The sequence below is a fragment of the Terrapene carolina genome, unplaced genomic scaffold (genome assembly GCF_002925995.2).
Source record: "Terrapene carolina triunguis isolate 2854851 unplaced genomic scaffold, T_m_triunguis-2.0 Scaffold211, whole genome shotgun sequence".
NCBI classification, from domain to species: Eukaryota; Metazoa; Chordata; order Testudines; family Emydidae; genus Terrapene; species Terrapene triunguis.
The window spans coordinates 39,866,187-39,935,370 of NW_020664562.1; the positions used below are offsets into that span (position 1 = coordinate 39,866,187).

Here is a 69,184-nt window from a genome sequence, read left to right on the forward strand (position 1 = left end):
AAATTTGGGCAGATTTTCATGGGGACAGCAAAAGACACATCCCTGATACATCTGTTTATACACAAACAGTGTAGTTCATGGGTTCTCAAACCTTTCCATGTTTTAAGTTCTCATGAGTACCTTTCCTCTGATTTGCAATTGAACAACATCTTTGTGGCAACTACAGCAATTACTCATGTAATATTAGGAAAGTATTCAGCATTTTTCAGTGCAATTTAGCAGCTGGAAACAAGGAAGGACAATATCATGTGACCAGCCAGCTATCTGCAAACCACCAGCAAACATTTCACAGAAGAATGCAAGGATCCCATGGCATGTGCAATGCACTCAGGTCTGCAGGGTGTGACACTCTAATTTAAATTGGAGTAACATCCAAAGTGTGTTAGGTACTGTCCAAACACAGATGCAGGCCAGGACTACACTTTAACAAAAAAAAAGCAAAAAAAAAGCTCGCCAGTATAGCGATATGGGCAAATCCTAGTGTGGACACAACTTATATAGGCAAAAAAGTGCTTTTGACAGTATAGCTTATACCAGTTTGGCAAGTGAAATAAGCTACATCAGAAAAAGCACTTTTATGCCTGTTTGACTGTAGCTACACTAGGGCCTTTGCCATTATATAAGTGTCACACACACACACACACACAAAGTCACACCCCTAAACAACATTACTATACTAGAAAAAGTTAAGACCTGGCAAAGATCGTGCTCTGTCCGAAAGTGCATAGAATTTTCTGAACAACTCTGGAATCCTGCAGAAGGAAAGAAGCTATTTTATACAGCCCTGTGACAGGATAATGTTACCTTACACAGTCCAGGAGCCAACACACCTAATCAGCAAAGAATTATGGCTTTAAAAAACAAGACTTTCATCAGGTTATTAAGACAAAAAGCATACAATAAACAAAAATATGGACAGTTCCTGCCACAAATTTACAGCTGTGTCTTCACAGCCGAAGAGATGTGTGTTTTCCACCAAGACATCTATCTCAATGTAAAGTCCTAGTGGAGTAAAGGCACAGGTAGCTGTTACTTTGACTAGCTACAGTGAGTTAAAAATTACGGTATCTTGTTTCCACTAGGACTTTACATTGAGCTAGATGTCTTGGTGGGAAAAAAAATCTCTTGTTTGCATTGGAGATGAAGTCTATGTCTAAAGACACATGGGCCCTGGTTTTCAGAAGTGCTGAGCACCAACTCCAGCCGAATCCATGGGAGCTAGTGGCGCTCAGCACCTCTGAAAAATTATGTGAAAAGACAATACACGAAAAACTGGAAAGGTGCAGATAATGGTTTTACTTTCTCCTCCCAATCCCCCCACAATAATCAAACTAATTTTCCTCAGATGTAAAAATAAAGAGCCCTTTACATCCTGGCAGCTACATCTACTCACATGCAGCTGGGGCGGAGATTGGGGGGAAAATGATGAAGTTTTGCCCCCCCCAAACCAGAGTTGATGTGAGGGGGGTCACACAGGGTCACGTGCCCCTATATCTCTGCCTTCCATTTAGCACAGAGGTTTTCAAATGAGGGGAGGGGATGTGTGGAGGAACACTCATGGGGGCTAGGGTGACCAGACAGCAAATTTGAAAAATCGGGACGGGGGTGGGGGGGTAATAGGAGCCTATATAAGAAAAAGACCCAAAAATTGGGACTGTCCCTATAAAATCGGAACATCTGGTCACCCTAATGGGGGCAAGCAGTGACTCCAGGCAGCTCAGGACAGCCCCACACGGCAGGGCTTGGAGAGGGTGGCCAGGTGTCTGGTTTTTTACCAAAAAGGTGGTCGAAAAGGGAACCTGACAGTGTCCAATCAAATCTACTAACTGAACACCCAAAGTCTGTTTTTTAAATATTATAAAGTTGGCAACCCTATCCCCGAGCCCTGCCATACGGGGCTGGCCTGAGCTGCCTGGCATCACTACTCCCCACCAAACGTTCCTCCATGCCCCATCCCCAGTTTGAAAACCTCCGAGATAAATGGAAGGCAGAAATCTGGGGGTGGCACATGACCCTGTGTGCCACACATGTGTCCTTTCTGCCCCCCCAAACTAAGCCTATGACAGACCCCTCTGATCATTTCCAGAGTGACAGAAGGTGATCAGCTCCCCATTTCTAAACCAAGCAGGTCTTGGACAGAGTAGGGAGTTAAAACCAGAACCAGCTGGCCAAACCCCTTTGGAAAGAGTGGGGCTGCTGTTGAAAAGGGCCTTGAATCTGAACTGTCCCTGATTGGGAGTATTTTAAACACTATGTTGATTGTGGCACTATTAAAAAGTGCCTAGACCGATAGCTCAGCCCCTGGCTCATCAGGGCTTTGCAGAGCCAAAGCCAGTCCTGCCCGAACTTCAGTAGATTTGGGGTGCTTTCGGGTGGGGATCGGTGAAACTCAAACTTTCAGGAAGTTCCTGACCTGCCCAGTCCCAGCCACTGTTCATTCCCCCCTCCCACCCTCGGGAGTGTTAACCAGCGAAGGGGCAGGAAACGGACAAGGGGGGGGGGGGGTCCCTGTCTGTGGGGAAGCCAAGCTGCCCCCGAGTGTAATACCTGGTCCGCAGAGGCGGGTTGTAAAAGGCCTGGCTGCTCCCGGGTCGCCGGCTGCTCTGCGCTCTCACCTGGGCGGAAGCGAGCGGCTGGATTTTGACCGCACCTCACCGTCACCTGCAACACAGGAAATCAGCCGGGCGGGCGCCGCGTACGCACATACCCACCGCGCTGCGGGCCGCGGGCGAGCTCCGTGCGGGTCTCAGCGCAGGACAGGGGGACTCGAGGAGAGAGGACTCGGGAGGGGGAAAGGGAGATGAGGAACAAGGGGTGGGAGAAGGGAGTGGAGGGAGACAAGAGGGAAAGAAGGACAAGAAAGGCACAAATTATTCCCAAGCAAAGGGGATGATGGGGGATGGAGAAGCTGGGGGGGGGAGTGAAAGAAATGGGTCCTTTCATTTCCAGCATGTAAACATGGTCTTGAACTCATACCAGGGCTGGCAGTACAGCTGAGCGTCCTTTAACTAGGATCTCTCATTACCTGAATACCATATTGGCCCCTGATCCTGCTAACACTTGCACACAGGCTTAGCTTTACTACCATGCCTAGCCCCATTGATTACAATGCCACTGCTCGCCATAGCAAAAGTACAAAAGTCAACTCTGGTCATATTTGTTGGTTTCCTTAAAGCCCCAGCGCCTGGATTCAGGTGGTTAGAGAAGAATCTCAGCTTTCATTAAAAAAAAAAAAAAAAGACAAAAAAAAAATAAGTTTCTTGTCCTTGTGGCTGTGGAGGAACGCACCCTTAATAAAATGAACCCAAAGATTTTTTTAAATCTCATGAGTTTTAAAGCCAATCGCGTGATTTCTGTATGTTTGGAGTTGGCAATACCCTGAGCGCATGCAGGATTGGGGCCTTGGATGGAAGCTTTGTATTGTCCTTGAAAACATGATATTTCAGTCTGTCCATGGACAGTCACTCATAGTTGCCATTTGGAATTCAGGGGTTCACTGACTGTAATAGGGTGACCAGATGTCCTGATTTTATAGGGACAGTCCCGATTTTGGGGGCTTTTTCTTATATAGGCACTTTTTACCCCCTACCCCCATCCCGATTTTTTACACTTGCTATCTGGTCACTCTAGATTGTAATAAAAAGGAAAGAGAAAGAGGACACAAAGCCAAGCAAAAAATTCAAAAGACTTTAGGGTGGTGACATGTTTGACAAAGAACTTTCTGAGATACCTATAAACATAGTCCATAAAAATCTGGATGGAAAGAAAATGTAGTTTTAGAAAAGGCTGTTGGAAATGGTCAATCAGATCTTCATAGTGCAACAAATCAGTGGCTAGCTAGGATTTCATGTCTGTCGTTACCTGAAAACTGCAGTTGCCTGGAACTTCACAACAGCAACATAGTTAGAACTCGCCTTGTCCTGCTTTAAAGGCACTAGCTCCTACCACTTCAACTAAAGAGGAACGGCCATTAGCCATCAGCAGCATAGGGACTTGGACACACAGTTGAGTCATTCTGATTCTAAACAGAGAGAACAGTGGCACACAAACATACTATATTATTATTATTGTTTGTATTATCTTAATGCCTAGGACTCCCAGTTGTACTGTGTTCCAAAATAAAATAAATCCAAAATCGACTATTTACATTATTTGTGGTTCACAAATTGATCCCTAGTTCTTTTACATTCATGAAAATTCTCTCGTTAGCAAAGAGACAAAGACAGGCAGAAACAAGCAAGTATTACCATTCATCTTGGATGATAAATAATCTCAAAGGGTAAAAATTTGACCTACCAATATAAAACCAATCTGTTTTCAGAGGTGCTGACGGGTAACTGAAGCCTTGACTTGTTTTCTTCAACACTATAATTGATAAACTCTAGATGTATGTGAAATAAACTAAAAAAGAGGACAAGGTAGGTAATATGATGTTTTTATTTGAACAACTACTTTGTAATAATTCTTTGCATTTCTATAGCACCTTTATCCAATTCAGCAGCTGAAAACTGATGCTGCACCAATATGACATAGTTTGAAACAGCAAGACTCTTTTTACAGTAGTGAAGTAGATCGACACTAGGGATTTGGACAGGTGCAGGTACATTGGTGCAAGAATCCCTAGTGTATAGATAAGCTCTGTATTTATTAAAATTTGTGAAGTACTCTGTGATCCTTGGATAGAAAAATGATGGCTAGAGATGACACTGTTGGGATTTGGAATTTGTGGTTTCAGGGAGCCTGATGTCATTTCCACACTACAGTTTTTCTAATGTTAAGAAACTGTTTTTAACACAGGTTTAAATGAGTTTGGTTAAGCACACGTCATTTTGCCATTGGACATAACTGCATTGTAAACCACATTTGGAGTCTGGGTTATTTGTTTAATCTGTATTTGCAGATGTTGATTTTAAATTGTATGGTGTGAAAAACTAGTCTGGACAGGGCCTAGGTATTTACTGATGTTAATGTGTTTGTCATTTATAGTGATCAATAAGAATCATTAGTTTTTTCTTTGACATTTTGAAAAGTAGAACAAATGTTTATACCTTTTTGTATCATACTTGGCTGTAGGAAAAAAATGTTGTACCTTGTGGGTGTGTCAGTTAGAACCAATTATAACCTTCCATGACCTGCCATAGCACTAAAATGTCTAGCTGCATTTTATTTGTCCTGGTAAAATGGCCATACTGGGTCAAACCAAAGGTCCATCTAGTCCAGTATCCTGTCTTCTGACAGTGGCCAATGCCAGGTACTCCAGAGGGAATGAACAGAACAGGTAATCATCAAGTGATCCATCCCCTGTCGCCCATTCCCAGCTTCTGGCAAAAAGAGGCTAGGGACACCATCCCTGTCCATCCTGGCTAATAGCCGTTGATGGACCTATCCTCCATGAACTTATCTAGTTCTTTTTTGAACCCTGTTATAGTCTTGGAGATTTTGCTTAAAATTAACCCCCAGTGTCCAGGAACTTCTCTCCCACCAATGAGCAATGTTTGGGTTGGAGGAAAATATGAGGCAGATACACTTTTTGCTCCTCTCCATCCACAATCCCGCCAAAAATTAGAGACTTTTTTAAAAAATGACATTCTAAAAACAAACCTCTACAACAATAATAAATCACATTGGTGGGTTTGTTTTTTGTTTATTTTTTTGGCCTGCCCTCCGGTTGGTTGGTTTTCTTAACTTTCAGGGGCTGGCTGCCTCTTCCCCTCTGTATGTGTTTTCCCCCACCCCCACATATTTGTGTCTGAAATGCACATTAAAAGGATGGAGAGAAAAACTCCCTGTTTGTAAGTGAGGGGAACTTCATGTTCTTTCTGCTAGTCCCTGGCCTGTTGTCAGAAGTGGATTCAAACCCACCTCCAGACTGCATCTGGAACACAGCACCTTAGCCAGCCTGACAGCTCATCCCTGTGGGAAGGGGGACGGAATTAATCTCCCTCCTGTTCCCAGCCCCCTTCCTTCTCATTCTGCCTACCTTTGTCCCCAGCCCCTTCTCCCTCTCCAGCCTCTCCTCTCCCTTGTTATTCTTCCTCCAGCCTTCACTCCTCAGCTCACTCGCCTGCCCACCCTTCCATGTTCCCACAATGCAAAGCGCTTCGGGCACCGGCAGCCGAGCTTCCTAACCATAGAGAGGAGGGAACGTCTTGAGTGAGGGCAACCCAGCTTCCTGTACTTTAATACAATGGGGACGCAGTAGCCATCTTGACTAGGGGCAGCCTGACTTCCACCGGTAGAGGAAGCAGAGGAGGCTCGGCAAAGGGCACGGCTTGCCTTCAGCGCGATTGACACTACACGGCAGCCATCTTTGAGGTGGGCAAAGTACCCAGCTGCACACTGAGCCGCCCTTCCCCGCGAGGCCGCCTACGGCTGAGGCCGCGGCGGCGGCCCGGCTTGGTTTCCATGATGATGGCTGCCTGGCCGAGGCGACGGCTGCTGCTGCTGAGGAGGCGTCAAGCGGCAGCCCGGTTGCTGGGCGTCCTGTGGCTGGCGTGTGTCGCCGCGGAGGGCGTTGCCGGCGGGGAGCCCCCGCTCAAGTGCGACGAGCTGAGGCTGGGGCAATATCCTGAGTCTGGCTGGGGCTGCGGTGGGGGGCTCGGTTACCATGGTGACGCCTGGTCTGTGTGTCTCTCTCTCTGTGGCTGCTCCCGCCTGTGTCCCAGGCCAGCCCCTGGTGCTCCTGTCAAAGGGAGTGTGGCGAGGCTTGTTACTACCTCCCCCCCATCCCATGGGATGCCCCCCCCCGGCTCTTCAGGCCACGCTGAGGTAACCGCAGCTGAGATCAGCCTCTGTGAGGGGTGCAAGATCTTTGCTTGGGATGGTTTGGGGGTCTCTTCTTCCCGCCCCCATTAGTAGTGAAATTTCAGAGGCTCTGGATAGTGACAGTAGCTGAGGAGAGTGACTGAGCTGGTTAATAGGGGAAGTGAGAGATTCTTTCCTGGGGTTTGTGGTTGGGGGTTTTTTTGGGGGGGGGGGAGAGGGGTCTCCCTTTTGTTTTGTTAGTGTTCAAATCACCCGGAGGTGATGGTTCTGCAGGACATAATTCATTTGGGAGGAAAGAGATCAGCCTGTAATTTTGAATCTGCAGACTGCGGTAGGTAGAAATATGGGGTGACATATTCCTGTTGGGAAGTTATTGACTGTTTAAAGGGGGTCACATCTGGCTCCCACCTTCTCCCTCCAATAAGTTAATTGTTAATAGTTTTTGACAATTGCTGACATTAATGGAGATCAAAAGTGGAAGGTAAGCAAGGAAAAGTTGACTTCCCATCCTGCTTTATTTGGCCCTTGGAGTTCAGTCTTCGGTAACATAAGTAGGAAGTTTTACAATTCAGTCCCTGTTCAGGATTAGTCTGGTGCAGATGTGTGACAGTTTATGATTTTCAAATGATCACTTTTCATTCTGTTGGGTGGTGTTGGTAGGTGGAACCTCTTTTTAACCAAATACTTGACAGCGAATCAGTCATCAGTTGATAGACTACTGGTGTGCATTGACACTCATCCTAAAAAGCAAGGAAATAAAAGCTGGTTTTGAGGTGCTTGATTTCCCTCTTTTAATAGAGAAGGTTTTTTTTACTCTTCTTATAAGAGTTAGCCACTTATATTTCCTTCAGGTGTTATTGGTAACAGCATTCAAACGTGCAGCCTAGGGAAGTGTGTTTCTGTATTACAGTAACTCCTCACTTAAAGTCGTCCCGGTTAACGTTGTTTCATTGTTATGTTGCTGATCAATTAGGGAACATGCTCGTTTAAAGTTGTGCAATGCTCCCTTCTAACATCATTTGGCAGCTGCCTGCTTTGTCCACTGCTTGCAAGAAGAGCAGCCCGTTGCAGCTAGCTGGTGGGGGCTTGTAACCAGGGTCGACCGGCAGCCCCCCTATCAGCTCCCCACTCCCCTAAGTTCCCTGTGCTGTAGCCGCCCAGCAGGCTATTAATTGCAGGCTATCAATTGCTGGCAGTTCAGCCCTCTGCCTTGGAGCTGCTCCCAGAGACTCCTGCTTGCTGTGCAGGGGAGGGGGGGGGCTAATGTCAGGGTGTCCCCCTGCTCCTCACTTACCCCTTCTCCATATAGAGCAGGGAGGGGACACGGAGTGAGAGAGAGACATAGAGAGCTTGGGGCAGCTGCTGTCTCAACTTCCTGATTCACTTAAAAAGACAATGCACTTAAGAGTGGGTCAGCTTACTTAAAGGGGCAGTGTGTATCTCTCTCTCCTACACATAAAGTGTGTGTCTGTCTCTGTCTGCTATGCTGTCTCTCCTCCCTCGTGTTTGTGCTGCCTTGTGTGAGAGGCTACGTTAACAACAATGTGTTAACCCTTGAGGGCTCAGCTGAGTGCTAGTTCATCATTTAGCAGCAAGGCATTCCCTGAGAAATATCCCTCCCTCTTCCACCCTCTAACTTCATCACCTCAACCAAGCTTCACAATTATCATAGCTGTGAACAGTATTAAATTGTTTGTTTAAAACGTATACTGTGTGTATATCTATATAATATATAGTTTTTTGTCTGGTGAAAAAAATTTCCCTGGAACCTAACCCCCCCAATTTACATTAATTCTTATGGGGAAATTGGATTTGCTTAACATCATTTCGCTCAAAGTCGCATTTTTCAAGAACATAACTACAACGTTAAGCGAGGAGTTACTGTATAGCAAAGCAACAGCTCTGCTATAGTTAAGATTGAGAGTAGCTTACTGTTTATTTTCAGTGCTGTATGAGACTAGGGGAAGGAAAACTGACTGAACTGAGAGCTCTCAAATCCTAGGTGGGTGAAGAGGGTGTAGTACATTGAGTTACAGAACAGTTAAGAGTTTGGTACAAAAAATGGTTTTCCTTAATTATTTGAACATATATTTGTGAAGATCCCAAAATAGACAATAGCACACAAGAACCACTGAATTGTACAAATCACACAGCAAACGGTAAGGCTTTCAGAAGTCTAATATACATTCTGATCAAAGGAATTTATCAAGGAACGTGTTCAACTCGTGCCCTTATAGATCTGCAACTTGGTTATTTTGAAATGTAATGCAATATTATTACTGAATTCATTTTGTATGCAGTTCCATTGAAAGTATAGAGAACCTGTATGGGTTTATTTTGTTTTCAGTAGAGCGTTAAATAAAATGCTTAAAACACTGGCAGAAATCAGCAGAGCCAAGTCCAGTAGTTTGTTTAGTGTTTGGGTTGGTTTGTTTTTTTGGGGGTGTGGGAGTTGGTTGGTTTCTGTAGATCTCTTCGACTTGGGATGTATAATCTCTAGGTTTCTACCTTTCATAAAAATTAAAACAAATGATCCCTCCCCCTTAGATTTAGTATATATTTACTAAAAGAACAAACTTCAAAATAGAACCTCTTTGAAGACCTTCATGTTCTTCAGATATGACTTCTTAAGAGAGCACTCGACTACAGGAGACTTTTGGTGTTATTAAGCTATCTTTTTCTGGAGGTGACATATATGTGTGTTTTGGAGTTAAATTACCTGGTAGTCACCTGAGTGTCACCAGTAAAAATACTTAAATTAGTGACTCATTTCACTTAGAATAGTGTTCATCTTGTAAGATGTTCTCAGGCTGAGTGAAGTAGTGAACTATGACAGTTATAGACCTGGGCAAATAATGCAAAAAATGTTCTGGGAGCACTCAAATTTAAAACTGAACACACTTTCTATGTTTGTACGCCTCTGGCATTCACTTTCCAGAAATATTTGAATGATAATTTTACTAACTCAGATGGCTACAAAAAGCTAATTTCAAGCTTACACTGTGGAGCATTCACAGATATAGTATTAAATATTGTGGGCGGGGGAGAGGATTTCTCATTACAGCAGAGGGACAATTCTTGATCTGAGCCCAGGTATACAGGAAACAAACTGGAAATAAAAAATTCTGCAAACCTGATTATCTTCTCTGCTCTGAGGGGGTCCATGCTCCTTCAAGCCCTGCTCCTGATTATAAGAGTGAACAGAAACAATACTATATGGCTTGAGACCCGTCACAACTAACAAGTTATTGAATAATTTACAGCTAATTCAGAGTAAATTTGAACAACAAAGAAACTCCAGGAAGTTGTTGTAAGCTCAGACATTCGGTTAACAGATTAATTTTTTGTATTAATTTTAATTAATTTTAAATTAATTCACCAAGTAAATTGTTCTTTGTGAATTATTTGCTCAGCTCTAGGCAGTTTTAAGAAAATCCCAGACTATTTATGTGCTCCCTTTTTATTCTAAATGGACCCTGCAACATCTGTTGTCTCTTCCTCCAGAGTGGCATCTCAATAAAAAGTTAAATCCATATGTGACCATATAATCTAATCACATTGGGGTTGCCAGAAGCTCCAGACCCTATTCTGAAATACCATTTTAGCCCCCACCAATCCTGTGAACACAGATGTTTAACTTCAAGTACATGAGTAATCCCACTGAGTTGCAGGATTGGAGCCTTAGTGATGTCAACATTTTGGATGATAATCTGTGGCTTTTACCATTTGAATAAATTATTGCCTGTTCTTTAAGTAGATCAGAAAACCACCTTCAACCTCTTTGTTTCTTAAACAAAAATACAACTTTGTATCTACCTACCAACCCACGGGACTTATATGACCCCCCATCACTATAGTATCTGAGTGCCTGCCAATCTTTAATGTATTTATCTTCATAACACCCATGTGAGATAGAGTTGTACTGTTATCTCCATCTTACAGATAAGAAACTGAGGCATTGAGAGACTTAAGTGACTTGCCCAAGGTCACACATGATATTTGTGGCAGGGTAGGAATTGAACCTTGGTTTCCCACAGAGCAATGCCCATTACACATTCATGCAGAACCAGAATGGGTCTAACATAGCATTCAAAAGTCCACCTTTGCCTCAGAATCCACCTACCAGACTTGCCTAATAACTGAGTTTTTAGTCCCAGTCCAATTTCTAGTGGCAATCTCAGAAAAAAGGCTACACTATCTTCTTGCCCCGGGGGCTATTGGAACAATAGTGAAGTTTGGAAATTAGTGGAGAAATGTAGGCGATGGCCTGTAGGTTTGTCAGGCTGACATAATTTACAAGTACTGAAAGTCAGAATTAAAATAAAGGAAAAAGACCTGAAATGTTGTCCTGCTTAATGCCTGATTTCAGCATTAGAAAGTGGCAAGTTGTGAACTCAGGTGGGGTTCTGCAAACTTTAGGAAACATCACTTTTTCTAATTCTTAACCTTAGCAGTTATCACTTAAAATAAGAAAAACAGTATTTCTCTCTAGTTTGATGCGGAGAAACTGGCCAAATAAAATGCACTCAAGCAATTAGAATGCTTCACCATAGAGAGAGAAAACATTTAAGTTGACTGTGCTGGTTTCTGCCATTCCCACAGTAAAATGAAAACTTTAAGGATCTAGAAATTGTAACATTTAGGTGAGTCATCTGATTTGTGTGTTTGCTTAACATTTATTCTGGGGGGGAAATTAATGCAAGACAGGTTATAGTATCTGTTCAAAAGACCCAGTCATCAGTCACACCCAGCAGTGTATTGTATTGGGTGTCTGCACTTCCATACACACCGAATTCCTAATCTGCTAGGGGGTGCTCCGCCCAGGCCCCGCCCCCACTCCACCCCTTCCCCCAAGACCCCACCCTGTTTCTTCCCACCCCTGCTCCACCCCTTCCCCACCCAGTTCCGCCCACTTCCCTGAGCACGCTGTGCCCTCGCTCCCCTCCTCTGTGCCTCTGACACCACGAAACAGCTTATCTGCAGCAGGAAATAGGGAGGGAGAGGGAGGCGCGGATCTGCAGGGCCCGCTGGTGGGCAGGAGGCGCTGGGGGGGGGAGGGGGAGGTTCTGGTAGGGGGGCTGCTTTTTCCCGTCGTGCTCCAGCCCCGGCGCACCCATGGAGTTGGCGCCTGTGTGCACTTCAGTGGACAGGTAGAACTTATCATTTCTTTCACTCTGCGTTTTTGGAATCTTAATGTGTACCGTGGTGCATGGCCTGTTATAGCTCAATTTAAATAATCCTCATTGTGTCCTCAGTTCCTTGTCATCCAGCACCAAATATTACTTGTAAGGATCACAGTGGCAATGAAAACAACTTTACTGGAAAGGAAGTTGGATTTTACAAACCTATTGCATGTCGTAATGTGTAAGTCAATTATTGTGCTTTGTTATACGTTTGCCTCAGTTTTTATGTTACTAATTTTAAATGGTGTAGCATGTGTTGGCAAGAGGGAGGAGGGAAAAGGGAAAGACAGATGAATCTACTTTGTTTCAGTATATTAGATGAGAGGAATTAGTTATTAGAAACATTGCATCGCAAATGTTAAATTAACTAGCATGGTACTTGAGAGATGTTCTAACAAAGCTGTTATTTTGCTTAAAGGCAAAATGTATAATTATTTAAGTAAATCTACCTTTGTGCTAGATTTTTTTTTTCTTTGATATTGCTTCTGAGGGTATCTATACTGCAGTCGAAGGTGTGATTTGCAGATCTGGTAGGCATACCCATGCTAGATTTAAATTATCTAACACACTGTAAATAGCAGTGAAGACACCGCAGCATGGGCTTCAGCACAAGCTAGTAATGTAAGTGCGTACTGTAGGGTACCAAGCAGGCTTGTACAGCCCACTCTAAAGTACATGGGACTGTGTCTTTACTGCTGTTTTTAGCATCCCAAATAGATTATAGCTAGTGCAGGCATGCCTACCTGTGATGCAAATCACACCTTTGATTGCAGTGTAGACATAGCGTAAGCCTTTGATTCTGTTAATAGCTACTCTGCTGAACAATTGTCCTGAAACAGAAATGCTTCTTGTCATGGAAAATGTGAACTTTAGAAGGACTGAAACCTTGTTCCAGCAGTCCTAAATATCCATTTTAGGGGAACCAATTCTCACCTCTTCTCTTGAGTGACTTGATGTCTACAAACACACATTTTTCATTCTAAAGGGCCTGATCGTCAGATCCGTGAAGATGACTCAACTGACTTAGTTCTACATACAGATTGTGAACCGTGCAGAGTGTTGTCTGGATTCTTTCTAAGCACTGCAATTATTATTTTTACTCTTCAATATTGAACACTAAAGATGACAGTACACTTATCAATGTTCTTTGTTTCTCCTCTTTACTGCAATCCTGGAGGCCTTTTCTTTATAAAGTTGGTCTTTTTTGTTGTCCAGCTGCAGAATCTTAGGAAATCGTAGCTCCAGCAATCCTAGCTGAACTTTGCCTACATCACTAGTGGGAAAGCCAGTTCCCGCTAACTTGATATTCTTATTATTCATCAGTTTGCTTATCTCAGCCACCTTCTTGTGAAATGTTAGTGTAGTGTAGCTCAGTCCAGTTCCACCACTAATTTCTCTATACTTATTTTGCTGGACAGTCTAAACTCAACACACCGAAGGCCAACATATTATTTTAGCAAGCCACAGTAAACTGCTAGCTTAGTTAATTGTGACCACCACTTTCTATCAGAATTATTGCTCTCTGCCACATCTGTGATGGAAGCCGGAGAACAAGATGAAATCTAGCCTAATGCAGTAGAATTTTCTCCCCTCCTCCCTAATTGGAATATAAAGCAATTCCTAGGGTGGTTTTCCCCTTGTTAGATTTTTCTGAATTAATATTATTTCCAGTATTGTGCTTGTTAAATGTTTATTGGGTTCACAACTGGGAACTAAAAATTCAAGAAATGAAATTGGAAAAGTCCTCCTGTGCTACCTCTCAGCTAGGTACTAAAAGCAGTTTTCTTCCCATGATTACTTAAAAGAATTTCCCTGGCTTCACCATTCCCATGACTATTTATACAGGAAAGCAGCTTTTAGCTGAGTTGTTTAAAACTCTTGTAAATTTCAGCTGTGGCTACAGGCAGAGTTTTGCATGCACTCTTGAAAAATGTCACAAAGCATGTAGTGTGCTGTCATTTCTAGGAAGGGTAAATTCCTTAATATTCCCAACTTTCATAGGTGTAACAAGTTGTCAAGTCTATATACAGGTAGTTATAATGAATATCTGCATAGTTAAAACCATTACCAGTCTGTTATAAGGCCATTTTTATCCCTTAAGTCATGGTAACATTATTCTACACAGGTATTTGATATTACAACAGTAAACCTAACCATCACTCCAGGTGCTTTTCTGAGCTTTTTCAGTGCCTCATTTGAGTTTTGTTGGAGAACTTGACTGTCCTCTACTAGAAAGAAGTGAACGGAATTTAAAACAAGAAAATTGTATTCAGAAATAACTTTTTAAAGTGATGGAATTCTCATATTGATATTTATATAACATCTGTCACTTTCAAATTGTGCAAACATCAGTGAGTTCTCTGAAGCAGTTAAGTATTGTTATATCTTAAAGATGGGATGGTGGAGAACCAGAGGTTGTGCCTTGCTCAAGTCCACAATTTAGGACTTGTCTACACGGTGTTTTAGTCTGCACAAGAGTGATGTAAATTTTAGTCCACACTAGCATGTTGTCCACTAACTGGCCTGTGTGACATTGCTGGAATGCACTAAAAGTTCAATAGGGTCTATTAATCTAGTCCCATTTCAAACAGTACTACATGAATATGCACTAGGGAATTTTTAGTGCATGCCAGCAGGGTTCACACAGGCCAGTTAGTGTATGATATGCTAGAATGGGCTAAAATTTTACACCCCTCTGGTACAGACTAAAGCACCCTGTAGACAAATCTTAAGTAGCAGATCAATTATTAGAACTCAGAGCTAGAGTCTCAACAGTATGTCAGTCCACTAGATAAAGCTATCTCTCTGTGTTGCTGTTGAATAAAGTTGATACAGCTGCTTGGTGTGTGTATGTAAACAGGCATACTTTGAACAAGTGACTTCCATAGTATCTCAAAGAAAAGCTTGTGAACTCTGCATTAGAGTGCTCCACCAAGAAAGATTGGGAGTCTTTTCCTTGATTGCTCCCATATGAAAGGGTTGTTTCCAAATCCAGGAGTGCTCTAAATTGGCATGGCATGTTCTTTTCTGCATAATGTATGTAGGCCCTGAACATGCTTAACTTTAGGCACTATGAGTTCTGTTAGAGTCAATGGAATTACTTGGGAAATGGGAAACATGGGCATAAGTCTTTGGAGAAATGATAAAAGGCACTAGAAGATCAAACCAAATGGTGTGATCTTTAAGAACAGCACTTGCTCATTATGGACGGAAGAGGATAACAGAAGGGAAGTTTTTTGAATGTGAAATAGGAGGGGGATGTGGAAGGAGTAAATATCTCAGTAGTGGGGTCATTAAAGCCAGATAATAAGCAAAAATGTAAATATTTATTAAAGGCGTTTGTATCCCTTCTTGGCCACTGCCTTTGAGAAAATGAATATTTTTATTCAAGTATGTGTCGAAGACTTTATTTTGGCCACTTTCACTAATTGCTGATACTTAGCCATGCAAGTGTCAGAATAGTGAATTGTTGCATATTTTAAGGTTCTAATGACACTTGGTTCTGTTGCCCCTTTCCAAGGCTGGTTCTTCCCTAACGTGGCAGTGGATGGCTCTGGGATTGTTAAGAGGAATAGCATCTCTAGGTTCACTGATTAGCACTAAGCTCACTTCAAAAGTGACTGAAAGCTACCAGTGGGCATGTCCACATCACTACAACAGTTGATACTAGGTAGCACTCTTTTTGGCAATCTCAGAAGAGAGTCCAGGGAGCCTTTCACTTCTGCTTGTGCCATATCTGTGTGAATAACTAAAGGGCTTCCTCCATCTTTAGGGCTGTAATTTTGACATCTTTTGCTAGCAGTACATTTTTGTACAGCCAACTTTTGTTCATTTGTGATAGATTAATCTAAAAATAAATGTATCCTTATCTTAAATACTTCTCCTTTCTTATCTGACCCTTTCCTCATCCGAGGCTGCTCCCACAACTTTCACCAATGGGCCAGTGCTGACTTCTTCCCCAAATCTCATTGATGAATGCCTACCTTAGCTGATACCTCATCTGGCCCAGTACACTTCCTGTCAGGGCCGGCACCAGCGCAGCAAGCAGGTGCTTGGGGCGGCCCATGGAAGGGGGTGGCACATCCAGGTCTACGGAGGGTCCCTCAGTCCCTTGGAGGGAAGGACCGGCCGCCGAAGAACGAAGCGGCTTGGTAGAGCAGCTGCCAAAGTGCCGCCGATCGCTGCTTTTTTTTTTTTCTTCGCCGCTTGGGGCAGCAAAAAAGCTGGAGCCGGCCCTGCTTCCTGTTTCACTGTTTGGCCCTGGAACTGACCCTACCAGGCGCATTTGGTGCAACTCTGGGGCTTTTCAATCAATTGTGCCCCAGAATGCACAAGTGGATAGGAAAATACTCTAGAAACTTAGGATTGTGTCAACAGCTGGCTCATGTCTTGTTTGAACGAGAATGATAATCCACTTTAAGAAAAAGGATGGAAATTCTGCTGGAGCCCAAGTACACTCTTGAGGTCCATGTTACAGTGGATGTCTACACAGATAATAGTATTATACTAGTTTTTTAATGTTGAATTATTGAAGACTAAGTTAAAATTGTGTAAGCTAAACAACACAAGTCTTCTCTTTCATAAAAGGAAACTTACTAGGCAATTGACTGTCATTTCTAATTTAATTATTCAGAATATACACAACTTAATATCTTGTTTCCACCACAGTCATCTTTACTTGTGTCTTTTGGCAGAAATGGTTACTCATACAAAGTGGCAGTGGCTCTGTCTTTATTTCTTGGATGGTTGGGAGCAGATAGATTTTATCTTGGGTATCCTGCCTTAGGTGAGTTTTTTTTCTTGTTTTGATTTTAAATAATAAAACGTTAATTCTATATGACTCCAGTTTACACGCATACTTATGTCTTAACTACTGACTTCTGATTCTCAGTGTTTTCAAATCCACTAACTAGTGTACTCATCTCACTTTAAAAGCAAAGCCTTTTGCAATGAACCATGTCCATGTTTTAGCTGTTTAGAATGGCTCTGTGGCCAAATCCCGACCTGATTTAAGTGGACATAACTCCTCTTGAACTTAGTAGTGACAAAGGGGAGGGTGCTGTAGTTCAGGGGATAGGGCATGTGATTGACAGTCAGCAAGCCTATGTTCTGTTCTCAGCTTTGCTGCCCGTCTATTGTATGAATTTGCGCTAATCACTTAACCTTTCTGAGCCGTATTCCCTCTGTTGTGGAATTGTTTGAGATCTGTTGATGAGAAAATATATGTTATGGTTAAGCATTAATTATGGGAATTGAGCTTGCCTACCCCAAGACTGACTTTGGACAATGCTGTTGAGAGAGTCAATGTGGCCTCCGCTCTTTTGTCCTTCATGATGGGGATCCCTGGGTAACAGTCCAAGTGCCTGTGACTAAAAAGGTGATCAGAGTAGTGTAATGATTTTAAGTTGTTTCAGTAAGTAATATTCTCATTACAAAAATGTATACTGAGAAAATTCAGCTGTCAAAACCCAAGAAATATCAGTTATAATAATAAATGTTCTTCAATTCTGTGCAGTCACTTAAAAAAAACAGCTCTGAAAAGTCGCAGTAAACTTTCCAATAATAATCTTAACTGATGCCTTATTTACTTTTACACAGTACAGGTTAACAATTTATATAACTTATAGCACGGTGTAGGAAATCAGTTGTATAAAGGCTATGAATCAGTTATGGGTATTCTAAGTATTACATATTTTATATAGTAGAAGATATACTGTAGGAAGATGTGTGTGACAGAAATGGAGCTGCTCTGTAATTTATGAATATTGTTTATGCTGACCTGGTTGTTGGGATGCTTTCTGTGTGAATATATTGGTTGAGTTCAGTAGGGAGCTAGAAGGAAAACCAGCAGAAAAGAAAAGAATTGTTCAAGATAAGCCACTTTCTCTCAGCGCTCAAGGGCTGTTAAGAGACAGTGCTGGATAGGAAAAGGCCTGGGAACCAGAAGATCAAAAGACAGAGTTTAAAAGGAAGACTTTCATGAGGAGGGCAGTAGCTATTGGGGAGCCATTGGGGAGAACAGACTGACACACAGGAGTTGGAAGAATTTAGGCCATCAGGGGATATTAAGCCTTTGGGTAAGGTAGATGTGTTTGTAGGCTATTTTAAAATGCTTTATTCCTACTATTAAAATAAACAAATATTTTAATTTTAAGTAGGCTTTTTGGTCACTGAATACCACTGGCCACAGAGTCCTGAAAGGAAGAACCGCAGGTGCCAAACCCATTTGGACCTGCTGGGAAAGCATTGTTGATACACAGTTTGGGCCTTGGGCTACAGCACCCTAAGCGTCCAAGAACTGCAGAACTCCACCCTAGGAGACATATAGGCATGGGACCTGTTACCTGTAGGAGTGCACTCAGAGACTAGAAAAGGCAAAAGTGCTGCTAGCCCTGTAACCATAATAATGTCTTATCTAAATACCCATTTTAAATTCAAAACAGTGCTTAGTGTCTGAATAATATAATTAATGTTCTGCAGTTAGAATGTGTGTGAAATAGAACTTGATATATATTCTTGTAGTTCAATGTAAGTCTGTTACTATACATTAGCGATGTGTGTGCTGAAATGAGTTAAATGTCTTTGTGGAACTTGCACAATATAATGCTATATAAGCTATGTCTTGAGGGTCAAAGTTAAGATGGAATATCTGGTGTGAATTTCCCCATGTCTACGTTTAAGAGAATGTATGACTTTCTACAACGTCTTAGCTGATCATTTCCTTAAATCTTACTGAATATGTTGTATTAACCATTCTGGATATGTAACATTTTAAATTAATAACTGTAGTGATCTTCAATTTCAGGTAATATTTTCTATTTCAAAATACATTGTCATAATTCTTTTTATTTCTATGAAAATTACTAATATGTAAACTAATGTCTATTTGATTGTTGTGCTTTCCACTAAGATATTTAAATTCCCAACCAAAAAAGTTGCCACCTTTTAGATGAAATTAGTTAAGATACTGATTTTAGAAAATCTATTGTAAGAGTTTCACTCTTGCAATCATTTCAGGTTATTTTTAAATTGCTTGTTTCTAACTTTTTTGAAGATACTCAAGGTATTTACAGATTGCTTTCCACTGGTTTTGAAAACGAAGTACTAGAAATAACCTATAGATTTCTGGACATGTATCTAAACATGTATAGATAAGTGTGTCATATCTAAATCTGCATGACCAGATCCTAATCTTATATGTACAAAAACAAGTAAACATGAACAGAATATGGGACCTGATCCTGCAAACACTTACCACTCAGGATAGTGCTTACTATTGTTAATTCTGTTTGAAGCTATTGGCTTTAATAGGACTTCCCACAGTGATAAAAATTACCTCAGATAGTGTTTGCCAGATTTATCCACAGGATGAAGAAAATGATGATGGCTTTTTAAGGTACACATAAATCTTATTCTGCTAGAATTACCTTCACTATATTGTAAGAAACTCTCTGTCTAAGCTTCATTAGTTTCTCAGTATGTTACAAACAGTTGCCTTTTTTGTATAGCTCTAGATTGCATGATGTAATGGACTGGTGAAGCTAAGTACACTAGTACTGCTTCAACTGGGATCTTTGAGTTTCTGTCTGCTAAATATGAAGTGATGTTTTTCTAATAATGCTCTCTGTTCTGATGGATAATTCTGTGTTAACCTCCGTGGCCTTTTTTTCTGACATGCAATAATTAGCACATTTTTATTTTGCACATTTATATTTGCATAAAAACATTAGATCTTCTAAGATCCTTTTTTTTTTTTTTAGAGGCAATTGATAACTCTAGATGCCCACTTTCTGTAAAACAAATGTTTCAAAATACAAATATTTTCTTATTTTATCAGTTGGACTTAGAATAAGGATGTGCACTACTTTTAATGCAGATGTCTGAAATCTTGGCTTTGAATTCTTATATGTATTACACTTAAATTACCAATCGGACCTGAAATATAGTACACAGATATTAGCCACAATTAAAATATTTGCAAGATAAGCTCTTATAAAGCTTGGAAGCTGTTCCCTCTGAAAGGATTGAGAGGAATGAAGCAAAAAGAATACTGGTAACTAATCACACAACTTCTTGTAGAGAATTCTTGTGCTTTGTCAAACAAGATACCTCTTAAATATTAAATTCCTGCAAATTACGTTTAGGAGCTGACCTGCAAAGCAGCAGGTTACCTTAAAAATTAGTTGTTGTTTTTCTTCTTTTACCACAATATATATTGTTGTTGAATTCATATTTTGAAAAAACTGTCATTCATAGACTATCCTTATATGAAGCTGTATAGTGCTTACTACTTTGTAAATGTGTTTATTTGGCACATTGCCTTTAAAGACAAGATACATGCATTTGCTTTGCATGGTACTTTAAAAGCTGGAGCACACATCGATTTTCCTCACTGACCTTTCTACATACAACAGATACCATTTTTTAACAAGATGGTATAAATCCTGACAATACAAAGGCAGACTATAAACCAGTTTTTCTTGCTTCAAGAAACTGGCAAAATAGGATGTCACAAAATAATAGTCTCCTGTTGTTAGATAAATAGTATGGCAAAGGCTTTCACTCTAAGGTATTTCCTCTTTAATTGAGTGAATTTAATTCTCATGAAGATGGAGAAATAAAGCATTGGCTTTAGCCGGGCATTGTGAAAGCTTCCCCATGCAGCTTTGCTGATGCACCTTTCTTCTGAGCTGTAAGCCCCCTGCTATTTCCATCTTTGTTAGTCTGTTCTCAAGGGGGTCCATGGTGCCATATAGTACCAATTCATGTTTTGTGTTTGTGAGACCACCAAACTCAGTCTCACTTGGGATTTAAATTAGGATTTGAACTTTACTTGTAAACCTCCATATTTCCATTTGGCCATACAAACAAACAAGGCTTCAAGCTAAAATTGCATAAGCCTTCATTCAGAAACTTTATTCTCCCTCTCCCCAAATATGAGAATACTGTAATTCAGTTTTAGATGAGTATCAAAAAATCCAGACCTCTAACTTAACATTTTAGGTCTAAAATAAAGTTTATTTTTTGGCAGTGAATAGCATTGACTACATCATTGTGAAGAGTTAGTACAGAGTACACAACACCCGTACTGTCCAGACTTCTAAACATCTTGCAATCCTGCAACAATCCTCCATTTTTAATGAGCTATCAAAGGTTCTTTGCTCTTACCTCTACAGGGGGGAAAAAATTTCTAGTTAACATGTGTTTACTTGCAGTGTAGAGGCTTCGGCTGGAGCCAGGGCTCTGAGGTCCTGCGAGCCTGAGTCATCTGGCGCGGGCCGGCCGGGGAGATTTTAATTGCAGTGTAGACATACCCATTGAAGCCAAAAAGTTGTATGGATAGCGGAAACATCTAACGTTTTGTAAGGAAAGCGGGGTGGATTTGATTTAAATCAAATTGATTTAAATCATGATTTAAAAAGACTTGATTTAATCATGGATTTCTACATAAAAGTGCATTCTTGTTGGTTGTTATAACCTTAATACATATTCTTCAGAACTCAGAGATAGATGTAGGTTTCATTTTTAGAAGGTACACACTATACATTTTTAAAGTGATTTATTTCAAAAACTTTTCAGATTAGTTTTACAGCTATATCAGAAAATGAATGATTGTTTGGTCATTTCTTTTACCAAAGGTAATTGAAGCAGATATTTTGAAGTCATTGGGAGATGAACTATCTCCAATTCAACAGGTTAATCATTAATATTTGGAGGATTTTCTTGCCATGCTGTATTAGGAGGACAACATCACCAGACAGACATTTAAATTGTTTTATTTAACTAAACCAACAATGTTATATATTCTGGATTTTTTTCTTCAACAGCAAACATATAATATTTTAACAAAACAAGCATATGAATTTTTGAATTTAGTTAAACATTCAAGTTTTTTAAAATCAGGTTTGTTTTTGTTAAAATTGTTTTTAACTAAAATAGTTAAATGAAATATTTAAAAAACAAAACAAAAATTAAATCGACTATGTCAGCCAGGTCAACGTGAGAAACTTAAAACATTGGCTTCTGCAGCTAACTCCATCGTCTTCACCTTCATTTTCCTGTTTGTTCATAATCTGGAAAAGAAAAACAAGCTTTCCTGCTTTTACAGGTCCCAAACAATTTCTCAATTTGGAACAAATTAGTCCAAAGGAAGAAAATATTCTTTCTACATGGCAGAAGCTACTGCTGTTAAAAGTGAGATTATCACTTCAACAGTCTCTGAATCCAAGTGCTTATGTAACTTCCACCAGTTCACCGATGTGACTTCCTTTAAAACAACATCAGCAAACATATATTTCTTGAATGGTTCTTATTCCCAAACTGGGTCTCTTTTACAGCCTGCTGCCATTATAGGTTTTCCCTTCTAGTAAGAGAATGGTATGGAAGATCTCAAATCAATGAAGGCTACACTCAGAAAGACCTCAAGACTTCTGGAATATGCTGCTCAAACAGTTTCACTTTTGTTTCTACTACCTGTCCCTCCCTTCTCACATTTATTTCCAGACTTCTTTTCCTTGTCCAGATCTATTCCGCCCCCAACAATCTTCTATTCATTGAACTTTTTGAAACCTTTCACTTTTAGAGAGGTAAGGGATTGACTCTGTGTACACAAATTTGCAGAGGGACAATACGGTTGAGGTCTGTTATTTCTCACCTCTATATATTATTTATTTATTTGAAAACATTTTTGCAGTTAACAAGCATGTTTTCTCTGGAGACACAAATCCACAGTTTGAGAACTGCAAAACTAAGCATCTCTGATGTCATCTTCTAGACTGAGCACGGAGTCCCATTGGGTAGATAGAAAGATTAACCTAAATAATCTATACAGAAGCCCCTGGAACCCCATAAAATTGGGTCCCTAATCCATGAACTATTGGAACTCATTTACAAAACTTTTCTTAAACATTACATGAATATATTGTTTCATACTATAGAATTTATAATCCCTATTCCATGATGAGATATCTTTGAGTTATAATGTATCTTTATCTTTTTTTCTTCAAAAAGCATTTTATAAAAAAAAATCTGATTTAAATTTAAAAAATCCGATAATTTTTTTAAAATAATTGATTTTTATCCACCCTGAAGGAAAGTAAACCTTTATGCTTCAGGACTTTAGCCAATCTCTAACCAATTGTGTTAGGAAGAGACTTTCTCTGTAGGGCATCTTGCACCTTTTTCTGAAGCCGTTGGTGTTAGCCACTGTTAGGCTACTGGACTAGTCTGATCATGTATGGCAATTCCAGTGTTCTTCAGGTGCTTTGCTTACAAGATGTTCTGAAACTCATAGAGCACTTCCCCTCCCCCCCCATATGCTCTTATTTCTTGCATGATCCCAAATAAACTGACTGGTTTTTAATTAATTAAAAAAATTAATTTATAGCTACAAATAAGTAACACTATTCACTTGTAAAGGAAATAAGTGTAGTCCTGTTTCAGTCTTAGATTTCTTTTTAGTCTCCAGATAAAATACTTTCTCCTCTTCTACACATTAGTATAATCCATATTAAATCTACACTTGCAATTTGAGAGGTGGGACAACAGGCCCAGCCAGAAACTGCTGCTCAGGCCCCAGTGAGGTTTGCACTTGTGAGCCCTGGTTTACAAGTCCAATGCTCTAACCCCTGAGCTATGGAACCAGGTCCCAGGTGCCCTCAGCACGGGCTGAAGGTTGATTCCAGTCGACGCGTGGCTGGCATTGCATATCTTCCAAGAGCCTTGAGCATCTTACATTATCCAGAAGGGCAATAATCCCCAAAATTTCTCAGGTTCACGAAAATTCAATTACCCTTGTGCTTTATGGTAGTCATTTTTAAAAACTGTAATTCAGGATTTTTAGCTCCAAAGACATCCACCCTAATTTTTCTGATATCTTTTCCTCACTTAGGATGGATTTAACTATAAGTTCCCAGGCTTTTTTACTTCAATAATCAAAGGCTCAAACCTTTAAAGCATCAAGACCTATAGCCACGATAGTTGTTCCTGTAGAAAGTCTGAAGTTTGATTAGTGAATGGGTTGTTGCAAAATTCTAATCCTTTACCAAGTGTCATTGTTGATATTCAGAATATGGTTGGGGGATGGGCAGTGGGGTTGCAGCATTTTTTATATAAAATCAATACAATGGCTTGCTTGTCAACAGTCAGTTTATTTGGGATCATCCATTCCCTGACAGAAGCAGAACTAAACAGTAAATAGTGCTGAAATATTTTGCAGAAATGTGGTGAAAATTACAAACACTCTTGCAGACATATACTTCCCTCTGCTGTGTTTAGAGGGAGCATTGGTTCATCCAAACTACTGAATACAGATGAAAAAGTTCGTTTGTTACATGGAAGACGGGTTTGGAGTTCCTCCCCTTAAATTTAAATAACCCACAATTTTTGTGATATAATGGCCTGTTTTTTCCCCCTCTATCCTTACAATTATTTGGTCACTTCCACTGTTCGTTTATTTTTTCTTCCTCCTTTCTGTCTTTGCTTCCTTTCCTGCATTTCCTCCCCATACTCCCCAAAGCAAAAATTGGGCTCAATAAGTGTTTCTACAACCAATAATGGAGAATGAAAGTGACTAGAATGATAAAATCTTGCAGCTAATTCCATACATAAAGTGCTTACACACTTGGAGCTACTATCTCTGCTTCTGACACCAGTACAGATGGTGGGGTGAAAGTGGCTTGTTGGGTCCCTAAAATACCAACTTCCAGTGGGGTTCAGAATATGTATTGAGAGCATGACAAAAGATGGGAGAGTTATCCATGAATACTTTGGGTGGGGAATGCTCCAGTTGCAAAGATAATAAATTTGGTACTCTAGTATTTACCAGAGAAATTGGCATGCATCATTTTAGTCCTAGCTCAGCAGTGTTGTCCCCTGTTGCTGGCATTTGTTTTGCTGGCTGTTGCCCTTATGTTTTTTGACACTACAGCCAATACTGATGGCAAAGCTTAAAATGCTTGGCTGCTGCAAGTCCCAGATACCAACCACTGAGAACAATTTGTTTTAAACATTTATGTATTTATAATTTTGTATATATAACATGACTTGTGGGCTTCATTGATTGACACCATTTCATATTATAGTGTCATAGCGAAATTATTTTTGGTCCATTGGAAGGCCGTCCTGCTAACAGTTTTTCTTCCTCTTGGTCAAGAGTCACATACTCATTATTAGGTCTCCATTTTTCAACTTTGTTAACAATATAGCTATCTCTGTGTATCCTGTATTTCCAGCATGTTGATTTCTGTTGCATCCAAAGTGTGCTGTGCATTTTACACACAGGTATAAACTTGTATTCCCTGCTAAAGACAGCACAGTTCTCCCCATACAATATCCTACAATTAACTTGACCTAGTTAAAGACAAACATTCCTTTTCACACTTTCTAATCTTGGATAAAATTTTCTGACAAGCCTAAGTGACTTAGGAGACTGACACTCATTTTCAAAAGTAACTTAGCCCCTTAAGCTTCATTGAAAGTCCTTGGGGTTTAAGCTTCTTAAGTCACTTTGATGCTTTTGAAATTTTTACAATGTTCACATACAATGAAATCTGAACAATAAACTATTTAAGGCAGCCTTCTGCTTCTAAAGACAGCCTCTAAGTATCTCCACATTTTATTACAGTTCTGCCTGACCTTTAATGGAAAATCATCTCAATGAAACAATCATTTGTTAGTCACTTACAGACATATTCCACTGCATTTAGAATGAATACATTAAAGTTCCTAGAAAAGTATCTACAGTGTTGGCAACCCCTTAAAGATTAGTATTGTATACACTAGCAATGAGAACAATATTCAAACCCAGCATGTAATGCAGCAGCTGTTTCCAAAGTCTAATTAGTATGTTCTACAACTTGAGACAGTAGAAAGTGTTTCATGTTAAAATAAGTTTTGGAGCTCCAGTGCGCAAAGATTTCTTTGTTTTAAGATTAACTGTGCATCTAGCAAGAGAAAGGAAAAACTCAGTAATTTAAGTTGACAGTAATATGTTCATTCTCTTCCTTTTCTCAGAATTGTGTCTGTTAAAATCATTTTGTATTTAAATCTTTTAAACTAAGCAAGTTTCTTTACAGGTTGGTGCATAAATGTAAAAACAAAGACTCTGATAATTAAGGAAAATATTCTTGTGTTAATTTCACTCTCATGCTAAAATGGTCTGTGCGGGGCGGGGAGGAGATGGGGGGGAAATGCCTATGCACCTGGAAACTGTAAAGTTCCATAAACTTTATAGAGAATTGCTTAAGGCTGTAATTAAGTCTTATTTTCCTTTCTAGGTTTGTTAAAGTTCTGCACTGTAGGGTTTTGTGGAATTGGTAGCCTAATTGATTTCATTCTCATTTCAATGCAGGTAAGTTGACACTTTCAAACTAGGATACAAATCAATTTTTTGTTTATTAAAAGTCTGATAAAGTCCAAAAAAGGGGCCAGTCTGTTTTTGGCTTCAAGAGAATTTTCTGAATATCCTACACATTAAAATCCAGGTACTGATTTCTCAGTCATGATGTTGCAGAGGGTGCATCATAGGAAATAGATTTAAATGTATATAGATGAGATCTTAAAATAAATTACCAACTAGATATTTCTTCCAGTCACTGCAGTGCAACCACCTCTAAGTATAACCTGGAAGCTTTTTCACACACAAAGCAACACTGCATATATGTGATATGGCAGAGTGAAGACTGATGTATCCTATTAAAACTACTTGAGAACTTAAGCAGAATCTAGTTGTCCAGCACTGTAATTTGGCCAGGTCACATGTGGCTTGGAGTGGTAAATACCACAGGATTTAGGATTGTATTTAGGATCCCTGGCTTAACATATCACCAGGAAGATGTGTGTAAATGCATTCAAGAGGGTGCAGGGATAAACCTAATGACCCAGGGTGACATTTTCTAAAGCACTTAAGTGCCACAGTCCACTGAAAGCCAATGGGACCTGTGCTCCACACTCACTTAGGCACTTTTGAAAAAAATCTCCTCCTCTCCTTGACATGTATAGATTATCAGAGTTTATCTTATTAAAATTAACCAACCTCTGAAATGGTGACCAGTGGTGCTACAGAAGTCTGGATTATAGTTAGTATTTCTTTGTACAAACACAGCAAATTACTGGAGACCAGGAGAAAGGAGGCAGTGATGATGCCGAATAGTAAACACTAAAAATGTCCCCAGGTGGCTTGTAAAGCTTGTGCATTTATTTCCTAAACTTCAGGAATCCAACCAGATGCTTGCTTTGCAGACCAGAATGTGTTGGATGTTGTGTACCATTTTAAAAGTTAAAACAAATGGATATATCCAGCACTTCTGTTCGCAAAACAGTATGTGGTAAGCATAGATCTCCACAGTCATGGTCTGTCTTCCCTGCTCCATTTTCATTTCTGCTTTACTTCTTCTGGTTAGTGCTCTGCACATTCCCCAGAGTGGAAAGGGAAATACTGTAGTAACTGGTGTTCTATAAACATCAGAAACACACCTCCCCCCTCAATCAAAAGGTGAGCTTAGGAGCAGTTTGGTCAGTGTTTCTAACACAAGAAGTATTATAGAAGAGTGAGAAAGAAGAAGGCATAACACATGGGTTTTGTGTTTTGCACTGTGGTGCACGTGCATGTGATGTCCAACTTCTATATTTAATATTTTGAAATAAATAAAATTCAATTGCAAGTTTACATATGAACAGCTGCTGGCCTACCCCATGACTTCAGGGACTGCGGGGTTGAGAGGGAGAAAGTTGATGTTGCTATTTTACCTATATTCGCAAAAAGATGACGTATGTTAATTGAGAAGGGTCTTTTTAGGATTCCTGAAGGTTAAGGCCTTCAACTGGGGGTGATATCTTGTGGCCTCACAAAGCTGCCGGAGTTTCTCTATTCCAGAATGGGTCTATTTAAAAGAAGGGGGGGGGGTTGATTTCCAACTATCTTTTCTAAATCAGTCACATCCAGAATACTTAAACTCAATTTTTTTGTTCAGTTTTGCTTTTCGTACAGTTGGTAGTTTTACCTCAGTATGTGCTTTTTCTCACACTTTCTTGAGGCAAATCATCAGTGTCACAGTGATGGAATCATGTACACTGGGGAGAAAGGTGACCAAGAATGTAGTTAACTCTTGATCCTGGCCAAAGAGAATATTGTAACTTCTCTCTCCTGTGCTAAAATATACAGAATGTATTGTCAGTCGTAAACTTTCTTTGCATCTTAATAGGAAGGCACAAATCCTCGCACCATCATAGAACCTGTTTTGTAAGGCCACTATAAATTGTGGCCACAATAGGCTAAAATAACTTACCTTTATTTGATAGAATATTTATTCCAGTTGACCATAGACCTTTACATACACTTATTTCCCACACTGTTTAATTTCGTCTCCTTCCACCCAAAACGATTCCTACTCCCCCATGGGATAGCAATGTTTTTTCTTTGGGCCATCATCTCAAACATTGTGTATGGCCTAATGGGAGAAGAAGGAACAGTGTGTCTGTGGTTCATGCTACTGTATTTTTAAAGACAATTTAGAATAAACTTGCATATTCTTTTCTAATACAGATCTGCAAAGATAAAACCTGCAATGCTGAAGTTATTACCTTAGTAGCTATTGCTAAACTAATTGGACTGAACTAAAGCCCAACTGAGCATTTGCTGTTTAACTTCATCACTGTAGCCACAAAGGCACATGTGCATTCTATGTCATTTGCATTGTCTTCTGTGTTAAAAATTCTAAATCAGATGGTTGTATATGTACATTAAACCACTGTTCTTTAGCTGCCATGTTTGTATGACATTATGACATTCTAGTGTGCTGTCCAGACCAGTGCGGAGCTGTGTCACCACCTGCCTTGCAACCAGCGGTGCCTCATGATGTTTTGCCGCTGTAGTTCCCAACCTGAGCCCCTCACAAACAGCCAGCAGCAGGCGGAGCACACCCTGAGTGTCTGTGTATAGCTGCAGCCTGCCATCATACTCCAGTCACACTCTGGTTTCCACCAGCCTTGGTTACCACTTATAGGGCAACCCCAACACACTCCCAGTCCCGAATTTTCCCACAAAACGCGTACTCTGTACTGTCTAGCCCTCTCCTGGACAGTTCAGATATTTTAGGTCCATTGCCCCTCTAAGAGGATCAATATCCAGTAGTTTGCTATTTTAAATGGAGTTACCCATACAGTTCAATTTTAATGCAACACCGGATTAGATTTGATTAAAGAATAAAACAAGTTTATTTAACTACAAAGAGAGAGAGAGAGAGATTAAGTGAGTACAAGTATAAGGCCTTAAAGTCAGAAATGGTTACAGGAAAAATGAAGATAAAATGTTTTCTAGTGTTAAAACTTAACAAGTTAGACTTGGTTCAAGGTAAAATTGTTAACACATGCTCCCAAACCAAATTCTCAGGCCAGGATCTGCTCCCAAAGTCTAAAGACTGTTTCTTTTGTCATCTTAGGTGAAGATAAATAGGGAGAGAGAACTTGGGGTGTTTTGGGCCCTGACTTGTATAGGTCAGTCACCCTTTGAAATGCATTTTCCTGAGGATTACCCTAGATAAAGTTCATTCCTGCTGTGAGGATAGAGACAAGGAATCTTTGATGAAAGAGATTTCATGCTGTTGTTTGCTAAGATTCAAATCTGTTTGTTCCTGACCCATTCCTTGCCAAAGAATGGCCACTTGACAGATGATTGGCCATCAGTTTTAATGACACCTGGCAAGAAGTCTCACCTTGTCCTTTGTCTCTGAGATACAGGTTTACCCACTTCCCAGACTTGTCTGGTAAACATCTTCAGTCATGATTTCAGCTTATATTCATAACTTTACATACAATGCTGCTGTAGCCATTTCACCATGATGTTATTGACCAGAGAGTTATTAGTGATACCTTTGTGACATTACCCAGGGTACAATCTGAACTTATGAACAGCTGTGTCCCCTCAATTCTCCAACCTGGGGTGCCTTATACACTGTTTCGCCGTGAGAACTACCACTCCTGGTCTGCTCACATACAGCCTCCAGCATGTAAGTTACTCCCAGCTATGGAGTATGAGTGCTATAGCCAGTCGCTCATGAATTATACTACAGAGCAACACCAGCAAATTCCCAGTTCCAGACTTTCTCCCAGAAATGTATGTGTTGTACTGCCCAGCCCTCACCTGGACAATACAAGCTCATATAAACTCCATCATTTTATTAATAGAAAATGATACTCATGAATCTTGTTATCTCAAATGGATTTTCCCAAACACACTGGTTTAGATAACAGTAAAACAAGCTTAATAACTACAGAAAGAGAGATTTTAAGTGACTACAAGTAATGAGGCATAAAAGTCAGAATTGGTTACAAGAAAATAAAAGTAAAACACAACTAATGGCTAACTTAACAAGCTAGAGTGAATTCACGGCAAAGGTCTCTCTCACCACAAGTTCCAACAGTCTTACTGGCTGAAACTCTTTCAGTCAGGATCCCTCCCCAGTCCTATGCTGCTTCCTTTGTTCTTCAAGTGCTGTTGATGCCATGGGTAGAGAGAAAGAGAGAGATTACTTTGGACATCTCTCCTTTCTTATAGATCCTTCTCTTTTTTTTGTCATCTCCAGCTAAAGTTCAGGAGACAGAAAGTCTGTGTGAATGGAAACTCCCAGCTGCTCCTTTGTCAAGATGTAGGGGTTTTTTACCCACACCCGCTTTCCTGCCAAAGAAAGGCAACTTAACCAGGCCCATTTGATCTTATTGACACCTGGATGAGGCATTGGCTAGCCTTTTATCTCTGGAGAACCAGATTGTGACAGTTCTCCAGATTTGGAATATGTCTTAGTAACATCATATAGTAGTATCTTATAGCTTTACATACAATGTTGCCACATATATTTTACTAGAACAATAATGAACAGCAAATTATGAGTTTTAAAGTGATACTCACAAGGCATGCTTTGTACAAGATTTATCATAGTCCTATAAAGGGGGTGAACATAGGGGTACAGACTGTCACAACCATACAAGGCATACTTTGTACAAAAATTATTACTATGGTGTGTAGGGTGTGAATATAGGAGTGCATTCAGTCACAGACATACTAGGGGATGAACCTAGTGTTTCTTCTCCAGTGCTAGTCCAAGCAAAACATGGAGCATGTGTTGCTTATTAGTGTCACCTGGTTGTAAATATTCAGTATGGGTTTTTGGCATGTAGTGCTTTTGCTCGGAAGCAGTTTTTACTTGCTTTTTTCCTTCTTCTCTCAGAACCCCCTCATAATTAGCTGTATGCACAGAGACACCATCAACTTTCCTGAAGAAGGTTAAATTCCTGTGTTTCTGAAGGAGATAAAGTCAATACCTGCTGGTCCATCAAGAAGGCATTAAAGGAGGATTGAAGGGAGCTTGGTTTAGTTCTGCCATCTGAGCTGATTTTTGTGGTGCAGAGAAAGTGGGGGGAAGCTTTGTAACATGTTAAGGGGGAAATGTTGTTGCCTCATTGCCCTGCTTCTCAAAGTCAGTTGAGACATCTCTCAACCTGTAACAACCACTATTCTGTAAAGGATTGCTCAAGAAAGCACCAAGTGGCTGGGGTGAATAGCTTGATACATAATAATTTTGTCATACAGTACAAGTTGAATTTTACTTAATTGACTCTGAGGCATTCAACCACCATCAAAATAGTCTAAAAATCTGAAAGACAACAATAATCAAATCAGACACAACGATGTTCCCACAAAGCAGAGAAATCTTCATCAACAAAAGGGATCAGTTGTCCATTGGCGCAAAGAATGAAGGGTGGAGGGAGAGAAGGAGTGCCAAAAAGGTCAAGAATAGAGCAACTGAAGTAACTGGGCTTTGCACCATACTCTGAAAACAGCCAGCAAAAGATTGACATTCTAGGGCCTATTCTGTCTTTATTCAGGTTCTTATGCCATGTCCATCTTCATGGAATTCAAATGTCCTCAATTATACAGAGGTGAAACAATTTGCCTAAGGTTACATGGTGGAAGAGCTACCAAAAGAACCCATTGTCTCGTGACTCCCAGCCCTCTGTCCTATTCAGTAGACCATGCTGCCTCCCTATGGGCTATTTTTTCACTTCTGGACATAATGATTTTAAGGGAAGAAGATTCTGGATTCATTCTCCTCCTTCCTTCTGATACTGTTCATGTTTCAAAAATCAACTCCCATTAGCTACAACTTGCAGCCTTAGCACAAGAGAAGACCAGGACTGGAAAAAAATTCAATTCATAACTTAAAACATGCAAGTGTTTTATAAAAGAATATATGTTATGTTAGTGTTTTTCACGTTTTTAAAATTATATATGCTCTAAAACTTTACCTTATGCCAGTAGCCTTGCCTCCCATCAGAGATTGGAACAGTTGAAGACAGTTCTTACCCCTCTCCCCTTCACAATTTTCTCTTCTTGTTCTTCATCTCCTTGGGCCCTCTACCTCCATTTATCAATTGCAGAAAAATCCCAGCGAAGCTCTTCTTTGGCCCCATTTCTTACCAGTTTCATATTCCCAAAATAGCTGCCATCATCTCAGTGTCTTTCTCCCATCTATCCTCCCTTATTACGGAAATGGTGACATTTTCTGGGGCTCATCCATCTGTCAGCAAGATCTTCTAAAAGGCAGCCTGCTGTGGCTCAAATCCTGATTGGTTCAGCCTAAGGCCAGAGTCTAGCAGCTCATTCACCACTGTAATTTGGTTGATTAGGAGCTCTGGGGAAGTCTTGCTTCAAAGAGAGTACTCACTAAAATGGTTAAACTGCAGCACAACTTCAAAATGAATCCAGTTTATATTTTGTAATTTGAGCATGATTAATTTTGTGATGGACAAATTAACAATAATTGAGATATTAGCACAAAAAGTGTGTACATTTTAATTAATATTGGAAAATCTTGTTTTCTTTTTTCTAGATCGTTGGACCTTCCGATGGCTCTAGTTACATTATAGATTACTATGGAGCAAGGCTTACCAGGCTGAGTATTACCAATGAGACATTCAGAAAAACACAGACGTATCCTTAAGTCTGGCAGGAAGTGTCGTCTACACACAGGTGCATTTTGATTGATTGGATTCAGTAGTCCACTGAAATTCCTGATAACTGATTTATATTAATGACACTTTATTAGAATTATGTAACTGCATATTAAATGTTGTGTATTGAAAAAAGCTGGTAAAGATATTAGAGAAATGTCATCAAGCGCAAGGCTTCACATCAGAAGTCTCTTCTGTGTGACTGCTCCATTTCTGTGAACACGTAGCTCATGACTTCTAGGCTGTGCTACTTGTGAGTTATGCAGATATTCATAATTTGCACTGTCAATGTTTTATCCAGGGCCGGCTCTGGCTTTTTTGCCTGGGGCGGCAACTTCCGCGGGGGGAGGGGCGGCCGGGCGGGGGCGGGGGGGGGGGGGGCGGGCGGCGGGGGGGCCGGGGGGGGGGCGGCGAGCCCGGCTGTGGCCCCACTCTCCCCGGCGGCCGGAGCACCGCGCCGCCCCCCTCCAGGTGCCGCCCCAAGCACCAGCTTGGATGCCTGGTGCCTGCCCTGGTTTTATCTTTCAGTGTGAGTTAGTAACAGGCAAAGCATCTGGGAAGAAATTTTGGCACTGTTGAAGTCAGTGGGAGTTTTGGTATTGATTTCAGGAGGCGTAGGATATCATCCCGAGTCTAAAACCTGTGTCACTGTTTCCAGGATTGTAAGGTCTCTGTAACAGTTATGAAATGGACATCTTTATTTTTTTGAAAAATCAGAAAAAAGACTTAATAGCTTGATTTTAAAAAGATTGGTCCAAAATCTGAGAGGATTTATATCCTTTGCAATCCTATTACCTTCATGGAAAACCTCTTTAAATTAAAGAACAAATTTGAGTGAGGTTGCCTGATTTGGCTCACAGTTTAATAATGAAAATCAGCAGCTGGGGAAGGGATAGAAAAGTGTAATGCCATAAATAGAACACCCTCATTCAAAAGGCACAGTAGATATTATGCATCAAAGTTAGAATAGAACCTGTTTATTTTGCCTGTATTATACCTTCAGTCTCAAAAAAACCCCAAACTTGTTGACTTTCATGGTCAGATATCAACTTTATTACTGTTTTAACCATCATCTGTGCGCCATCTTTTTCAAAATAGTTCTTACCAAACATATGTACCTATGTTTTAATGAAACAGAATATGTCAGAAGTAAAATTTTTTTATACTAGTTAAATAGAAGATGTAATAAAATATAGGTATGTGGATTTATCCCTCTAACCTACACTTCTTTTATTTGGTCCTTGTTGACAAAGGCATCTTGTATTTTAATGAAACATATATCCTGGGCATCTCACAAAATGCTTTGTTACCAAACTTCCGTGTGACATCCAAGATTTACCAAAAATAGGTCATGAAAGACACAGTGAGAAGCTTCAGTGTTGATGTTTGATAGTCAATATCTTCATACTGTTTAATTTAAACATTCCCTTAACCATTTAGTAGATTTGAAACAAGCTTATTACAGAAAAACTGTTTTAATTTGGACCAGAAATCTATATTACATTGTCTTCACTATAACCTCTCACATAACATTTCCGGATTTTTTATTTATATACAACCTTCAAAACTATTTTAATATTTCCTTATCAATGTTTTCTTAAGCGATATATGAATTTTCCAAAAACCACTATTTCATAGAAAATTTGTGTCATTTCAGCTAGTCAGTTTCCTTTTAATCTAAATTAAGGATAAGTATAAAAAACACCATACATAAACATAACCTTACTTTTAAGCAATCAGGGTGTTATCAGTATATGCCACATATGAGAAAAGTAAACCATGTATGGGTTTAAAATTATTTATATTGAGTACATTTAAGAAAGGTACAGTTCAAGAACACAGTTATTTAGCATGTCCAGACTACTTGCAGCGTTCCATATTATTATCTTTTAAACGATGCTGAGGCTGATTTGTGTGTGAAAACTTAAAGTGGATGAAAATTTGACATGTTGGCAAGTCCATCTGTTTATATAAAGTCTTTGTACATGTCTTTGTTACACCACTCCCAAGAACAGAAAGTTTAGCAGGGAAGAGCATCTGTCAGTACAGAGGCACGTTGTGTGGAGACTCAGCAAAAACACTATTTTTTAAAAAGTACTATTTTAGGCCTGTCCACCTTGAAAGTGTTTCCATCCTTTATTCCCCTTCATATAACTGCAACAAAACATGGAGTGATTGTTTGTGTCCTTTTCATACTGCTCAGGATTGTACGATTTTGCCACCCATTTCATATTCCCTCTCCTCTATGTAAGAGCCTGTGTATGGTGGTGATGTTACACCCAAGGATGACTAGACAGAAAGGCCTTCAAAGTTCTGGCCAACTTTAATTTCTCTCTTCTCTTCAGATTATTTTCCTCTGACCCTTCTTCTTACTAACTGTGTCCCTCTCCTTCACATCCCTCCTCAAAACATGCTGCTTCTATGAAGCCTTTCAGAAGTTGACATTGTCACCGTGCCTCAGTGGGTCACAGCTGAGAATACCAGATTCAAGACAAACTGCTGAGAAACGGGGCAGACCCACCCCAAACTGGTGGTTATTCTTCCATAAGATATACCAAGCCAGTAACAAAAGTAAACTCCTGGTTAATGAAAAGTTAGAAATGCAGTCTCCTTAGGTATCCCAGGCTTTGTTTTACCACCCAGACACTAGACTTAATGGTGAGTGGTTATTTAATTTAATTTAATCAAACAAACGGTTCTTCCAATCCCAAGAGATCAGCCACATAACCAGGTCAATATAAAACTCAGATCTTACCCAATAATCACACTGTTGCCAATCCTTTAGTATCTAATATCTAAAGGCTTATTTATAAGAGAAAAGAAAGATGAGAGAGTTAAAATGGTCAAAGGAATATAAGAACAGCCATACACAGTCAAACTAAAAGTCCACCTAGCCCAGTATCCTGTCTTCCACCAGGTGCTTCAGAGGGAATGAACAGAACAGTTAATCATCAAGTGATCCATCCCGTTGCCCATTCTCAGCTTCTGGCGAACAGAGGCTACAGACACTATCCCTGCCCATCCTGGCTAATACCCATTGATAGACCAATCCCCCATGAATTTATCTAGTTCTTTTTTTGAACCCTGTTATAGTCTTGGCCTTCACAACATCCTCTGGCAGAGTTCCACAGATTGACTGTGCGTTGTGTGAATAAATACTTCCTTTTGTTTGTTTTAATCCTGCTGCCTATTAATTTCATTTGGTGACCCCTAGTTCTTGTGTTATGAGGAGTAAATACACTTTCTTATTTATTTACTTTCTCCACACCAGTCATGATTTTATAGACCTCTATCATATCCCCCCTTAGTAGTCTCTTTTCCATGTTGAAAGTCCCAGTCTTATTAATCTCTCCTCATATGGAAGTTGTTCCACACCCCAGTCATTTTTGTTGCCCTGTAATTTTTCCCATTCCAATATATTTTTTAAAATGGGGCAACCACATCTGCATGCAGTATTCAAGATGTGGATGTACCATGGATTTATATAGAGTCAATGTATTTTCTGTCTTCTTATCAAATACATACAAGCATTGCAGAGTTTTTGTATCAGGTTTGAAGCAATGATGGAATAAACTGCTGGCTTGTAAAGTCTCTGGTAACTTGCAAAAGACTGGAAGCTCCTCAGTCCGTTGATTGGAATGCTCCTTTTAGTGTAAGTCCAGAGATCACAGCAGGAAAGAGGCAAAATGGAGATGCTTCCAGGGTTTTTATACCTTCTCCCATGTGAAGGAAACTTCTTTGTCCCAAACAAAGCCCTCAGTGCAGTTTGTGGAAAAGTACAGGCACAAGACGGAGTCCAGAGTCACATGAGCTAATCACATGCCCTTGCATGCTTCAATGAGTCATAGAAGCAGCCACTACCCATATTCTGGCTAAAACGTCCACAGGAAGACTCACCAAGCATGGATAAGCTTCTTCCATGGCCCATTGTGTTCATTAATGGGCCATCAACTTGAATGGTCCATTCACAATGTACTGGCTAGACTGAATGTAAACTACCTGGTGGGTGTTACCCATGGAGCAAACACATTTGAAATACTGGTACATAGTCAATATTCATAACTTTAGATACAAAGACGATACACACATACAAACAAGGATAATCAGATTTGATAGGTTGTAACTTTTCCATTGATACCTTAATATGATATACTTCGTATAAGATTTGTTGCAATTGTATAACAGTGGTAGCAACAATGATATACATGTCATATTTTAATCATACAATGTCACAGACATCACAAGAGTTACATACCTCCTCCAGCTTTTGCCAGCACATCATTTTGTGCTTGAACTATCTTGTGCGGCTCAACACATGCATCCTCATGTGATTAAACTTCAGCTGTGTGGTCAATACTAATAATTGGAGAGGCTTAACTGAGCAGGCACATGATAATGACAAGATCACTAAAGAAGTAATGAGGTCTGCATTTTCATGCTGTAAGAGTCAGACACTGAATGTTTACCATAAGGACTGTAAAAACATCTTTGCAAGATGTAAATCCAGACCACTGAATTCATGACACGTTGTCTGCAGTAGTAGGCATCTAAGTGTTTATCATGATTTTCTGAATTGCTGAATGCTGTGGAATCCTCCCATAAGTCAAGCTGCTCACCCTATTGTTTCTCTAGTTTTGAGTGATCTTACTATTTCAGAACAAGCCTCTCAAAGGATTGGAGCTCTTCCCTCAATAGTTGGTTTGCCTCTCTCTGTAGAGAAAGGCAATAAAATTCCTAATCATATATCTAGATAGTTATTTTCCTGCCCCAACTCAACCACCAACACCACAGTATCTGACTGCTTCACAGACATGCATGAACTTATCCTCTCAGCAGCCCTGTGAGGTGAAATATTACTGCTGTTTTACAGATGGGGAACTTAGGGGCAGAAAGCAACTACTTTGCTGAAGATGTGGCAGAGCCAGGAATTGAACCCATATCACCTGAATGCCAGTCAGACCACAAGACCATGTATTCTCCATAAACATTGTCATTATTTCATTCTCTTTATCTTAAGGTTTTCTATCTACAGCATGCATCACTGCAGTATTGAAGTGTAGTGTAGTACCTAGTCAAAGGAATCACTTTGAGGCACGTTGCATTGATTTGTACAGTGAGAAGGAAATTAGAGAAGGTGGATGTATATAAAATATATACATTATTTTAAATTTTTATATTAAAATAGGAAATACATTGTGGTGTAGTTGTTTGGTTTTGTGTGAGAGTAGGACATGGCTGCATTAGTTGTGCACGTCAACCTGTATACCTCATCATCATAATATGCACATACCACGTTTTCCAGGAAAACTGTTTTAAAAGCATTTTAAAGAGCAAACTCTCTGACTGCTATTGGACTGCAATGATTTAAATGGCAGGGGGAATAGCTAATGTCTCCTGATGCTGTTTTGTTGACTCTGCTGCTTTTTTCTCTCTCCACTTACTACACAGAGATATCACTTCTCTGCTTTGACTTCTGTACCCGATCAAACCTTAAAATGCGAGGTTTTATTGTTTCCAAAGGTGTATTGTTGTAGCTTGCCAGTAAAACTGTTCAGAGCTGCAGGAAGATCTTTGTGTTTGACATGTTCTATCAGAGTTTTTGGAAAACATCTGTTGTGACCCCATCAACTATTGTTTCCTTTGTTCCTCAAGAGTATATTGGGTTATATTTGCTTACCCAGCTCTGTGTATTCAGTCTTCTCACATGTTCCATCTTTTCATGTTTTTTTAGCTTCATGTAGCCCATTTCTGGATCCACTGCCCTTCCTGTTGCTTCTGCTGCAATTTCTGTCACTATTCTATACACAAAACGATGTTGGGAACATTACAGTTGTGTGCTTAAACACTCAATTGGGGAAATGTCAAAGATAAGCTTGCACAGGCAACCATACGTTTCTGCTGTCTCATAGTCATATATTGTGACTGTAATTAATTACATGATTCAATTATATTTCTCTACTATGCCATAATACAGTTCTTTAACCTTAGATACACGTGTACAGTCTGGTAACTTTGAGTTCTTACACTCTCTTCATTGTTGTAAAGGTCCATCATATATTTATATGCACCTGTGGACTTAGGCTTTTTACACAAGTTCTCTTCTCTCACTAAGGGCATGTATCTTAATCAGCAGTCATGTACTAGATATATTCTTTTCAACAAGCAGTTGCAGGAGGCAGTTAACCACAAAAGTAACATAGGCCCCATTCCATTAAAGCAAGTGCTTAATTTTAAGCGTCTGCTTTAGTGTTTTGTTAGATCAGGTTTTAATCAGGGACTGCTGCTGTTCTCCCTGCCCCCACCCCAAAGCCAGTCTTTGTTACACTGTGATGCTTTCTAGTCCTACCAAACTCTAAGGCCACATCTACGCTACGCATTTTTTAACGAGACAGCTGTGCCATACAGCCGTGCCGCTAAAAGGCATGCAGTGTAGCCGCTGTTTGTCGGCAGGAGTGAGCTCTCTCACCAACAAAAAACTTCCACTCACAACGAGCGGTGGTAGCTTTGTCAGCTGGAGAGCTGATGCACCGGTGCTTTTTGTTGGCAAAACTTTTGTTGTTTTGGGGAGGTGGGAAGGGGGTTCATTCCCCGGTCAACAAAAGTTTTGTCGTTCAGGTTCCAGTGTAGACAAAGCCTAAGTCAAAGTTGCTGTCTTTCTTCGTAATTTTCTCCAAATGTTTAACCAGATATTAGAAGACCAAAATGATCCATAATATTTCAAGCATGGTTGTATCAGTATTTTTTCCACTTTAAAGCATATTTCCATCTATGTGCTACGTAACACCCTATTCATTCATACGTCAGCTGCCAAAAATACCTGTCTCTTGTGGACCTCCTTCCACAATTTCTGAAGGACTTTGGAGAAGTTGGACTTCTTCAGAACTATATTAATTAGTATTTAGAGATGACCTGGCACCCAGTCAGAGTCCTTTACATGAATGAAGTCAGGAGAACTGGGCTGGATAGATGCAGCGGCGTATTATCGCCTAGACTGACAAGGCCTACGCCTAGGGCGGCAAATTTATAATAGCAGCATTTTTGTAATCACGGCATCAGTGATGCCGTGATTCTACCAATCATAGCGCATATTGAAACCACCAATGACGGTGCGACGCCATTTAGTAAACATACTCACGAGAATCCTAAACGTTAATAATATGACTGGAAGGAAGAAATTAATCGGTTCTCAGTTTTGGATCCATGCGTGGTCCTGTGCTATAAGCGAAATCGCGCTATACAGATGCGCGTTCAAGCGAGGGTCCGCTATACTTGTAATTTTATTTATAATAAAACTTGTAAATGTTCAATTATTTTAATGATATTTAGCTTCATTTTAGTTCAAACGAATTTATAAAAAAACTAAAACAAGTTCATATGAGGCCAGGGGCGGCAATTATTTCAGGGACTTGGGGCAGCAAAATCATTAATCCACCACTGGATAATGACTTCAACAAGCCTGGCTGCAGGTTCTAGACCTGAGGAATAAGGTACAGAAGAAGCTTGAGAGCATGATTATTTTTTTTTGCCTCCTGCTTCCTGTAGGTGGAACCAAACCCCATAGCTGAATTCCTAGGTCTGCTGAAGCTGCTCTTTAGTACACAGGCAAAGATTTAGCACTCGTGTTCTTTCTCGCACAACAAAGATTAACAGGAGTGTGAATGTGAGGTGAATTTGTGCCAGAACAGGATGCTGTTACCATTGTGTTGTCTCTGTGGACCTCAGGCTGTAACAAAGGAAAGGAAATGGGAAGATAAAAACAAATGCATTCTAAACCTGTTTACACAGTGTGAAAGGAAAACCTGGTTCCACAAATTCCATGAACAAGAAATTAAAATATATTGCACAGCATCTCTCCGTCTTAACAGAAAAAAATAGCATACTCCCAGTTTCTTCTAGGATTTTTTATCTTTAGCCCCTGAGCCTAATTAGATCTTGGACATGCCCAGGCTCTGTTTTGATAGTTCTGCCTCTGTAGGTTTGAACGGTCTGTTCTCAAGTTTGCATCTGCAGTCTGTAAGAAAAGTAGCTAGCAACCTCTGTCGATGCATATGACACAGCGGGTCTGTAGCTGGTATAAGAATTATAAAGATCAGTTTCCATTACTGTAATTACTGTATAAATCCTCTCTTTAAGAGGATTATAACAGGCCTGTTTTTTAACCTTGCCTTGAGCTGAAACTTGGACCCAGTTTTGACATGTGGCACATTAAGTTCTTTTTCTGTCTCCTCTTCTCTGCAACAGCTTAAGTCAGCCATTTTTTTCCTGGACTCTGTTCTGAGTTTAGAAGACTTACTTTGGTGGTTGCACCCTGTCACTGTACCTGGTCCTGACCAAAAGGCAAGACCAAGTGGGGTCCACATTTTGGTTAAACCTGGAAAGCACCATTTTCCCCTTTGGAAGCTGTAATTTTTTTTCACTTACCCACCTGTGCTCCAAAACAGGTGTGTAAGAAGGCTGTGAGGTGGAAAGTTCCCAATCTTTTTTGGTCATTTGGATCAGCGTAATATAAACAAAGCTCTCAGCCGAATCAGTAGGGTATCCCTTTCAGTTGTACAGGATTGCATGAAACTGGGGTTTGAAGCAGCCCCAGCTCCCTGGCAGGGTAGAGTGCACACATCTAAAAAGGAGGTTGGCAGTGATGTGCTATTACTGAAACATGTAGGTTCGGGAACCATGGCTCTAAAAAGCCCTAGCATGCTCAGGATAGTTGTAGGCCAGATGGCAGCTGTAACTTGTATTTATCAGACATATTATTTTAACAAGTACCAAAACACACAATGTTCATTTTGCTGTTCAGATTCACAGTGTTTTGGACATATTTTATGGTAAACATCTTGTACCAAAAATTGTTGGGAATGAAATGGTTACTATTTTCTGTTCTCTTTAGAGACCTCTTTCAAACCCTTTGCATTTACTGAGAGGAAGACGTACGGAAAACGTAATGGGAAGCCACTATCTGCTAAGGACCTGACTGATACCAACGTCTGTGTGACTGACTGTCCCTGCATAGTCTGAAGAGAGCAGGACTACGCCACTGTATGGATTGCATTGTCAATAGTGGAAGCCGGGGAAAGAAGGAATCTTTATCTTTCAGGGCTGTCATTTCATGATCTCATCCACTATAGCCCTATCAAGAGGATGATGTGCACCACTTTTCAGTTATTTTGTTAAATAAGTATGAGCAATGAACATCATGCTAACAGACACAATTCCTGGTATCTCAGACAGTATCTTGAATTTAAAAGCATGTGGTAATGTAAGTGTGTATCTGGGAGGTATGGGGGCTGGGATGAAAAGTGACTGACTTGACATTCGCTGTCTTTCTCCCAGCTCCTTTGCAAAAGTAGGAACAGAATCAGAATAAAAAATGTTTGTTTTACAGCTGTACCAAGTTACAGCACACTCTCTCTCTTCCTTCCCACTTGCATCAAGTACATCCTGTACTTTTGGCAACATGTTGACTGGATATTTAAAAGCTGTGAACTGTTCTGAAAGTTTCATATACAGGGTTATGAGCCATGTGTGTTTGATCAAAATTCAATTACTGCACTGTACCATGCTTGGAAACCTATCATCCCAGGTTATGAAGTATGACGAAATAGGCTAATCTAATTGGTTCAGTATGGGAGCAGTATCAACCAAGCTTGTTATGATAAATAGCTTCCTGTGTTAAAGGTTCTCTAGAGCTTAAGTATCTTGGCTCACCTCCTCCCACAAAATAAGAATATTGTTCCCTGAGAACAGTTACATCACTGTCCCTCTTCTACAATCAGAATTAAGGGGTTGTAGAATTTTTCATTTTGCTACTCCTTGAAAAGATAAACAATGGATGGATATCTGCCCCATTTTTCACCTCCCCACTTCTACCTCTTCTCCCCTCAGTGCCCCCTCCCCTCCCAGCCAAGGGTAGATCATCTTGTACTCACCCTGGTTGTTGGATCTGTTTTACTACTGTTTGAGACAATCCCAAAGAGGGCGTTAAACGTGCTGTGGGCTGGAGTTTGGGAGTAGTATGGTTTTGTATTTGGGGGAGTAGAGTTAAATGGTGAAGCATATTAGTATTTCCAAGCATCTAATAAAACTGCCTTGTCACAATGAATTGTATATCTATGGAAATGTTGCTATCCACTTGGAATTTTTATTTTAGTAGTAGTTTAAGTCCATTGTGCAAGTGCTGAAATAAGAGTAGAGATGGGCTAGTGTTCTAAGCCGGGATTTGTGATTGCTAAATGTGTCCCTGAGACAATGAGCTCAGTCCCATGAGAAGGCACTAGCTCCATGGTTTTAGCAGGCCCGTCTTTGGCAATAACTGATTGTCTGTGATCCTGATGTCAGAGTAATAGACTATAGGAAGGGATAAAACATGGAAAAATGGATCTTTATGCTCCCTGGCCACATGTGTGTTATCATGCGTCGGGTGACGATTTGAGTGAGGTTACAACTACTTATACTCTCAAATCCCCTTAGGACAAAATGATTGTGTGGTTGCTATTGTAGCTTAGGCAGAATATGGTCCAGATCTTTTTAAACACTTTTAATATTAGTGGGACTACTCCCACGAGTAAAGTTATTCACATGCATAAGTGTTGGTAGGATCAGACCCTATGTGAGTGAGTCTTGGTGTTTTCCCCAGGAGTGCTTAAAACCTGATTAAGTCTGTATGGTGATTAATGTCCACTTACCACCTCTCTCATACCTCATTGCAATTTGCTTTTAAGCCTTGATCTCATTTTAGTTCACCATTTAAATATCGGGCTTAACCTTCTGCTTACAAATGTACATAATGCTAAAGTCTGCCTTTCCAGCATGTATGAGATCTACTGTAAATAATGGCATTTAATTATAAAAAGCAACAACTTTAGTCACCACAAGATTGGCTGATGACTAAGTCCAGCAATACAAAATTGGGGAGTGCAGAATTCACCACAACAGACAAATATTCATGTACACATAAGATAATAAATATGCCTTTCCTATGCTCCTTAGCACTTTGAAACCCAGATTTGATCAATTCTTTATTTTACAGTGTTTGTTTTCATTATTTTTCTTTAAAAATGCAATTAGTCTAAAAATTGAGATTCAGTACAATTGTCCCCAAATATCTCAGATGAGAGTAATCCATTTTATCTTCATAAAGTTCCCACAAGAAGTGCTCACAGAGACAGTAGCTTTAACTTCAAAAAGTGACTGTAGGCACTTATGCTAATCTCTTTTTTGGCAAATCAGCTTTTTTGTATTGGATCTCGCTTGATTGAATAGCACTGGAGCTGCCAGAGTAAATGCTATTATCAGTGTACAGTAATTAAGGAAATAGTCCTTGTCACTCTAACAGTGTCCAGGCTGTGTCTACTGTAACAAAGTTAATGGTAAAGAAATCTCTTTAAAGAGTAAGCTACTCGAGTGTGGTTACTTTTGACATGCGGTGAAACTATGCAGTGTTGAATTATAGGTTATGAGAAAATGTATAAAATAGGCCAATTGAAACCTAAATGCATGCTGCTGAACTCTAATACATAATTACACAACAAATTAAACAGTTAACCTACTGACTCAGAGCCAGTTGATTGACTCTGAATCCCCATCCCAAAAAAAGAGAGACTCTTCTGTCGTTCAAAAACCTCAAGACCTTTGCAGCACAGGGAAAAGCCTATGTAAATGGTGAACCATGCAGCATAGCAACAGAATCAATACATCTGGGCCCTTTCTAACCAACTTGGGGTGTGAATTTAAGTATAGAGGACTCCAATTAACAGCTTTCCCCCAAATTCCCTCCCACGTAAAATTGCAGGCTATTAGTCTGTGCTTCAGCTGATCACACTTGTGATCGGACATGGAGAGGGGCGGAGTCCCTAAGTAGTGAAGACAAACCATTTAGGACCTCCTAGATTAAAACCAGCAGCTTCAGTTGCACCTGTAAATAAAACTATGGCACAATAGTGTTATTCTCATTGTGAGAAATGCCACTTAGTAAATGGGTAAACTCCATTCTGCACTACCTGAAGTTTCCAAGTGATCAGTAAAGCTCATTGCAGTAAGATACTGTGGAGGTGACAAAGACATTAATAACTATGACAAGGTCTGCATTTGTGAAGAAAGATTATGATCTCTTGCCAGGTTGAAATACGTGCAGAAAATACGAGGTTTAAGCAGGTTATAACCAGGCAAAGTGTTAATATTAATCAAGAAGTGTGGTGGGAAACATTGTCCAGGGTATAAATACCTGCATTGCAAAAACACCCCCTCACCCCCCGAGTCCGTAGAGTAGAGTAGTTATACAAATTGATATAATGGGAAAGGAGAACAAGTCATAACTATGCACCAGAGTCCAAAGGGTGGCTGCTAATGCAGTACACCAGTACCTGTAAGAAGCAGTAGAGTAGCCAAAGCTCATGTATGTCTTCTTTTTCTCGACCTCATTTCTGTGTAATAGGTGTGTGGTAATACATTTTTCACATGTTATTAAAAAACGTGACAGCTTTATGTTTGGCTTCATTATCATCTGGAATTTTAACGTTCTCTGCAGTGCTCCATTGTAATGCATTGACATTCTGAAGGCAGGGCATCATAACCTCTCCATTACATATTTGACACAATGAAGCATCTTCTAAATAAAGTATGAGCCATCCAGTGTAGCTTAGGTGGTACTTTTAAAAAACAAAATTGGCAGAAGTGTTTTGTGTGTATTCAGCGCTCGTTTTGTTTGTCTCTGACTAGAAAGAGACTTAGGCCCCAATCCAGCAAAGCACATGCAAAAGTTAAGCACATACTTTAGTGATTTCATTGACTTCAATAGACTACTACACTTAAGTGCTTTGCTGGATCACGGCCTGCGTTCTGTTGTATGCAGGTCTCTGATGTTCTATGCGTTGTTCCAAAGGATTTTTTTTTAAATGGGCCTATCTTGACATTTACAACTGCATATTGGAATCGGAGGATGGGGGTGCTGGTCAGAATTCAAAAAATTATAGCACACGCAGTGAGTTTTTTAATTCAGGCCTGCCAAATGCAAAGACAGATGCTTTCTCATTCTCTAGCTCCTGGGTACACATTCTACTTTGCTGTTTCAAGGACAAAGGAAATGCTTATCCAATTAGAGGAGGCATGAGATTGTGACATAACAGCTTTTCCTTAAATAAAAGAAGTTGGAAAAAGAATTTTGACAGTAAGTCATTAAGTGCTATTAAAATAATGAATACACCGTAAATCTAAGCATATGCATAGGTCATATTACAAGTTGTGCTGCTTTTGTCACTAAAGTTGCGATGAGACTACACATGATCTGGACAAAATGATCTGGACAAATTGGAGAAATGGTCTGAGTTAAACAGGATGAAGTTTAACAAAGACAAATGCAAAGTGCTCCACTTAGGAAGAAAAAATCAGTTTCACACATACAGAATGGGAAGAGACTGTCTAGGAAGGAGTACGGCAGAAAGGGATCTAGGGTTATAGTGGACCACAAGCTAAATATGAGTCAACAGTGTGATGCTGTTGCAAAAAAAGCAAACATGATTCTGGGATGTATTAACAGGTGTGTTGTGAGCAAGACACGAGAAGTCATTCTTCCGCTCTACTCTGCTCTGGTTAGCCCTCAGCTGGAGTATTGTGTCCAGTTCTGGGCACCGCATTTCAAAAAAGATGTGGAGAAATTGGAAAGGGTCCAGAGAAGAGCAACAAGAATGATTAAAGGTCTTGAGAACATGACCTATGAAGGAAGGCTGAAAGAATTGGGTTTGGTTAGTTTGGAAAAGAGAAGACTGAGAGGGGACATGATAGCAGTTTTCAGGTATTTAAAAGGGTGTCATAAGGAGGAGGGAGAAAACTTGTTTACCTTAGCCTCTAAGGATAGAACAAGAAGCAATGGGTTTAAACTGCAGCAAGGGAGGTCTAGGTTGGACATTAGGAAAAAGTTCCTAACTGTCAGGGTGGTTAAACACTGGAATAGATTGCCTAGGGAGGTTGTGGAATCTCCATCTCTGGAGATATTTAAGAGTAGGTTAGATAAATGTCTATCAGGGATGGTCTAGACAGTATTTGGTCCTGCCATGCGGGCAGGGGACTGGACTCGATGATCTCTCGAGGTCCCTTCCAGTCCTAGAATCTATGAATCTATGATTCCAGCTCTATACAAGTAACTTGTCCAAATTGCATTTTAAAGGCCTTATTTTAAAAATGAGATATATATAAAAGTGTAAGCCAATTAAATGTGAACCCAGACTCTGCAATATTTGTAAATTTGATATCTTTCTAAAGTTTACCTTGGATGATGTTAAATGTGATATCTTTATCAGAACTGCTCTGATTCCCCTACAGACTGAGTGTTAATAGAGACAAGCAAGATTCTTTCTTTTCTGACTAGTTCTGTGGAGAGTATCAGCAAGAAGAAATAGTTTGCCCAAAATATTTCTGGTTTTATATCCTATTGGGGTCATGGCTTTATGGTCTGTGCTTTTCAAATCTGAGGCGTGGGCACCTTGGAACCACAGGCTCAAATCAGAGTCTTAGAAAAGTAAAGCTAGAAGGGACCTCAAGAGGTTATGTAGTCCATCCCCCCTTGCTGAGGCATGACTAAATATTCCTGAACCATCCCTGACAGGTGTTTGTCTAACCTGTTCTTAAAAGCCTCCAGTGATCAGGATTCCACAACCTCCCTTGGTAACCTGTTCCAGTACTTAACTATCCTTAACTAGTCAGAAAGATTTTCCTAATATCTAACCTAAATCTCCCTTGCTGCAGATTAGTATGATGGCTTATTGTCCTACCTTCAGTGTGTTAACCAGGAACTCAGATCTTTCCTATGGTTAACTGGATGTGCTCTAGGTTCCACACCTCAGAGTCCCCACCCATTAGACTCGTTCCCCCAAACCTCATCTATCAATGGAGAGAAAACTAAGGGCAGGATTAACTATAAAGCAAACTGGTTTATTAAACAGTGACTCAAACAGGAAACAGTGACGTATAGGACCCCCAGCATACAGGTACAGGTTGGCACAACAAACTGATATAAAGTAAAGGTCCCAAACCCATAAGGACAAAGGGGAATTTGCTACAGGTAAGGTACAGAGATACAAAGCATACTGCACCAGGTTCAGAGGAATGGACCCACGACAGAGGACATCACAGATGGAATACATCAGGACACCAAGGTGAGGACACAGGAGATCAGGATACAGGTAAGATCAATCTTACAGGTAAGATCAATCAGGAACTGATAGCTGGAATGATGGCGTTTGGATCTTCGATGGTTCTACAGAAGACCACAGAAGAAGTCTTGGCTAGGACATGTACTGCGCTGCCACCAGGAAGGACAGCCTCTCCTCTTGGGTGCAGCAGTCTTTTATGCTCTCCTGTTACTAGGCAGAACACAGGCCATGTGACCCTTGCTCTTTCCCTCCTTAGAGAGAAAAAGGCACCAGTTGTCTCAAGAAGGTCACCAACATGGTGGACAAACAACAACTCCTTGCAAACAAAATGGAACTTGTAGTTTTTCACCTACAAGTGGACCTGGAGGACAGTTGATCCCCATCTTCTTTATAACATCCCTTACCATATTTGAGGACTGTTATCAGGTCTCACCTCAGTTTTCTTTTCTCAAGACTAAACATACCCCATTTTTGTAACCTTTCCTCATAAATGAGGTTTTTCTAATCTTAGGCCATTTTTGTTGCTCTCCTCTGGACTCTCTCCAGCGTGTGCACATCCTTCTTAGAGTGTGGTGCCCAAAATGAGACAATACACCAGCTGAGGCCTCATCAGTGGTGTGTAGAGTGAGACAATTACCTCCCGTGTCTTGCATATGACACTCCTGTTAATACAACCCAGAATATTAGTCTTTTTTGCAACTGCATTCATTGTTGGCTCCTATTCAATTTATAATCCACTACAACACCTACATCCTTTTCTGCCTAGCCAGTTATTCCTCATTTTTGTATTTGTATGTTGATTTTTCCTTCCTAAGTGTAGTATACTTTCCACTTATCTTTACTGAATTTCATCTTGTTGATTTCAGACCAACTCTCCAATTTATCAAGGGCTTTTTGAATTCTAACCCTGTCCTCCAAAGTGCTAGCAACCCTTCCCAGTTTGGTCTCATCTACAAATTTTATAAGCCTATGCACCATTCCAATATACAATTCATTAATGAAAATGTTGACTAGTACCAGACTAAGGACAGAGCCCTGCAGGACCCCGCTAGATATGTCCTCCCAGTTTGACAGCAAACCATTGATGATTACTCTTTGAGTATGTTTTTTCAGCTAGTTGTGAGCCCACTTTATAGTAATTTCATCTAGATCTCATTAGCTTGCGTATGAGAATATCATGTAGTAAAGTGTCAAAAGCTTTACTCAAGATAAATCACATATACTGCTTCCTGCCTATCCACTAGGCCAGTAACCCTGTCAAAGAAGGAAATTAGGCTGGTTTGGCATGATTTGTTGTTGACAAATTCATGCTGACTTTTCTTTATGACCCTATTATCCTATATGTGCTTACAAATTGATGGTATAATAATTTGTTCCAGTATCTTTCCAGGTATCAAAGCTAGTCTGACTGGTTCCAAATGCCCCATGTCCTCTTAGTTCCTCTTTTTGAAGACATACTATGTTTATCCTTCTCCAGTCTTCGGTGACCTCACCTGTCATCCATGAGTTCTTGAAGATAATCACTAATGGTTCCAAGGTTGCGTCAAGTTCTTTAAGTGCCCTGCTGAATTGAATACTTCTAACTTATCTAAATATTTTCTAACCTGTTCTTTCCTATTCTGGCTTGTGTTCCTTCTCCCTTGTTAATATTAATTGTGTTATGCATGCAGTCACAATTAAATCTTTGAGTCAAGAATGAAGCAAAATAGGTATTAAATACCTCCGCTTTCTTTGTGTCATGTGTTACTACCTCTTCTTCCCTGCTAAGGAGCAGACTTATTCTTTCCTTAGGGGTCTTTCAGCTGAGCCTGTAAAGAAAAAATCTCCTCTCTGTGTGGACAATAAAGGTTCTGTGGCTGTTTTTTTTATTAGAAAAGGATAGTTTTTCCCCTTGGTTGTGCTGTGTAAGTTTAATGCCACAGTTATGAATGAGGCCTCAAAAAATCAGGAGATTGGCTTAAAATTCATGCAGTTTTGAAAAATAAATTTTGAGGTCTTGTTCTTTGCTTCTGGGTTCTGAGCCTTCAGAGTGCACTTGGATCATGTTTTCAAGCTTTTCTCTGAAAGCATAAGGGCTAAAACTTTACTTGTTCCTTCAAATGAAAGCTGGGAGTCTCACGTAATCACATGAATCCAGAAACTGGAACTTTAAGAAGGACATTGTGTCATGAGACTCAAAATTATGAGGGTTGGTACCACTGCAAGCCTCCCACCAGAAGATTTTTGGAGCACCTGGCACCCAGCAACACCGGGTTGTAGCACCTTTCATAGGAGCCCCTGTTGAGGGCAGCAGTTCTAGACCCGGAGAGTTGTTTTATGGGGCTAGGGATTGACTGGCTGGTTGGGGAGGTGTGGGGAAAGGGAGAGGGAATAACTGAATAGAGAGTTAGGTGATGAGTTGGCAATTGCCCAGCCCAGTCCCAAGGAACATCAGAGGGCATGGTCCATAGTGGATTAATGGGTTTTTGCTCCTCTAGTAGCCTGATGTGTGCAGAGATGCAACCTGGGCTGGCAACGGAGAGTGGGTATCATGGCCTCCTGCTCCTGACTCCTGCCTGCTGTCGGCCAGTACATGTTGTGGATGTTTTCAAGCTTTGGTCCATTGCCTTTTAATCATTTATTGTGGCTGTCTACATGAATCATGCTGCTGTCCTATTCTTTTTTTATTTGTATCAGATAACATTCCCCTACCCACATGATTTCAACCCTGATACTACACTTCCCCAATTAGCTCTGAATGAAATCCACACCTCTCTGCCTTCCCTGGCCCTCCTCAGCTCGGGGGGAAAGTCTACCCATTGCTGGCTGCTAAATCTCTCCAAGAAAATTGGAGTCCTCTCCAAAAAATTCAAAACTGCGTTCGATGATGCTATGCACTATTGTATGGCAGTGAGCCACAATTTCACAAGCAACCTGCAAACTCTTGCATCATAGGCCAGCAATGCCAGTGACTATCTACTAAGACAATGTTCCTTCCCACAAGAGGTACTGCCATCAATGTGCACGCAATTCACCAGTAACCACTAAGGAATCTGAGCAAGGGTCTGCTACTAAAAAGCAGTGGGTGATGTGGAGTTGCAGACAGGCTGTTAACCAACCACCCTCACCATTCAAATCCTTCCTAAAAATTCACTTCCCTTGTGCTGCCTTCACAAATTGTATTAAGAAAGAAAACAACACTCAAACCCAGCGCTATCCAGGTGTAACTGAGTAAGCAGAAGAAGGATGGTCCAGCAATTCTGGCACTAGCCTAGGACGTGGAAAACTGGCTTCATGTCCCTGCTCTTCTACAGACTTCCTGAGTGACACGGGGCAAGTCACTTAGCTTCTCTGTGCCTCAGTTCCCAGCTGTAAATTGGGAACAAGACTCCTCTGAAGATTAAAGCTTGAGTGTGCTCAGACATTTGAGCGCCTACGATAGATTTAATCACACTATCCTGTTATTGTAACTCTTGCCACCTCCCCCCCCCTTTGTTTGTTACCTTCTGTTGTCTTAGGGCTACAAGTGAAACTGGAACTCCTTTGAGACAGGGCTGTGCCTGGTACCTTGTGCCTTGGAATATTTGGGGCACTCTAGAAAAAATAAGTCATAGCAAATCATCTTAACTCCTTGACTGAGCAAAGTGAAAGCCCTGTTAGTGTAGGACTTGGAGTTGGAGAATGAAGGCAAGTGAGGACTGCTGTTAATGTTGTTATTGCTTACTTCCTTATATAAATAACTGCCATGTGGATAGATGAGGTGTTGTTCAATCTCCCAATTCTTTGTTCCCCAGAGAATTTTAGTGAGTTATAAATCTCCATAGCTGTTGACACTGAAAAAGCCTTTGGTGGTGGTAGCGGCATATTTCTAGAAGGTAAAGAGGGGTTTGGAATATTTTTCCACGTCTCTGATTAGTTCTTTAACAGTTACCATGGTGCTATTTGCTCCATACACATGCAACAGCTGTACTTTTCATCCTGCCATACAGCAGCTCTGCTCTTTGATGCATAAACCATGCAGCAGACTCATTGGTTCAGGAGGTTAAAAGTTATTAACTGAAAATCAATTGAAATAAAAGAGTCCCATCTGCCGCAGAAACACAATTCACTCCCCCCAACAGCCTGCCCCTGCACTGCAGGAAAACAAACTGCAACATTTGGGGAGAGCAGAGATCGCTGCAAAACTGTAACAACAGAGAGCGAGGCCGGATCTAATTAAATATTAAAAGCTTTTGAGACAAAATGTCCAGTGACAAATAGTTCAACATGGAGCAAACAAACAGTTCAGTTGTTCACATGACTGTCCTCTGAGATCAGGTTGCTAGGCCTTGCAGTGCAGCAGCTACAGGACAGACTGTACTTCTCAGAAGTATTTTTGTAATAAAAGTTTCTAGCGCTTACACAACCAAACGGACCAAGTGGGTAAGCTTTGGAAGTGAGTATTACTCTTCTTCTGTTAGTTTCTTTCAGGAAAAAAAAATCCCTAGCAATATACAATAAAAGAAAAATAATGAGAAACTAATTAATCATGTTGCCTTTCTATATTTCAATACAAAAGCCCTTGTTCTCTCTGAAAGCTGTCGGAACAGCATGCACTTACTGCATTACGTAAGAAGTATCCTTGGGGGGAAAATCTGTTATAAAGTAATTTAATTCTGGTTGACTCTCTGGGTAAAAACCTTTATTATCTAGAGAATTATTAAAAATGTGTAACATGGGCAATTTGACAGAGTATTAGATTTATTAAGAACTTTAAAAGTCTTTCCTTAATACACAAACTGTATCCATAGGGCAATTATAAAGGCAGCTTGCAAGTTATTCACAGGCCACTAGATGGCAGCAGATTAACTCTTTGAATGCCAGAACATGCTATATTTACTAAAAAGGACATCCCTTTCTGAGTGGCATAAATAGGTGTTGGACTGTAGACACATTTTATTATTGTATTTATCATTTGTGTTACCAAAGTGTCTAAAAGCCCTAGCCAGGGACCAGGACCCATTGTTTCTACTTATAAAGGGATAGTAATTTGTTTTAGGTGCTTAATCTGAGATACCTTAAAGGGGCCTGATTTTCAAAGGGTGGGTGACTCAAATTGGGCACCCAAAATTGAAGCACCCAAAGAATCACTAGAATCACTTTTGAAAATAATGAGCCAAATATGATTCCCCTTTGCAATTTCTTATACATTACATTAGAGTGGATCACAAACTGAATATGAGTCGACAATGTGATGCAACTGCAAAAAAAAAGGCTATCAGCGTGCTGGGGTGTATTAACAGGAATGTCGTAAGTAAGACATGGGAGGTAAGTGTCCCGCTCTCCTCGACACTAATCAGGCCTTAGCTGGAATACTGTGTCCAGTTCTGGGAGCCACACCTTAGGAAAGATGTGGGCAAATTGGAGCGAGTCCAGAGGAGAGCAACAAAAATGCTAAATGTTTACAAAACCTGATCTGTGAGGAAAGGTCAAAAAAAACTGGGCATGTTTAGTTTTGAGAAAAGACAACTGAGGAGAGACCTGATAACTTGTCTTCAAATATGTCAAGGGCGGCTATAAAGAGGATGGTGATCAATTGTTCCCCATGTCCACTGAAGGTAAGTAATGAGATTAATCAGCTGCAAGAGAGATTTAGGGCAAATATTAGGAAAATCTTTCTAACTATAAGGGTAGTGAAGCTCTGGAATAGGCTTCTAAGGGTGGTTGTGGAATCCCCATTGGAGTTTTTAAAAAGGGGTTGGACAAACACCTGCCACAGCGCAGGAGGCTGGCATTGATGACTGGTCCCTTCCAGCCCTGCATTTCTATGAGTCTATGAAAATCCCAATCACATTCCATTTCACGGATTAAGAAGTGTTGGATCTTGTCAGGACTTGGAAAGGAGACCTCCAAGAAAACCCTCAGATACTGTAGGAAGTAGAGTTGATGACTCAATAATTAGCAATCTTTCTTTTGAGAACTGAACCAATCCTTCCACATGGTGTCAGATGTCAAATGCTATCTGGCCCCACTCATATCCAGTCAGGATGTTGCTGCAAAGATAATTTTCCTAGTCTGTGCTTTGACCATGTCACCTTTCTCTTTTCATCCCTCCACTGGCTGTCCTCCCTTCTCTATTGCATCAAATATAAACTGTTTGTATTAATTTTCAAGCCCCTTCATGGCCTGTTGTATCCTATCTATCATCACTCATTCACTAGCAAAATATCAACACCCTCCCTCCCAATGGCCCAGGATGTCAGCCTCCATTGCCCACTTGTTACATTTTTAAACAAGCACCTTGCCTTATCTCCCATGCTGCCCCGCAGGCTTGGGAGGGGGTCCCCCATAAGCATCCACAATCCTACCTCATTATCCTTCCTCAAAACCCTCCTTAAAACTCCCCAGTGCCATGATGCCTACAAAAATTTGACATCAGTTAGGCCACTGGTGCACTGATACCACAGCCTTTCACGATGCCCAATATTTTCTCATTGTTTCCTTGTACTCCCTGTCCATCTGTATCCATCTGTTTTCTCTTCTTGTCTTAGACTTAGATTGTACACTTGTTGGAGAAGGAACCATCTTTTGTTCTGTGTCTGTACAGCACTTAGCACAATGGGGTCCTTAGCGTGACTAAGGCACCAAGGCACTTCGCTAAGACAAATTTAAAAAATAGCAATAATCCTTCACATGAGACATACAACTAGCACCATGAATTTGTGGTAATTAAAGGTGTTAAAATAATTTTTGCAAGAGTAGGTTCAAGGATCTTAGCCCTAATGTCCGGACCAAGTTGCAACACTGCTTTTTATATCCCACCTAAATACATTTCCCTTGTAGTTTCATTTAAATTATTCTTCACTTCTGTGAGATGGCTGCATTTTATTGGCAGGGGAAATTAAACTTGTATATACAGTTTGCAAAGTGTTTTGAGATCCTGCGAGATCAGTATTTCTCAAATGTATTTGACTGCGTCCAACTTCGTTGTATCTGTAGAAGTTTACACCCCACCACGATAAAGTACATATGCTGATATATGCGGCAGAGGTACTTCACTTGAATCCGTTTCGTCTTCTTTGTTTTCACTTGAGTTGGTATTTTTGCTGTTGTACGAATGAGCCAATGATCCATTGTAATAAAAGCAAAACTGCAATTGTGGTCAATGCTTACAATTAAATGTGCTCGCTGCATTGTAGCAAACAGATTAACATACAGATGGCAACGACTTTGTATCATGCTAGGCAAGCTTAACAGACATTTGTCAAAATGCACAGCGCCACCAAGAGTCAAAGGCACAGCGCCAACTGAGGACCTGATATTTCTGGAGGAATCAGCTTTGCTAGTTATTCATTGTTATGGGTAAAATGTGCGCAGTACATTTCCCCCCCTAAAGCTTCTCATGGCCCCCCAGAATACATTCTGCACCCCACCTGGTGGCCTGCCTCCCCCACTAGTTTGAGAGCCTCTGTTCTAGATGAGAAGTATGTACAAAGTATTATCAGTATAGTCGGAAACCATTAGTTGGGTTTCTGAGGGTGTCATCTTCACTCCCTTGATTAGAATCTATACCATTGTTCTAGATTATCTAATCATTTTGAAAATTTAGCTTTTTTGCTTAGTTATTATTATTACTTTTATTTGTACCCTCAGATCATTGGCTCAGGGCCTCATTGTTCCAGATGATGATTTCGGCAAGTAACATAAAAAGACCATCCCTACCCTAAAGAGCAGGGGCGGGCAAACTTTTTGGCCCGAGGGTCGCATTGGGTTTCCGAAATTGTATGGAGGGCTGGTTAGGGGAGGCTGTGCCTCCCCAAACAATCAGGCGTGGCCCCAGCCCCCACCCCCTATCCGACCCCTCCTGCTTCTCGCCCCTTGACGGCCCCCTGGGACTCCTGTTCCATCCAACCCCCCCTCCCGTTCTGTGACAGCCCCTGGAACCCCTGCCCCGACTATCCCCCGCCACCCCATCCAACCCCTCCTCTCATTCCTGACTGCCCCCCGGGACCCCTGCCCCATCCAACCCCCCTGTTCCCCACCCTCTGACCACCCCTACCCCTTTAATGCTTTAATGCTGCCGTGACTTCTCTGGAGTTACACTAAGGATGAATTGAGTCCTACAAGCAGCAGTGACTTATATGATAAGTTGTAGTTTTCTAAATCAAAGCCATTTCAGTTTTCCTTAAAGATTTACTAATAAAACCCCCTGGCTTCTTCTTTTGAAGTAGAAGCTTTATGGATAAATTTTCAAGAGATGCCCTCATTCTAATTGCACAAAGCCACATGTGCAAACATTTGCTGAATTTTTGCATACAAGCAATCATTTCCTAAAACCAGTCATTTGAGGTAGTACCTCTTCAGGTAGGTGGCCTTTTTGAGCGCCAGGAGCCCTGTTGAGGTAAATGGGACTACATTTTTGAATAAGTACTACCCAACATGAGGAAGAATTGCAAAATTAAGCCCATAGAAAGATTCCCACTGACTTCAGTGGGCTGTGGCTCCATCTCATAATAATAAGACTATGTTTATATAGCACCTTATAATCAAATCAAGATCTCTCTAATATTATGTATATTTTATTTAGTCATTTTTAAAAAAAGGTCCCAAATGCTTTTGACAAATTTCCACATCCCATGTGAGCTATGGCCTGTTACATATCTTTCTTCTTATTTTCCCATGTTACTGTTTGCCCTCCTGAACTTTGTGGACCCTCCATTAAAAGTAAGATTGTGAACCGATTAGGGTGGCCAGATTGCAAGAGTAAAATATCAGGACACATGGGGGTGGGGGGACAACCCCAGGCACACAGCCCCCACCCGAGCCATGGGAGAGTGAGGCGCACAGCCCTAGGAAGCTGCGAGGGGCTCATGATCCCAGTTCCAGTCCCTGCTGTGCTGCTGGCTCAACCCAGCTGACAGTCACCTCACCTCCCAGCAAGGTCAGTGAGTGTGGCTAGGGGAGGGGGCAGGGCATGGGAGAGTGAGTGTCTGGGAGGTCTGTGGTGGGGTGCTGGGCTGTGAGGGGGTTGAGGGGGTTGGGCAGTGGGGTAGGTTTGTGTATTTTGGGGTGCTAGGCAGTGGGGGGCCTGTTGGGGGGATGCTGGGCAGTGGGGGAGATTGTGTGTCAGGGCGCTGGGCAGTAGGGGGTCTGTGTGGGGCACTGTGTAATTGTGGCAGTGGGGGAGATCTGTGTGTATTAGGGCACTAGGGAGTGGGAGGTTCTGTGTGAGGTGCTGGGCAGTTGTGGTGGGGCTGTGGGGGGGGCGCTGGGCAGCAATAGTGGTGTGCAGGGCAGTGTGCATTTGTGGTTAAAGGGTTGTGAGGGGGTGCTGGGCATAGTGGGTCCGGGGGATGCTGGGAATAGTGGGTCTGGGGGGCACTGCGGGGGGGGGAGGAGCTGTGTGGCGCAGCATGGGCCCGCCCCCAACAGGAAGGGGCAGGCAGACCAGTGTGCATCTGACCATGCCATCCATGCCCCATTGCCCCTAGCTGGCCCCCCACCAGCTGCTCTCCTCCTCACCTGAGGGCTGGGGCAGGGTGAGGAGGTGCAGGGGCGGGGTCCAGGCAGCGCTTACCTGGCCAGCTCCCAGGAAGCAGCCAGCAGGTCCCTCTGGCTTCTAGGGTCAGGGCAGCCAGGAGGTGTCTCCACGTGCCGCACCTGCCACTAGCGCCAGCTCCGCATCTCCCATTGGCCAGAACCGCGCCAATGGGAGCTGCAGGGGCAGGGCTTGCAGAGCCCCCTGGCCGCCCCTGACTCTAGGAGGTGGGGGTGGGGTCCTGGCAGCGCCTGGGGCAGGGGTGAGAACCTGGCGGCACTTACTTGGGGCGGCTCTGGGGAAGCGGCCGGCAGATCCCTCTGGCTCCTAGGGTTGGGGCGGCCAGGGGGCTCTACGCGCTGCCTGCATTCACAGGCCCCACCCCCAGAGCTCCCATTGGCTCTGATGGAGCCGGCTCTGGTGGCAGGCGCAGCTTGCGGACTGGAGACCCCCCCCGGCCGCCCCGTGCCTAGGGGCCACAGGGTCCTTCTGGCCACTTCCTGGGAGCTGCGTGGGAGCCTGCCAGCTAGGGTGACCAATCCACTCCAGCCCCGCACCAAAATATCGGGACAAATGGCATCCCGCCCGTACATCGGTCAGGACACGGGACAAACAACTCAATATCAGGACAGTCCCAATTTTATCAGGATGTCTGGTCACCCTAGAACCAATGAACTAACTACAATTAGTGTATTCTGATGTTTTGAGGGTCACCATCACCATAGTAACTGACCATTGTCTGTGGCATGCCCATATGAGGCTTGCTGTCTTAAGTCTTGGGGCTCATCTCCCCAAAAATATGTATCTTTCATTTATAACAACAACAGTCATGATTTTGTGAGGGACCAATAGAAAATGCATTGTGGAAGTCAGAAATTAAATTACAAATTCATATTTTCTTAAAATGGGCAGTTAAGAAGAGTTCACTCATCCCTTCGGGGGGAACCAATGACCTGGGTTCATTTGTATTACCTAGAATGGCTATATTTAAATTGCCAAACAAGTCCTCCTATTGGTAAGTAGGATTCCAGCATGAAACCCTAAACAAAGTGAAACCTACTGCACTTTTGTCTTGTCCATAAATATGGAAACAATTACTTTGTTGTACCAAGGGAAGCTGCATTCCCTCCAAACATCCCTTCAGTTCCAGCCTGGCTCCTAAGGATATATTAAAATGAATTATATAGGTCACTGGGTAAAACAAACAATATTTAGATCTATGCAAATAACAAAAGAAGTACTCTAACAAAATTTATAATACTTCAAGAAAACCTAGCTGTACGCTAGGAAAATGTCATGTGTCCTATAATTCTCCCCTTAAGAACCTTGGTATGTTGCATTCAGAACCTCATCGGGGTGTTGTGAGACTTAATTAAGGAATGCAAAGTGCTTTGAGATCTTCTGATGAAAGGGGCTGAGTGCAAATTACTTAGTTATTAGAGGTGGGTCAAGCTCATCAAATATCAGGGGTCTTCAGCTATGAGGATTTGATTTCACCCATTATAGCCAGGGGCAGATCTGGATCCAGATTCAGATTCTGATCTCCCCACTCCCCAAGGTGGTTTTGGTTCAGACTCATCTCTAACCATTGTTTTACTTCACACCATCCACTAATCTCATGCCAGATCCCGGGCTCCTAAAACATGCCCTGAGATATATCAGTTTAGCACGACCAGGAAAAAATATTTCAAGAGACTCTTATTGAAAACATTCCCTTTGCAGTGGAGTTGGGGAAGAGCCGGTTTGGTGGGGACAAATCACAGCTCTGCCAGTAAAATCAGTCTTTTGATGGTCACTTTAATGTGCAGTCTTAGAGCAAACATAGGCCTTGCTGTGTGATGCGCAAAGCGGCTATGCTGGAACCACGAGGAAGGAAGAAAGAAGGGGCTACACAGGCTGTTCCCTGCCAATTGACATAGGCTACCACGGTCCACACTGCAAAATTAAGCACAGTGATGTCACAAAAGGCAATGGCAGCACAGTTACTGCTCTTGTTCTCTGTCGAAACAAGGGGTGAAAGAGAAAAACTAGGATCCACAGGGTTAGAGGCCAAGACAGTTGTGAATCCCAGACTCCTTCTTTGCCTTTTCAGACCCTACTTCTTGCCCACTCCATACTCTCAATGGTCTTGCACATCCAGGGGCAGTGAATGCACAACCTCCATGACTCTAAAGAAGCTGCAGGGTTTTGGTATTACTTTGTTCCCCTCCACGCATTCTTATGTAGGAGAGAAGCATAAGGGCATCAATTTGAAAACTGCTAGGGGTTGAGCAGGTAGTGGCAGAACTAGGACTTATTCCATAGCAATGGCTGAAGCTGTACTTGGGTTTTGTGCTAAGGCATGAGTGTCACCTTGAACTAACATGATAGTGAAGCTTACCCATCCAGTGGCTGGAGTAACTGGACTTCCTTCTGCCTGGTACATGTAAGGTTAGGATCACAATCAGATTATGTCGGATGGATCCATCAAATAGCTGGCAGCTCTGCTCCTGTCGTCTATATCTTAGGCATTACCCTCTCAGCCTTGTGAATCATTACATTGGCTCTGTTCCGTTGCAAAGATTATAGTGACCCTTAAGTCTCCAGATCCAGACCTGTGGTTCACAGCATTCTTGTGAAATAGCTAGTTAACAAGAGGGATATTTGAACTCTCAGGAATCTCATCCTCATACAAGGGCTCATTCGCATAGCTCCTCTTCAGGGGGCCTCAACAGGGCCGGTGCTACCATTAAGGCAAACTAGGCAGTTGCCTGGGGCGCCAAGATTTGGGGGCACCAAAAAGCGGTGGCCCCAATTTTTTTACAGCATTCCTACGCCCTCTCCCCGAGCACGCGGTCGCCACTCCACTTCTCCCACCTCCCAGGCTTGCAGCGCCAATCAGCTGTTTGGTGCCACAAGCCTGGGAGGGGAGGAGAATTAGAGCCGGGGCGGCGTGCTCGGGGAGGAGGCGGAGCAGAGGTGAGCTGGGGTGGGGAGCTGCCGCACGGCTCCCCAGGGTGGGAGGGCTGTAGCGGGAGGAAGGGGCCCGGGGGGGGGGCGGGGAGCTGCACGGGCCCTGGGCCTCAACAATCTATAATTTGGGACCTGTCGCTTTTTTTCTCATTCAGGAGAAAGCCTGTAGTTAAAGCTATTGCATGTTCAAACATAACTTAATGTTGTTATAAGGCTGATGTTACACTACTACAAGACTAGCTAGCTTATTTGGCCTGATTGGCGTGAAAGTACATTAGGGCTGTCATCAAGTTGCTCTTGAACTACTCAACCACACACCTTCCTGACTACAGTCAGTGTGTCCAAGCAAGCTAGGACTTTATTTTATGACTTGTCCAAGGAAAACCTGTGTCTCTGATTGGGCTAGCCACAAAGAAAATCGGCCTGTCCTCCACAATATTTTTTGTATTTGATGTCCTGATCCAAGCCCATGTGTACTAACTAAGCATTGCCTTTGACCTCAGACTGAAAATAAGAACTGGCCTAATGCCTAAATTTCACTGGAGACAGCACCAAATGCTGCATGTCGTTCATCTGGCATATTTTAGCTGTAATTGCAACAACAGCCTGAACTACCACACATTTTTATGTGCTGATATTTCATGACATTTTATGTACATAATCTGCATATGTTATTTTTAGAAAACTTGCTTCCTGGGACAGCCTCCCTGTGCTATACATCTTGTTTCCAAGAACATGTGTTGTAATCAGGATCTTCAGAATTTTTCCTGTCACAATCATTCTTGAAATCATATAAGTCACACACAAAATTGGATCATTTTCTTCCTTTTAAAGACAGAAAAAAAGTTAAACAGGCCCAATTCTCATTTATCCTAAGGGCCTTTTAAACCGCTCTGGCAGTGTAAAGGAGATTAGAAAATTAGGCCTAAATGTCAACAGTAAATCAATCAGTGTCCCAATGATAAATATACAGAATTTCATTGTGGTCACATGGGAAGAGTTTGGAAACTGGAGATTGTCCATTAAGTCATCCACATCCGACAGTGGAACAAAATGGCTCTTATGTTGTCAGATGGAAAAATATGGAATTGTAATACAGCTATCTTTCTTGGGTACTTAGATGGCTTCTATAGTAATTGTGTATTAATGAAATAATACATTACTATAGTAATAGTATCTGAGCACCTTACAATAGTTAATGTATTTATCCTCACAACCCCCGGTGAGGTAGGGAAATGCTACTGTCTACATTTTACAGATGGGGAACTGAGGCACAGAGAAGCTAAGCGGCTTTCCCAGGGTCACACAAAAAGTCTGTGGCAGAGCGGGGAATGCAGATCTCCTGCATCCCAGTCTAGTGCCCTAATCACTGGATCATCCTTACTATCCATTTAGCTGCTTTTTAGGAGCTGCAGATTTGTGCTTCTGAATCCCTCACAGAGCGGATGGCAATGTTTACTGATCAGCTTCAAACTTCAGTGCCATGAAGTTGTGACAGTGAATGACAGTACCAGGAAGTGCACCTAAAGAGCCAACCTGGTAAACTCTGGGCAGCCTAGACAATGCCTTTTTGAGCAGCCTACAATGAGCTCTCTGGAAGATGCCCAGTGTATGTGTGTTTGTGATTAAATCCATATGGAGAAAGCAGATATTTATAAACAACATCTAGCTACAATAGCCACAATCATGAACAAGTTGCATATTAAGGACTTATTTCATTCATACACAATGTCCTCCCTCCCCCACATCAATCCGTTCAATTACTGTTCCCCGAATCCATCAGTTCATTTCTCCTCACTCAAATCCCTCCATTCAATTCACTCCCTCAAAATCCATCTACTGTCTCCCCTCCTGTTTCTAGTCAATTCCCTTTTCCCCAGCCTCAAATCTGTCAATTCAATTCTTTCCTACTAACTCCATGTCTTATCCACTGGAGGACACTGTTGCTCACTCACCTGGAGCTGGGATGGGGCCTTAACTCTTGATGTTAAATGAAAGCTGAGCTGGACTTGGCTTGTTGGGGGCCACTAGGCTGAAGCCTGACCCAACCCACCTGCAGAGCAGTGTCAGGTAACTTTGTGGGGGCTAACCTTCCGCCTATGGCTGGATAGTCAGGCACATTGTGTGGAGCCAGGGGAGTCATTATGGCCCAACTATTTTGTGGGAGTAGCAAGGAACTGGCTCAACTGATGTACTAATGACTTGCTTCTCTGCCTGCACTCTGCAGCCCACATACCTTCCCTGTGAGGATCCTCAGGTACATCCTACACATACACCAGGACTTTCCACCTGCAACTCAGTGAGGGGCCGATTTTGAAAGCACAATACTGTGTGCACGAAACTCCTAATAACAGTGCAAATCAGGAACGCACAGAACTGTGCCTTTCAGAAAACTGGCCCTGACAGAGTCTGTGTGTATATAGGAAATGTGTGGTACTGGCTTTATCACATTAAGTCACAATATTTACCCATTCCTAGACTGCAATACTGTGGTGACATTAAATTCTTTAAGTGAGATGTTTCCTTTGTAGCACCAATTACTGTGTAACATATTGTGACACGCATATAAAAACATATGCAGCAATTAAAACTAATGTGTATTTTTATCATAATATTTTACATCATTTAAAAATATTAATTTGGTTTTCTGGGCCAGAGTCGCTGGTTTAACTGTGTTGCACTGACTGCGGATGGGGCAAAAACTGGCTTTTTGACATTGCTTTTTCCATAGTTCAGTGCAGAGGAACCACTTGTATTGCAATAATATGTTACTTTTTTTTTTAATCACACCTTTTTAAATGATCACCAGCTGTTTTGGAATCTACAGCAAGTATACAGTATATATACCCAAGAATCACTTCCTCTACCACTGAAAGACAGCCACTTCTGGAATGGAATACAGTAACTCTTGAAAAGTACAGAGCAACAACTAATAAGGAAGTAGGGGGGGAAACCCCAAATCATGGGGCCAGATCCTCAGCTGAAGTAAATCATCTTAACTCCATTGACTTCATTGGAGCTATGCTTATTTATACCAGCTGGAGAACCCCTGCTGTAACCAATTTATATTGCAGTTGGAATTGAGACAGACAGAATGTGAACACCTGGGATGAAGTTTGGCCAAGATGTCAAGGCTAACACGTACCAGGGGTATGGATAGTTAATAAATTTGACCTTTAATTAAAGGGATCTCTACAAACCAGAATTGATCAGGACCTCGGGATTTACGTCTCATCTGAAAGACAGCATCTCATTGCCCTTAAAACCATGCTGAGACATTGGCTCAGTACTAACTCAGAAAAGAGACTGCCCGTGAGTCAATTCCTAATCTCTACTGAACCTGGTTTTCCTTGTAGGTTTCCTCTCCAAGCATAGACAACCATAGTACATCTTAGCTTGTAAGTTCAGATCAAATCATAACCTGACCAAACTGCACTTCAGAAGTTTAGGGTGAAATCCCAGCTCCATTGAACTCAATGGAGTTTTGCTGTTGACTTCAATAGAGTCAGGATTTCACCACAAAGGTTTGATCCAAAACCTAGTGAATTTTCTCCTAAAATATGGCTTCGGCTCATTCCATAAAACTGGTTCTCACTGACCCTAACAATTGCTAGAAAATCTCTGAATTCTTTAGGTTCCTAAAAATCTTAATGTATATGTCAAATCAGATAGAAAGAGTTTATAAAATACAATAGAATAAGTTATTACACATCTATTCTGTGTTATTTGGACTTCTTTGTCATGAGTGTGTAGATAAGGGCTTGGCAGAAGATGAGTAATATGTTTCACAAACTTTTACCCAACTTGCTGTTGTTATATAATTGTATGGGTTGCATAATTTTCCAGCCAGTAAAATTGCTGCCACTATCTCATCCATGACTGTAAAATTTAGCAACAGGTCAGAGATTTAAAAACTAAATAGGGGAACCTCAAGGAGGAGCAGAGAGATTAGTTTACCTCTATATTTGTCACTGGTGTGACTGCTGCTAGAATACCGGGTCCAGTTCTCCTGCCCACAGTTCCAGGATGTTGAGAAATGGAAAAAGGTTCAGAGAAGAGCCATGAGAATGATTAAAGGATTAGAAAGTATGTCTTATAATGGTAGACTCAAAGAGCTCGATCTATTTAGTTAACAAAGAGAAGATAAAGGGGTGACTTGATCACAGTTTATAAGTATCTACATGGGAAATAAATATTTAATAATGGACTCTTCAATCTAGCAGAGAAAGGGATAACATGATCCAATGGCTGAAAGCTGAATCTAGACAAATTCAGACTGGAAATAAGACAGAAATTTGTAACAGTGAGAATAACTGATGACTGGAATAATTTACCAAGAGTCGTGATGGATTCTTCCTCAGTGATAATTTTTAAAGGTAGATTGGATGTTTTTCTAAGAGATCTGCTCTAGGAATTATTTTGGGGACGCTCTGTGGCCTGTGTTATATGGGTCAGACTAGATGATCACAGTGGTCCTTCTGGCCTTGGAATCTATGAATCTTTTCTGTGAGAAGTACCTATAAGAACCTTAGGGACCCTTCATTATTCTTTATGCCTAGACACAGATGGGACCACAAGCATTTCTGCCACCTTTGCCTAAATCGCTTGCTCAGTCTCATTCTGGAACATGCTATCAGATGAAATGCAAACTACTGGTATGTTTTCTTCCCATTTAGCTCATACAGCTTGGAGGAGGCCCTTTAGAGAGGCAATGTGTAGGAGTCAATATACTGGACTTTTAGCCAGGAGACCCAAGTTCTATTACTGTCTTTTATTTACTCCCTGTTAGAACTTGAGCAAGACATGTCACCTTTCTGCCTCAGATTCCCCATCTGTAAAATGGGGCTAATAATGCTAGCCCAGCTTTGTAAAGCACTTTGATCTGTACAGAGGAAGTGCTAGGTATTGCTTTTGCACGCTGGTATGTAGCAAAATACAAGGTCAAATAGACCTCGTTCTTTCCTGCTTGCCTAAGTGCCAGTGGATATTTGACAATAAATGTGAACATTTCTTTTATATTAAATGTTTCGATCCCTGCAGGTTTGATTAAAAGCTCTTCTAGAGTGCTTACAACCACAAAAAACTCTTTTCAGCGTTCTAATGAAGAAATAAAATAAACATTTGGTAACAAATACAGCATATGGTTATTGTTTGCTACAAGGACAGGGGAAAACATTACTCCATAATGTGGCAAAAGTGCTGCAGCTGTAATATCTCATTACAGTGTTTCACTTTATTTAATAAAATAAAATAGTATTGCTGTACTTAAAATTATTTCCCCCTCCCAAACCTGATATGTGGTTTCAATGCCTCCTGCTGTAATAGCTTTAGATGGTTTGCATGTGATATTAGTTAGCTCTGGAATCTGTTTTCAATTCAGTCGCTTTAGATTGTATTTTTACAGTGATTCATTAGTCACAAAATGTTGACAAGTAGTTGTAAGTGTGCCATCTCTCTCATTGTTTATATGCAAGTGCAGCAACTAAAATGATTTATTTATGTTTTAATTAAAATTTGTGGATAGACCAGTGATTTTTAGCAGTGCCATTTCTAATTTGTGGTCTCAAGAAAAAAATCAATAACCTTATACCATTTATATTTTTATAGTTACCTCAGGCATTTATAATGCAGCCCTGCCATTCACCTGCCTTCTAACTCAGAGAAGAGCTACCCACTCAATATAAATCTTAAAAAAGGCAAAGAGGGTCTATATTTTAGAGCCACTTCCATTTTGTTTAGCTAAGAGAGAGATGTAACACCTTCAATTCTCATGTCAAGGCACATGTCTAAAATTAATATAGCAAGTAAATTGATGTACTGTAAGTTTTACAACACCTGACTGAATCCGTAACGGATACTTAGAATTTTAATAATTTAAGCACATTGATTTTTTCCCCTTGAAATATGGTGCACCAGGCTGAAAATATAACCCACAGGGTCTTTAGAAATAACATGCAAAAAAGCTAAGTTTTTCCGGGGAAAGAATGTGCTCTATTCATTGCAGGATCGTAAATTGTGATTAAAAAGAGGCTGTGTCAATATGTTTAATTGTATACACAGTGAAGTAACTACTTCATAAAGGTCCCTGTAAAAATCTAGATAAGGCAGAGAAAAAGAAGTGAATGTTCAGCTATTTGGTATTACAAAATATCACACACACACACACACACGGTACCTTTGCAATCCTTTATTGCTTTGGAGTTTGAAGTCATCACTTAGAACTATTTGGGAGTATTTTTAATCATTGCTTTTGAGCATTTCAGGAAGCTGAGCTAAATGCATGTATGTTTTCTGGAAAACTGCATGTGACTTTAATTTTCTGCCCCTGAGATTCTGACATCCTTTGCTAATCGTTTGGACGAGATGTAAAACCAAGGTCCCAATCACTTGCACTCATGAAAGACTCCATGGCACTATTCACAAGGGAGGGATTTTAACACTTGTGTCCTGATTAGATCCTGCAATATTCTGCCTCTCTAACTTCCTTCTATTTGCAGCTGGATATATTATTCCTCCATGCTTTCTCTAGACTAGTGAGTAGTGTTCTTGTGCACATAGCCCGCTCCAGAGGTGCCTGTGTTTCAGACGTGGATGAAGTAGTCCCAATGCATACAGTACTTGCTTATGCCTATAAGAGCATTCTGGGATTCTTTGGAATGAAAGGTGCTGTATAAATGTCAGGCAGTATTTGATCACTGATTTTAGTTTCTCACTGCCTGGGATGGACTGGGAAAGCCACACTGAGCCCTGGAGAGTGACAAATCCAAGTGACTTTCAGGACATGGAGTTGTTGCTGGTAATGGCTCATCACCAGCTGCAATTTAGTCTTCTAGGTATTCTGAGCTTTAGTCAAGTCATATCCACTCTCCTCTTCACAGATATGGTCCCTTCTAGTATAAATCATTCACAGTCACTCCGATCCTGCTGTTGGATAATACTCCACTGCACCTACAGATGTGCAGTATGTACTTGGTACTGCCATGTCTCCAATGCTCATTATGCCCAAGGCTGAGTCACAAAAAGAAGCTCGTTGGTTAACTTGGTGGTGTCACCTTGAACATATAAGGAGATATGCTTTAAGCAGCATTGCCAACTCCCACAATTTATCTCACGTCTCATGATATTTGATGTTCTGCTTAAATCCCCAGATCATGGAGACAAGTGATCAGGTGAGAAGCTCAGATTTCATTTTTTAGAAAAAGTAAGATTCTAGCCCTCGTGGTTGCAGAGAAAAACATAAAAACATGATCCACCTGCACCCTGAAGGCTCAGAAGCTGGAAGGCAAATAAAAAAGCTCTCCAATTTGTTTAGTTATTTTTTTAAAATCTCCTGATTTTTAAGGCAATTTCATGATTTTGGAGGACCTGCCGCAGGGCTTTTTTAACATTCAGTGTTGGCAATACTGTTTAGCAGGCACAGATACGAGAACATTGTTAACTATATTTTTCTCCTTTTGCTATTTTACATCAAGCATCTCACCTAAACTGATTTCACACCAGTGTAATTCCACTGATTTCTGCAACATACTGCTTGGGGTGTCTGACTCTTTCAAAGGCTGGCCTCTCTGCGGCCTTGCTGCAAGTCTCTGGCTACGCTGCAATAAAAGACCCGCAGCATGACCGCGGCTGGCCTAGGTCAGCTGACTCAGACTCGCTGGGCTCAGACTGCGGAGCTAAAAAGTGCAGTGTCGACATTTGAGCTTGGGCTGGAGCCGGGGTACAAGACCCTAGTCCTCCTGGGAGGTCAGCCAATCTGGGCTCTGAGACTCGGTGACGCAGATTTTTTATTGCAATGTAGATGTGCCATTTCAGCCTTTGTGAGAGTACAAGCAGTTCCTTCTAGGTAGCCAGGAAATAGGCAGGGTGTCTTTCCTCCTCTGTGAGAATTATACCTGATTGACCATGTTGTTTGTACCTAACCCTGGATATTCAGTACCTGAGTCCTTCCTGGTCAATGGCCCTATATAGTTACATTCTTCCCCAGAGGTATTTTCTGTGCAGTCCTTTTGACTTCAGTGGGAATGCACAAGGTGTGAGTCAGGGTAGATTCTAGCCCAAATAAAACTGTCACCTGGATTGATGTAAATCCAGAATATACCTCCAATGAAGTTTACTCTGGTGTAGCTGTGTCCAGCATCATGTCACCTCCTTACTGTCATTGCAATTTTCCCAAATCCATATGTTCAAAAATCGTAAGTCAGGCTTCTAAAACAATGAGAGTAGCTTAAAACTCGTGAGATTTTAAAAACAGTACATTTAAGCCCAGATCCTCAATTATATTTAGGGGCCTAACTCCCATTGATTTCAATGAAAGTTAGACACCGAAGGATCTGGACTAGGAGTTCTTTTTATTTTGGTGTTGAAGCATTCAGGCATTCAGGCTTCATGTTTTCAAGCTTTTCCCCTCAAACAGGAGGGCTAGAAAATTACTTTTTTTCAAAAACGACTGCTTAGATTCTCAGGGAACAACTTGATTCCAGCAGCTAGTGATTTTAGAAGAAAGCACCAAATATAGTGAGCCTCATGATAAAATCCCAAGAGTTGACAACGCATTGTTCTTCTTGCTCTTGGTGCCTGGGATATTTGTTTACCTTCCATACGCTCATGAGACAGCCTAGTTGAAATAAAGGTTCATCTCA

At 41.1% G+C, this 69,184-nt stretch overlaps 2 protein-coding genes across 2 annotated transcripts in view; one reads left to right on the forward strand and one right to left on the reverse strand.

Moving 5' to 3' along the window:
* The window catches only part of LOC112115930 (inaD-like protein), a 206,818-nt gene extending 204,167 nt beyond the window's left edge, over window positions 1–2,651 (reverse strand). The window contains exon 1 of the mRNA XM_024213156.2: window positions 2,548–2,651. The gene's annotated coding sequence lies outside the window, so the exon portion shown is untranslated. The remainder of the gene's footprint in view (window positions 1–2,547) is intronic.
* Window positions 2,652–6,314: 3,663 nt separating this feature from the next.
* Window positions 6,315–42,359, forward strand: LOC112115929 (TM2 domain-containing protein 1). The gene is made up of 7 exons (XM_024213155.3): window positions 6,315–6,563; window positions 8,851–8,924; window positions 12,021–12,129; window positions 16,643–16,734; window positions 26,225–26,298; window positions 32,834–32,973; window positions 41,842–42,359. Exons 1-6 carry the CDS (start codon window positions 6,406–6,408, stop codon window positions 32,942–32,944), a joined length of 618 nt encoding a protein of 205 aa, XP_024068923.2. The 5' UTR covers window positions 6,315–6,405; the 3' UTR covers window positions 32,945–32,973; window positions 41,842–42,359.
* The last annotated feature ends 26,825 nt before the right edge of the window (window positions 42,360–69,184 follow it).

Excerpts from the sequence above, each read along its gene's own strand:
- LOC112115929 (XM_024213155.3), top strand. The coding sequence starts at position 6,406 with ATGATGATGGCTGCCTGGCCGAGGCGACGGCTGCTGCTGCTGAGGAGG. Across the intron at positions 16,735-26,224 it reads TCTTGGGTATCCTGCCTTAG|GTTTGTTAAAGTTCTGCACT; the intron begins GTGAGTTTTTTT and ends TTTCCTTTCTAG. Across the intron at positions 26,299-32,833 it reads TCATTCTCATTTCAATGCAG|ATCGTTGGACCTTCCGATGG; the intron begins GTAAGTTGACAC and ends TCTTTTTTCTAG.